This window comes from Camarhynchus parvulus, unplaced genomic scaffold (genome assembly GCF_901933205.1).
Source record: "Camarhynchus parvulus unplaced genomic scaffold, STF_HiC, whole genome shotgun sequence".
Classification (NCBI taxonomy): Eukaryota; Metazoa; Chordata; class Aves; order Passeriformes; family Thraupidae; genus Camarhynchus; species Camarhynchus parvulus.
In genome coordinates this window covers 1-67,751 of record NW_022147869.1, presented here as the reverse complement: position 1 = coordinate 67,751, position 67,751 = coordinate 1, and the positions used below count along the sequence as shown (strand labels likewise).

The 67,751-nt window shown below is 51.1% G+C and overlaps 2 protein-coding genes and 2 long non-coding RNA genes across 4 annotated transcripts; 2 read left to right on the top strand and 2 right to left on the bottom strand.

The window, feature by feature from the left end:
- Positions 1 to 21,353: 21,353 nt before the first annotated feature.
- On the bottom strand, positions 21,354 to 22,289 carry LOC115915937 (olfactory receptor 14I1-like). The gene has a single exon (XM_030969642.1). The coding sequence runs from the start codon at positions 22,284 to 22,286 to the stop codon at positions 21,354 to 21,356; it is 933 nt and encodes a 310-aa protein (XP_030825502.1). The 5' UTR covers positions 22,287 to 22,289.
- Positions 22,290 to 31,561: 9,272 nt separating this feature from the next.
- On the bottom strand, positions 31,562 to 32,509 carry LOC115915938 (olfactory receptor 14A16-like). Its single transcript, XM_030969643.1, has one exon. It carries the CDS (start codon positions 32,492 to 32,494, stop codon positions 31,562 to 31,564), a length of 933 nt encoding a protein of 310 aa, XP_030825503.1. The 5' UTR covers positions 32,495 to 32,509.
- Positions 32,510 to 57,419: 24,910 nt separating this feature from the next.
- LOC115915940 lies at positions 57,420 to 60,629 on the top strand. Its single transcript, XR_004061552.1, has 4 exons — positions 57,420 to 57,456; positions 57,581 to 57,614; positions 58,822 to 58,920; positions 60,566 to 60,629. It is a non-coding gene; the product is annotated as an uncharacterized LOC115915940 (long non-coding RNA).
- Positions 60,630 to 63,850: 3,221 nt separating this feature from the next.
- On the top strand, positions 63,851 to 65,837 carry LOC115915939. Its single transcript, XR_004061551.1, has 3 exons — positions 63,851 to 63,871; positions 65,584 to 65,667; positions 65,751 to 65,837. It is a non-coding gene; the product is annotated as an uncharacterized LOC115915939 (long non-coding RNA).
- The last annotated feature ends 1,914 nt before the right edge of the window (positions 65,838 to 67,751 follow it).

Below are 67,751 nucleotides of genomic sequence, written 5' to 3'. Positions count from 1 at the left end.
CTGAGCTGGTGGATGGGCACAGGGGCAGGAACAGCCCCTGTAATCCAGGAGGAAGCAGCTGGGGACCTGCTGAGCCACTCAGATGCTCACAGGTGTCTCTGGGAGCAGATGGGATCCATCCCAGGGGGATGAGGGAGCTGTGGATGAGCTCCCCAAGCTGCTCTCCATCATTTCCCCATCAGTGCTGGCTCAGCAGGGAGGTCCCAGAGCACTGGAGGTGCCAATGTGAGCCCATCCCCAAGAAGGGCTGGAAGGAGGAGCTGGGGAACTCCAGGCCTGTCAGCCTGACCTGGGTGCCCGGCAAGGTTATGGAACAGATCACCTTGAGTGCCAGCACAGGGCACCCACAGGATGGCCGAGGGATCAGAGCCAGCCAGCGTGGATTTCAATATCTGCACTGATGATCTGCATGAGGGGATTGAGTCCAGCATCAGCAAATGTGCAGATGACACCAAGCTGGGTGTGAGTGTGGATCTGCTGGAGGGTAGGAGGGCTCTGCAGAGGGACCTGGACAGGCTGGATCCAGGGCCCAAACCCAACAAGGTGAGGTTGAACAAGACCAAGTGCTGGGTCCTGCACTTTGGCCACAACAACCCCTGCAGTGCTACAGGCTGGGGACAGAGTGGCTGGACAGCGGCCAGGCAGAAAGGGACCTGGGGCACTGATGGACAGCAGGCTGGACATGAGCCAGCAGTGTGCCCAGGTGGGCAAGAAGGCCAATGGCTCCTGGCCTGGATCAGGAATGGTGTGGCCAGCAGGAGCAGGGCAGGGATTCTTCCCCTGCACTCGGCACTGGTGAGGCCACACCTCGAGTGCTGTGTCCAGTTCTGGGCCCCCAATTTAGGAAGGCCATGGAGGGGCTGGAGCGTGTCCAGAGAAGGGCAACAAGGCTGGGGAGGGGTCTGGAGCACAAGTCCTGTGCGGAGCAGCTGAGGGAGCTGGGGTTGTTTATCCTGGAGAAGAGGAGGCTCAGGGGAGACCTCATCGCTCTCTGCAAGTCCCTGACAGGAGGGCGCAGCCAGGGGGGTCGAGCTCTTCTCCCAGGGAACAGCAACCGGACAAGAGGACACAGCATTAAGCTGCACCATGGGACATTTCAGCTGGACATTAGGAAAAGTTTCTTCCCAGAAATGGTGATTGGCATTGGAAGAGGCTGCCCAGGGAGGTGGTGCAGTCACCATCACTGGAGGGGTTTAAGCAAAGACTGGATGTGGCACTGGGTGCCATGGTCTGGGTGACAAGGTGGTGTTGGGTCAAAGGTTGGAGTTGATGACCTCCAAGGTGTTTTCCATCCTGGTTAAGTCTGTGATTCTGTGATGATTGTGACACTGTAGGGCCCTGGGGAAGCAAGGGGCCATTGTGCCACTGCAGAGCCTTGTGGAACTAAGGTGTGGTGGGTTCAGTGCTGGCTAAATGCCCATGCCCCCACTAGAATATACTTACTCATTTTCTGCTGTGAGATAGGATTTGAAGGAAAGCAAAGCAGGCTTAAGACTTAAAAGGATATAAAGAAAACTTTATTAACAGTAACTAAAAGAAAAAATAATTTCAATCAAAATAAAACTTTTAAAACACTTCTTCTCCCTCTACAATATTTTCTTTCCTACTAAGAATGTACCGAAACAATTCAATCCGTTTATCACCTTTAGAATAGTCTTTCTTCAGTTCACTTAGGGAGAGGAGCCCCTCTTTTCATTTTATGGAGACTTCTCCACAAGAAAACAGTTCTCTCGTTGCTTTTAATTTCCACAAACAGCAGCTGCCCAGGACTGTAATTGTGAAGTCCCTCCCATCTCTTCACAGCCTTCCCACAGCTGTGTTTATGGACTATATCAACTTATGGGGTATAAATTTAAGGATGAGCTATTCAAGAGCAACGGTTCTCTTCATCTGTCTCTGACATCATCTCTGGGAACAGAAGTCTTCTTCTTCCTTCCCTGGGGGCAAAGGGTCTTCATCACTCTTCTCTCTTCCTCTGTTCAAACTTCTCATGGGATCACAGCTACTTCAACATCTACTTGCTTTGGCAGAAATGCCTTTGCTCATATCTACAATTTGAACACTTCCATCCCACAATACTTTCAATGAGTTACAGGGGAAACAAGAGTCTGATATATCAATTGTTTTCTCTGTAGCCTTACAAGAAGATTTCAGCCCAGGACTGAGGCATCTCCTCAACCCTCCCATCTGGGACTTGACTTCTTCTTACTGACCTTCATGTCTCATGTTGTTCTCCACGTGTCTTCACTCTGTCCTTTTCTCTGACCCGAGGCAGGACTGAAGGTCTGTAAGCCTTATCTATGCACTGAAAGAGTTAATATCTCACCCAGGGCCTGCAGATGTCATGTGATTCCTTCCGTGCGGCGGCCGAAGCAATTGCGGTGATGGATTTTTCAGGCTGCCCTGGGGGCTGTGTCAGGATCAGCCCCAGGGCCGGTCTCTGGCCCCTGCTGCGTTCAATTCCAGGCACAGGGCCCCTCTCTGTGTGGGCTGCAAGGCCGCCTCTGGCCTCAGCCACATGATCTCGTGCAGGGCCACACTGGGGGGAAATGGCTGAGATCTCAGCTGGAACACGCCACGGGCTGATGGCCTCCCCTCCCCCTGCCTGGCAGCTGCTGGTGCCCGGCTCTGCTGGGACAGGGCCTGGTGGGGTCCCTGAGAAGGGGCCCAGACCCATGGCAGTGCCCATCCAGCCTGGACCAGCTGAGACGGCACCCAGGCCGGCCTTGTTACCTGTTCACAGGCTGGAAGGAAAATTGGGCTTTTCCCGAGGTTTGTTCGTTTTTAACGTGTGTTCATAGAGGCGTGCTCAGCTTTCTAGTGGTTTAACAAGGTGTCAGTCTTCAAAACCAGTCACTGATTGGTGCTGTTAGGCACAGAGGAAGGTCTCAGCAGCTCTTCTCAGAATAATCATTTCCATGGGTGGCTTCTTCCCTCCTCACCAAATGTCAATTAATGCAAAACCAGCACATAAGGGAACAATTGTGACACTCTGGTGCCCCATGGAACCAAGGGTCCCTCGTGACCCTGCAGGATCTTGTGTAAGCAGGGCTCCATTGTGACACTGCAGCACCAGGGAATCCATTGGGGCACTCTGGGGCCTCATGGGACCAAGGGACCCCTGTGACACTGTGTGGCCTTGTGGAACCATGGAGGCCATTGTGACACTGCAGGGCCCCATGGAACCAAGGGGCCAGTGTTGCTCTGCAGGGACTCATGGAATGAAGGAAACATGTTTGACACCGTGGTGCTCCATGGCACCAAGAGGCCATTGTGACACTGTGGAACCAAGGAGAGCATTGCTGCACTGAGACCTCATGGAACCAAGGATCCATTGTGACACTGTGGGACACAAGGATCCCAGGAACTCTGTGATACCAAAGGCTGCCATATAACAAAGAGGCCTTTGTGAACCAGTAGGGACTCATGGAATCATGGAGACCATTGTGACACTCGAGGGACTCATGGAACTGTGGTGACCAAGTTGGCTGCAAGTGTTGTTCTGCTGGAGGGTAGGAGGGCTCTGCAGAGGGACCTGGACAGGCTGGATCCAGGGCCCAAATCCAACAAGGTGAGGTTGAACAAGACCAAGTGCTGGGTCCTGCACTTTGGCCACAACAACCCCTGCAGTGCTACAGGCTGGGGACAGAGTGGCTGGACAGCGGCCAGGCAGAAAGGGACCTGGGGCACTGATGGACAGCAGGCTGGACATGAGCCAGCAGTGTGCCCAGGTGGGCAAGAAGGCCAATGGCTCCTGGCCTGGATCAGGAATGGTGTGGCCAGCAGGAGCAGGGCAGGGATTCTTCCCCTGCACTCGGCACTGGTGAGGCCACACCTCGAGTGCTGTGTCCAGTTCTGGGCCCCCAATTTAGGAAGGCCATGGAGGGGCTGGAGCGTGTCCAGAGAAGGGCAACAAGGCTGGGGAGGGGTCTGGAACACAAGGCCTGTGAGGAGCGGCTGAGGGAGCTGGGGTTGTTTATCCTGGAGAAGAGGAGGCTCAGGGAGACAAGGTGGTGTCAGGGCACAGGTTGGACTTGATGATCTCCAAGGTCTTTTCCAACCTTGCTGATTCTGTGATTCTCTGGAACCACCCTTGGAGCAGTTGCAGGAGGAGCCCTGGGCCTCCTCTTCAGCAGCTCCAGCAGCCCAGGTCCCTCAGCTTCTCCTGCCAGCCCCAAAGCCCATCCTGTCAGTCCTGCAGAGCCTCTGCAGCTCCTCCTCAGTGCCCAGAACAGGGAGCCTCAGAGCCAGACAGAGCAGCCCAGATGTGCCCCCCTGGCCTGGGGTGCCTCTGGCAAGGGAGCAGCACGAGGCACTGCAGGAGCCTGCAGACAATTCCTGCAGCACTTGTAGGATGATCCTGCTGCCCAAGGGACGTTCCCATGGTGCCAGGTCAGGAACTGCAATGGGGAGTGGGGCCAGAGAGGAAAGGGCAAACAGGGATGGGCTGTTTGTAGGGAGGGGACAGGGATGGGCAATAGGAAGAGATTTGGATCAGGAAAGACGAGAGAAAGCAAAGGTGAAGCCAAGGAAATGCTCAGGGCTGTTTGGGGGTGGCTGCCAGGCAGCCCTGGCTCTGAGCAACAGCGTCTGCAGTGGGACAGGAAACTCCCAGCTGATGGGAACAAACTTTCTGGCTGACTGCAGAGGCCACGACAAACCTGAGTGGTTTCCCTGCTGTCCCCCAGCCCTTGCTGGCCCCAGGGGCTGATGGCATTTGTGCTGCCTCAGGTTCATGTCCCCACAGCAACAGCATGGGGGTGCTCCCCCTGCTCTGTGCAATGCAAACAGGGGCTGCTGAGCCAGTGCTGCCGTGTCTGTGCCTGCAAGGATGGGGCACCTGTGTGAGCTGGGGGAGAGGCCAGGGCTGCAGAGGGGGGATGTTGTTGGCAGCTGCATGAGGACGCTCTGGGACGCTGCCCTGGGCTGTGCAGCGCACTGGGGATGGATCAGCCCCTGCTCTGCTGCTCCTTCCCGTCTGCCCCAGGGCCCTTGCAGAGCCCCCACCTTACCATGCCTACGGGGTTGCTACCACAGCAGGGCTATGGAGCCTTCTTGGGAGCAAACAAAAGGGCCAACCTGGTCTTGCCCTCTTCCCTTTGTCTTATTTTCTTAAAGAAGCTGTCCCATTACCTTTTACAGTCCCTTGTGTACTTCCCCTAAACAGATGCTGGTAATTCTCACCCATGAAAACAGGAAGACAGTTCTCAAGCTGGTTGGTGGAAGCTTGACTCTACGTTTTGGCCATCTTGGTGTTTTCCTGGTTGTCTCTCAGTCTCTGCTTGAGAGTCAATCTTGTTTCACCCAGCCTGGATGTTACAGTCCACTCTTTGGGTTCTTCTGCTGGGCCTTTGACTCTGTTGCCATGAGTCCATCCCCGCTCTGCAGTTCGCACGGCCGATTCGGTGGTGAGCAGTACCTGAAAGGGACCTTCCCACTGGGGAGTCAGAGGCTGATCTCTCCATGACTTAATCATCACCCAATCCCCAGGATTAATATTATGGATTCTGAAATCCAGGGTGGTAGTTTGAGGAATTGCCCCTTTATGTCTTAGCCCTTCTAAGGCTTGTGCTATAGACATCACTGATTTCTTGGCATTGGCTTCCCCTTCCTCATAGGTGGCACCTTCTGGGGTGAGGTCAGGAAGGGAAACCCAAACATCATTTCATAGGGTGACACCCCCAGATCTGACTGGGGTTGGGTTCTAATTCTTAATAAGGCCAAAGGGAGACATTTTATTCATGACATTTGGGTTTCAATCATGAGCTTAACTAGAGCTCTTTTAAGAGTTTGATTCATTCTCTCAACCCGACCAGAACTCTGTGGATGTCTTGGAGTGTGCAATTCCCATTTCACTCCCGGGCCTGAACAACTTTCTGCAATATCTTCAATGTGAAATGAGTTCCCCTGTCTGAATCAATCCTGTTTGCCATCCCATATCAGGGAATAATTGATTCTAGAAGTGTTTTACTCACAACATTGGCATTGGCTTTCACAGTGGGTACCACCTCTACCCAATGAGTCATGTGACCTAATATCACTGGCAAAAACTTCCACCATTGTCCCTGGGGAAGCTCAATAAAGTCTACTTGGATGTTTTGGAAGGGCTGTAAGGCAGTTCTCACCCTCCTGTGGGTGTTTTCCTCATGATTTTCTTATTGACTTGTTGGCATATCACACACTGTTCAGTTACTTGCTTGGCTATCCTGTAAATTCCTATGCATCCCCAATCCCTTAGAAATTGATCACTTAGTGCTTTTGTACCCCAATGTGCTGTTCCATGTATGCCTTTGAGCATTTTCCTGGCAAAGGGTTTATTCAACATTTGCCTCCCATCTGCTAATCTCCACTTCTCTTTGTTATCTTTCTTGGCTCCTATTTTAAGGAATTCTTCCTCTTCTGTCCCATTGAATTCAGGGACTTTTTGTGTTTCTCTTATGGGGGTTAATACTATTATTAGTTTTTCTGTCTTTCATTCAGTTGCATTTTTAGCTTGTAAATCAGCTAAATTGTTCCCTTGTGCCCCTTTTCGATGTCCTTTAACATATACCAGTGCTACTTCCTTTGGTAATTGTAAGGTTTCTAACTCTTCTAAGACAAATTTTTCATGAATCAGTCCCTTTCCCTTTGAATTGAATAGTCCTTCTCTTCCCAAGATTTTCCAAAGGTATTCACTACTCCAAAAGCGTATTTCCAGTCTGTATGTATTGTTCCCCTTTTCTGCGCTAATATTTCCAGAGCTCACTTTAGGGCACACAACTCACACCTTGGGCTGACCAGTTGGAAGGTAACTTTCTCTTTTCTATGGCGACCAACCCTTCATGCACTATAGCGTACCCCGATACCCTGTGCCCCTTTATTACCTGTGAAGATCCATCGATGTACAATCGTTTTCCAACTTGGAATGGTTGATCTGTTAGGTCCTCTCTTACTCTAGTTTGATAGTTTATAACCTCCAGGCAATGATGTATTAGTTCCTCATCTGGTTCTCCATACAAAAACTGGGCAGGGTTGAGTTGGTTACTCATGATTAGCTCTAAGTCATTATCTATTAAGATCACTTCATAATTTAACATGCAGGAATCAGTGAGCCATTTCTCAGTCTTTTGTTTTGGGATAATTCTAACTGAGTGTGGGGTATATATTTTCAGTTTTCCCCTAAAGGTCAATGTCTTGGATTGAAAAGACAGGTGTCCACTAAGGAAGGCAGGAGCCTCCCTTGAAATGGAAAATGTAAACCCCTTTCCTTTGAATTATTATAATTTTGAAATTAAGAGGCTCTCAGGCAAAGATATTGGAATAGGAATAACAGTTCTTTACTAGGAAAACTAAAAATACAAATGCAATAGTACAAACAACAACAACAAAAAAACTACTGAGAGTCAGAATACCTGTTGGTCAGGGTGTTGGTAGCAGTCCCATTGAATGGTGGCTGCTGTCCTCCTGGAGTGGCAGATGTGGTTCTGTTGGAGCAGGGATCCTGTAGAAGGGTGTAGTTTTCTTCTGAAGGTCCAGTGGTGGTGTAGATGGGCCTGATCTTCCTCTGGGAATCCAGTGGAGAAGGCTGCTGCTCCTGTGGGAATCCAGTGGAAAGGATGTATTGGTGTCCCAAAATCTCAAATTATATCTAGGTAGGAATGCTTGGCTCCTCCCTCTGGGTGGAGCTTCTCACAAAGGGGTGATGTAATTTTTATCAGTCATGCAGTGACACTCAATGGCCCATTAATAGAAGATGTCTCCCCAGAGGGAGGATTTGTTGAGGCAAAGATAAAGAAAACTGCCCAATTAACAGAAGATACCTGCCCCACCTCTAACAGATAGGAATTAAATACACACCCAGCTACATCTTTCAACTTAAGACATTGTCCTGGGTTGACTATATGATGCTTTTATCCCCAAATCGTCTCATTGGTTTATGCTGAATAATAATAAGTTTTGCACCTTTAAGACTTGTTGCAGAGAGTGAAAGGGGGAAGAGAAGAATCAGCACAGTTTTTTTTCCCTCAGACATTGCACGTACTCCCCCGCATTCCTGCTCCAGGACTGTGTTGTCTGCGGACGGACAGACAGCAGGACAGAGAGCTCTCCTTTTGCTTTTAGTTAGTTTTAGCTGGCTGAGGCAAAGAAGAGTCCCTGGACTGTGGTTTTTCTTTTCCTTTTCTTTGGACCTCTTGGAACCTGCTCTGGACTGAACACCCAGGGGAGCACCGGCAGCTCGCACACCTGTGGCCCACGGGGCCGGGCCGGGCCTGGCCTGCGACAATTCCAGCACCAGAAGGACTGATAAGAGACTGAGTGAGCTGGGCTGCAACCGGGGGGGTTTTCTCATTGGTCATCTCTTTTAGAGCGGCAAGGGGTTTTATTGTTTTAATATTGTTAGGTTCTATTGTTTAATAAACAGCTTTTTTCCACTTTTCTCCAAGGAGGTATTTTCTCCCAGACTGGTGGGGGGGGGAGGGGCCGATTGAATTTATCTTCCTACTAGAGCCCCTCTGGAGACTCTCTCTCCCAAAATTTTGCTCTAAACCAAGACAGACATTTACAAAAGTTGCCATTTGAAGTTCTGAGTTTGGCCTCCGTAGTTTTTTTTTTCCTACATGCTCTAGCAGCCCCCTTAAATACTTCCTGAGAGACCTGACTCTCGTTCCAAAGATGATACATCCTCTTTTTATTCTTAAGTTCCTCCAAAACCTCCTTTCCCATCCAGGCTGGATGTCTGCCTCCTCAACTCGTCTTTTGGCACACAGGGACAGTCTGCTCCTGTGCCCTCAAGATCTCTGTTTTGAAGCATGCCCACCCTTCCTGAACCCCTTTGTTTTGAAGGAACTCTCTGAATAAGTCTCCTAAACAGGCCAAAGTCTGCCCTCCGGAAGTCCAACGTAAAAGCCTTATTGATGTTCCTCCTGATTTCACCAAATATTGAGAACTCTATAATTTCATGATCACTGTGCCCTGACTGGCCTCCAACCACCACATCTCCCCCTAGACCCTCTCTATTTGCAAACAACAGATCTAACACAGACCCTCCCCTGCTGGGCTCACTCACCAGCTATGACAAAAAGTTGTCCTCCACACACTCTAAAAATATCCTGGACTGCCTTTTTTCAGCTGTATTGAGTTCCCAGCAAATGTCTGGCAGGTTAAAATCGCCTACAAGAACAAGAGCTGATGATCCAGAAACATTCTCTAGCTGCTTATAGAATGAGTTGTCCTGCTCTTCTTCCTGTTTGATGGACAATAACAGACTCCCAGTAGGATGTCAGCCTTGTTGGCTTTCCCTCTAATTCTCACCCATAGGCATTCAATTTCATCATCATTAGTTTCAATACATGTGGTGTCCAAAGCCTCCCTAATATAAAGGGCCACCCTCCACCTCCTCTCCCTTTCCTGTCTCTCCTGAAGAGCTTGTAGCCATCTAGTGCAGTGCTCCAGCCATGTGAGTCATCCCACCACGTTTCCCTGATGGCAATTACATCACAGCTCTGCTGTTGGACCATGGCCTCCAGCTCTTCTTGTTTGTTACCCTGCTGCATGCACTGGCATACATGCACCCCAGCTGGGCTGCTGATTTCACCCCTAACTCAGGCTTACCACCCTTGGGCCTGCTTCCAGACAGCCCAGCTGCATCCCCTTCCCCCTTCAAACCTAGTTTAAAGCTCTCTCAACAAGTTCTGCCAGTTCACGAGCTAAAGACCTTCTGCCCTTAACAGAGAGATGGAGCCCATCTGGTTCCAGCAGGCCAGGTGCTGTAAAAGTTGCCCCGCGATCAAAGAATCCAAAATTCTGCCGATGACGCCAACCCTTGAGCTACTTATTGATGATGTGAGCTCTCATATTGCTTTCACTGATTTTCTCAGCCACCAAAGGGACTGAGGAAAAGACTACCTGTGCCCCTGTCCTATCAACCACTTGTCCCAGTGCCCTAAAGTCCCTTTTAATTGTCCTGACACTCCTCTTTTCAATCTCATCACTGCCAGCCTGGAGTATCAGCAGTGGGTAATAATCAGAGGGCTGAATCAGCCCAGGCAGTCTCTCAGTGATATCCCATACCCAGGCCCCAGGGAGGCAGCAGACCTCTCTGTGGGGTGGGTCCGGTCTACATATTCGGCCCTCTGTTCCCCTCAGACGGGAGTGACTCACCACGATTACCCTTCTTTTCTTTTAGATGTTAGAGGTGGTAATCCCTCTCACAGATTAATCATAATTGGGAGGCTCACTGGGCAGATAATTTTCTTCAAAATATCTGGCTGACTCTCCAGATCCGGGGGCTAATACCTATTCTGAAGTGGCACCTGGCTTGGAGATGGGGATCAGGAGGAGTTTTTATTAATACTTCCTCAAGCAGGGACCCATTTCCTTCTACCAAGTCCCCTTCATCTACCAAGTGTTCTTCTATTGCCTGACAGTGGGAGGCACAGGAACCCTCTGACACCTGGTCAGCCTCCCTTAAGGATGGAAGAGCTGAGCTCCACCAATTTATTTCCCTTTCACTTTCCCTGATACTCCTTAGTCTTTCAACTTCCTCTCTAAGCTCAGCCACCAGTGAAAGGAGATCCTTCACCTGTTCACACTGCAGGCAGGTTTCCTCTGCAATGCCCCCTCAAACCACAGAGAAGCTCAAACACTCCACACAGGAATGAGTCTGTACAGACACATCCTTTTTGGAGGGTTCCTTTGGTTACACAGATTTGCACTAGCTAGGGTTTTAATTGTGTGAAGACCATTACTAAGAGAAACCCTAAAACCAAACAACAAAAACAACAAAACCAACACACAGCAAACCTTTCGAACAGGGGACTCCTGGAAACCTGCAACCCTGCTGGCGCAAACTGCCACGCAAACTGCCGTGCATTGCCCTCAGAGCCGTGCCACACCCTCAAAGCCGTGCCACACCCTCAAAGCGCCTCAAAGCCGTGCCACGTCCCTGTTTGCCCACAAACTGCCGTGCCACACCCTCAAAGCCGTGCCACGCCCCTGTTTGCCCACAAACCGCTGCCAACTGTCCCGCGTGCCACACCCTCAAAGCCGTGCCACGTCCCTGTTTGCCCACAAACTGCCGTGCCACGCCCTCAAAGCCGTGCCACGTCCCTGTTTGCCCACAAACTGCCGTGCATTGCCCTCAAAGCCGTGCAGCTGTTTGCCACAATGCGTGCCCTCAAAGTCGTGCCACGCCCTCAAAGCCGTGCCACACCCAGTTTGCCCACAAACTGCTGTACCGCCCTCAAAGCGTCCATGCCCTCAAAGCCGTGCCACACCACCCCGTTTGCCCACAAAGTGCCGTGCCACGCCCTCAAGCCCTCAGAGCCATGCCATACCCTCAAAGCCATGCCCGCCACACCACTGTTTGCCCACAAAGTGCCGTGCCACGCCCTCAGAGCCATGCCACGCCCCTGTTTGCCCACTCTGGGTCACTCTGCTCCCCAGAGGCCTCTTTCAAAGCCCCCACCTCACGCTGCAGCTGAGAAAAACCCCTCTGTGCCCCTCTGTGCACTAACAGGCACAACACAACCCACCTGCTAAGCGGCACTATGGGGGTGCAGCCCCATCCTGCCCCCAGGGAGGGGGGTTTAGGAGCTTAGAAATGCTCCTTGGGCCTCAGCATTGCAGGTAAATGAAGGCAAACCCATTTTCTCTTCACAGGGCAAAGAGGAAAACAGTTCCCTGGATACGCACAACATGGACCAGAGAAAGATGCTAACCCCAGATGAATGACCTTGTTTCCCCACCCCCACAAGAACCACCAGGACCCCAGTGCAGAGAAGCGCAGGGTGACCAAGGACAGATGGGACACTGCTGGAGCCAAGAGTCTTGTAATGTCCTCTGTTTGATCTCTTCCCCACCCCAGTCCTGATCTTCCGCACACCCGTGCAGCCCCACTCTTTCCTTCCCCACCCCGTCCTCCATCTTCCCCCATTTTCCTTCTCACTCTCCTGTTTCCTATCCCTTTCTCTCTGTCTACTGCACATTTATTGTTCAATAAATTCCCTGTTGTTGACTTTTTTAGATGATCTCCTGGATTGCTCATCGTTCTCAAAGGGGAACCCAAAATACACATCAACACAGCTTGAACAACACACTGAAAAGCCTCACTTTATTTATGCCAATAGATAAGCATAAATCATAATGAATATAACTTTCGTTAAATTCTACACCATGCACAACATGTCTTCCTCAGATGTGGTTGCAATCTGCTGTAATAGCATTTAAAAGGGAAGGCGATGAGGGCACCTTGGCCACTGATAAACAAAAGGTAATTTGGGATTATGACACTCTTTGACAGGGTTTCCAATCTTGGTGACATCTTGTTAATGACATTTATTATCCCACTGACAGCAAAGCCACAGCTTTTCTTTTAACAATACTCTATGCCTTATACCCAATTATAGTGCTGATCAAATCCCAATGGACCTGTCCTCTCTCTGTTAGAACATACAAGTGTGAGCCCCAAATGGGAGCAAATGGCCAACTGTGGATGTTGATGCCTGATGGACAGGAACAGCAAGGATTTATTTGTGAAAATAATTCTATTAACAACTAAGACATTTGCCTTGACTTTTAAGAAAATGTCAAGATCCTGTTGAAACCCCAGCAACTGTACTTGTATATGCTGGAAATGGATGTATCTGTATGAGAACTCGGTGTGATTCTATGTTTCCAGAAAACACCACCTGAGAGACATCTGATCGCTCTAATAGTGATAGCTGTAGTTTTAGCAAAATGATGGGACGCAGCTTTAACAATTCAGCTCCCTCACAACTCACCAATTGCTACAATCCAACTGCACACTGTGTCAAGTTTCATTGCCTGTCACTGCTGGAGTGAATCTGGCATTGGCAAGAAACTGTTGCAATATGATGATCTGAGCCCATGCTGAAATGCACAATGGCACAACAGACAAAGAACCTGCATCACCACCCATTGTCAGGCAGAGAAGACGCACCATGTCCTGGAAAGAGGGAAGAAAGATAGAGAATATTGCTGGTGGGAAACTATTTTTGGATGGCCCCCCAGAGCAACTGGAATTTTGAATTTAATGCTGCATCCAATTGTAGTTTTGTTAGTATTGGCTATATTGCGTTCACTGCTTATAATCATCCTGTATACCCTGTCAGAAGATAAACCAAATTATATCCATCAAACATATAAATCACCTACAATGAACTCAGTACGTGAAATGTTATATAATTTCACTATTTCTGACCCATAAATGAGTAAACCTATCAATTAATTGTACACTTACCTCTAATCTGAAATATGCCACATAGTTATGACAAGGACACAAGAGATTATTACCACTCAAGGAGATGGTAATGTTTATTAAATGTAGGCACAGAGCAAAGGGACTCAAAGCTGGGCACAGGATATGAGGTGTGACCTCACCACTGCCCAGCACAGAGGGACAATCAGAGCCTGGTCCTGCTGCCCACACTATGGCTGACACAGAACGCCAGGATGCCCCGGGCATATGCCTGACCATAATTCCACCCTTCCCCAACCACCCTATAAAATAATGAATGGGCATTTTTCTTGGCCCTCCTTTGTTATTAATATTTTTTTAAAACACACTTTCTATAACCTTTCACAGTAGCCATCAGATTGAGTTCAAATGGAGCTTTTGCCCTCCTGATGATCTTTCTACAGGAGGTCAGGCCGAGGGCTGGGACCCATGGTGGGCTGGGTGGGAAAAGTCCTTTGGCACTTTGGCACAGGGCTTCCTCGGGGATGTTTAGGGGAGGAACACAAGGTGGGACAAGAGAGAGCTGCAGAACATTGAGAGAGGAACAAGAGTAGGCAAAGTTGAGGGGCAAAGGCATTAAAAAGGCCTTTGTGCCCAGGGGCATCAGCATGGAAACCGCCAGGCCTCTGGGAGAAGGGGCGGCCATGCCCACCAGGCCTTTGTGACCCGCGGTGACATTGTGCCCAGAGGCCATTGTGACCCGGGTGCATGTCATGGCCCTTGGGGCTGCCAATGCCTGCAGTGGCCACTCCCAGGAGAGCAGCTCTCTGAGGAGGCAGCAGCTTCTCTGGAGGCAGCAGCTCCCCTGGGTGGTTGTGGCCAGTGCTCACCAGAGCACTCCCACAATGTGGAAGAAGGAGGAGGTGAATGCCCACGGCCAGCCCCGCGAGGGGCAGCCACTGCTGTCCCGGCGGCGACAGGTGAGGGACAGGGATGGAGGGACGGCCTGCAGTGGGACCTGGGGGAAGCCCTGGGGCAGAGACAGCCAGGCCTGGCACCAGGCCATGCTCTGCGGAGGGGACAGCGCTGGGATGGCCCAGGCACAGCAATGGCCCAGAGGCAGCGAGCCCAGCTGGGAACCCGGCCCAGCCTGGCTGCTGTGGCCAGCACCTGCCTTGGGGCCAGGCCTGGGCTTGATGAGGGACACCGTGCCCACACAGCCAGCTCCATCCCGTGCCTCCTGCTTCCCACAGGTGACCCACAGGCAGCCACAGGCGGCACCTCAGGTCACCTGGACGACCATCACGCCCATCCCTGGGGACAGGCCCACTCTGTTCCCCAAACCCATCCGGTCACGGAGCCCCACCAGGTCCTGCACACGCAGGGGCAGCCAGGAGGGCGGGCACTCAGTGCCCCACAGCCGTGTCACAGGGCCACAGAGATTGTCCGTGTCGGACTTGCCACCTCTCCACGGCCCTAAGGTGACACTGGAACCTCCAGGCCAGCTCAGTGGTCAAATGCCCAGAGTGTCCACTGACAGTGCCAAGCTGCCCCCTCTGCCAGCAGCACCTGCAGCAGCAGCCTCTGGATCCTCTCCCAGAGGCACAGCCCGTGCTGTGGGCCCCATGGCCCGGGGCCAGCCAGAGCGTGTGCCACCTTCTCCGTGGGGCACTCTGGCTGCAGGCAGAGCCCAGGGAACGCCTTCCCTGGGGAGCAGAACGGAAGGGCTCTGGCAGGGGTCAGGGGCAAGGCAGGGTCACCGCCTGCCCCCCGTGACACCTGCACGTGGCGCGCCGCTCTGCACCGGGGCCCTGCCGGCCTGGAAGCACCTGGGGCGCTCTGGGAAAGAGGGGGGCATTGAGGTGCAGGAAGGGCATGGTGGCCACACCTACAAAGACCTTTTTGGAGGCCTCAGCCAACACCTGTCAGAAGACAGGTCCATCGTGTCCACCTGCACTCACAAACAGTCAAGCCCCCACCAAGAGGTGGATGCAGAGCCCCAGGAGCTGCCCAGTGCTTCCAGCTCACCCAAAGGCTCCACAGAAGAGGCAGCAAAGTGCTCTGAGCTCCCTTCCCCTGCCCAGCTGGCAGAGCAGAGCTCTGTCTCTGGAAACTCACAGCCCTGGGACACTCCTGTAAAGGGGCTGGAGGAAAAGCGAGAGGAGGAAGAGCTCCCAGAAGCACAGGCTGCAGGACAGTGGGACAACGACCTGCAGAGTTTGTGGCTTGCCCTGTTCTCGAAGGAGATCGAGGTAGAGGCAGAAGCTTGTGCCCTGGCTGGAGATCCCTGGGACGAGGCCCACAGCAAGCTCTTCCTCACATCAGAACCTGAGGAAAGCTCAGGCTTCTCAGCTTCTCCTTTCTCTGGAGGCCCCTGTGAGGAAAGGGCAACTCGTCAGCCAGCCAAGCACGCTGCACTTCACAAGCAGCTGTGCATGGGGCCTGAGGATTTGCTACAACTTATGAGAAAAAAGAGAGAGGAGCTGGAGAAGCTGGAGGAAGAGAAAATGTATGCAGAGCTCTTTGGAAGCGTCTTCTATTCCATGAGCAATGAAGAAAGCCCCATGATGTCCAGCTACAACCTCAGGGATCCATCAAGTGCCACCCTGGAACCAGCTGCAGACCCCTTGGTGCCACTCAGCTCTTGCTGTGTGACCGAAGAGGCCACAGCAGAGACACAAAACTGCTCAGAGCTTGTGTCTCCTGAGCTGTTTGCAGACTTGGGCTCTGACTCTGAGGACTCACCGTGCCTGGAAACTCTGCTGAACGAGCTCCTGGAGAAGGCGGAACAAGAAGAAGCAGCGGGAGAGAGGGACAGAGAGGTAGAGAGCCCATTGTCACTCCCGCTGAGAGACCAAGAGTTAGAGCCAGCGCCTACGCCTCCATGCAGTGACCTCAGCGACCAGGGGCACAGCGAGCCTCTCCGCAGGGCTTTGCTCAAAGACCCAAACGTGTCTGTGGGTTGTGCCCTGCCTGCTGACCCTGCGGACGAGGCGGAAGAAGCAGGCATGGAGGCTGGCCGTGCCCGGGCCGCCCCTCCCCAGGAAAAGCCCTGCGGGCAGGAGCCGCCGGCAGGAGCTTGCCCGGTGCCTGCCCAGCCCCTGGCCCGCAGCGTTCCTGCCTGCCCCGCTGGCAGCGCAGCCGTCCCGCAGCCCCCGGCCCCACGGCCACGGCGCTCCATGGCCAGGACGGCCCGGCGGGCTCTGCGCCGCCTTTTCTCCTGCAGCTGCTTCGGGGGGCAGCCGGAGGAGTGAGCCTGGGGCCAGCGCCAGGACGGTGCCCAGAGATGCCGGCTCACCCTGAGCACGCCCAGCTCCCGGGGCAGCGGCCGGGCCCAGAGCCGAGGGCAGCAGGGACAGACCAACCCTGGGCACACACCCATGGATGGGTGGGTGGTGGCCAAGGCAAACACTTGCCAAAGGTAGGTCCTGCTGCCGGCCCCAGCCCCTCAGCCCCACGCCAACAGCAAGGCAGCCTGGTCAGGGAGAGCCGGCTGAGGCAGGATGACAGCGCTGCCTTGGGCACTCCACAGAAGCTGACTTTAGGCCTGGGCTGCATTGTGGGGGTGCATCCCCACCCTGTCCCCAGGGAGCGGGGTTTGGGAGTTGAGAAATGCTCCTTGGGCCTCAGCATTGCAGGTAAATGAAGGCAAACCCATTCTCCTTTCACAGGGCAACTAGGAAAGTGCCTCCCTGGGTGCCCTTAAAATAGAGTGGACAAAGGTGTAAACCCTGGATGGATGGCCTGGGGTCCTCACCTCCACAAGAATCACGAGGACCCCAGTGCAGAGAAGCACAGGGCGAGGAGGGACCGATGGGACACTGCTGGAGACCAGAGTCTTGTACTGTCCACTGTTTGATCTCTTCCCCAATCCACCCCGCCATCACATTTGCCTCTCTTTCCTTCTCATTTTCCTGTTTCTGATCTGTTTCCATTTCTCTACCCCACATTTACTGTTAAATAAAATCCCTGGTTTTGACTTTGGTAGATGTTCTCCTTGGCACATTAATTCAAGCAGAGGCATCTCTCCCTAATTGCATCTTCAATGCTGGTGCAGAGTGGAAGAGTCTGGACTTTAGGCTGAACCTGGAACCCAGCCTGACCCAGTGTGTGGATTTCTATTTTGTGCTGCATGTCATGACAGATTTTAGTTCCTTAGGGAAACGCTCCTACCTAAAAATTCCCTCTTGGAGCCTTGCTCAAAGCCACTTGGAAGACAGCTGGAGATAGAATTGTCTTTAAAGGTCAAATATAAGAGGATCTGCTCTTCCTGTGCTCCACTCCCCTCATTAGGCAGTTTCTCCTGGAGGTGCAGAGCTGCATTCTTGCTGTCGGTGACTCCTGCCAATTCTCCTCCAGAAGATGGCAGGAGGCTGGATTTGCTCTGCAATGTCTTTTGACACTGACAGCAAGCTGGGGATGTTATTTACAGAGGTTTGTTGTGACAGTGCAGGGAGGGCCGAGGGACATTTGCCTGTGAATAGCAGCAAAATTTAAGACTCTGCTGTGTTTTATTTATGGTGTGTTCCCAGATGCTGGGCACAGAAATAATTTGCTTAATAAATAATACAAATAAACAGACATCCAACGCCTCATGCTCACAGTCCAGACAGCCACACACAGAGCCATAGCCTGCCAGGGAGCTGGAGGCTTTGGAGCAGTTCTGCTTTCATGGAATCCTTCAGGTTGGAAAAAGACTTTCAAGATCATCGGGTCCAATTTTTGACTGGATACCACCACATCCACCAAACCAAGTGCAATGCCTACTCATTTTTGCGCACTTGAGGGATGATATGTCCACCATTTCCCTGTGCAGTCCATTCCAATGCTTAACCACCCTTTCAGTGAATAAATTCTTCATAATATCCAACCTGGACCTGATGTGTCACAGCTTGAGGCCCTTTCCTCTTCTGCTTTTCTTTCCTGGGAGAAGAAATCAACCCTCACCTCACTCAGCCTCCTTTCAGTGGCTGTAGAGAGCAATAAGGTCTCCCCTGAGCCTCATTTTCTCCTTTTTAAGGTCTTCCTCAAGCCATTACTGTAATGAGTGACCAAGGGCTGGACAATTCCTTTCCCAGCTGTTTTCCTCCTTTTCAGAACCCCATCAAGTATCCCAGGGGACAGTGAACAGCACGTGACCCCCAGTGCTGGATGATGTGATTTCAGTACCTTTAGGCACCAGAGTTAACCTTGGGAAAGTTATTCCGGGCACTAAAATCTGGGAATTTTAATTTACATTGTCAGGCATTGGAACAGGCTTCCCAGAGAAGTGGTGCAGTCACCATCCCTGGAAGTGTTCAGAGGGGGGTGTGGATGAGGACAGGCCTTAATGGTGTTGACAGTTGGACTGGATGAACTTAGAGCACTTTTCCAACCTTTGCAATTCTGTAATTCCAGGATTTGGGTGATCTCCCAGGTCCCTCCAGCCCGGCTGCAGAAGTGATGTGTGGAGTCACCACGTTGGCCTGGTCTTTGGTTCCTGGAGCTATTTTAGGTGTCTCAAAGTGACCAGTGGGCTGTAGGAGGGAATGGGGCACCTCTTGGCTCCCTGTCCTGTTGACCAGCAATATGTAAATGCATAGATTGGTTGATTAAAGTTTCAATAAATTCAGTGCCAAGGCAGCTGGATCACACTGAGGCTGTACAGAACTGGATGATCTTGAAGGTTTTTTCCAACCCAACCCATTCTGTGATTTATTTCACCCTAAACCAGATGTGCACTTTGTCAGGTGATTCACACTCTAAACTCTATTCAGTTTGTTGACTGGATTGTCTTTAACTGATGATAAATGAATTAATATGAATAAATTACAGACACCCCAAATTATACAGATGAATCCCAGTCTTCTCCTGGGCCTCAGTTTCTCCACAGGAAGAATTTAATTAATTTTTATCTTGTAAGGCTAAATAAAAATATCAACTTATTCAATAGTAGAGAAAATGAGGTCAATATTCCTCTGTTATGTTTTAATGGATTGAAATGACTGGTTGGGAGAAGACACCAGGTGTGGCTAAGATAGGACAGATAGAAAACATAATTCAGGCATTTTTTCCTCTTCACATGCACATTCTGGATGGAGTTCCAGAGCAGAGTTGTTATTCCCTTCTATCCCCTTGGAGAGAGCACATTTTCTCCATCCATAACAATGAAGAAAGAGTCGTGTCAAGAGCAGAGTGACAGGGGTAAATTGATAATTAATGTTTTTACATGAACTGTTCCAACTATGGCAGGGGTGAAATCAATCCAGGGGACAACAGGAACAGCACAAAGTAATTTGTAATCTTCAGGAGTGCATGTCCTGGGATATCCAAACCTAAAACAAGTGTTACACCAGAACAGGGAAACTTCAAATGCTGCTGTTTAAAGTTTAAAGGCGTGTTGGATAGAAAAAAGAGACAGAGGGTGCTGAGAAATTCCTAGGAAAATGCAGAATAGTAGAGAGAAAATATGGAGACTGCAGAAACAAAAAAAAAAAACAACTATTAATTTTTTTTAACATTTGATGTCTACTCTGGAGCCTTTCTTCTTCTATTTGAGGTAAATACTTTAAAAGTTCTAAAAAACGGAGGAATATTCAGCATTACATTGGGGTGGAACACGAGGGGGAGATTTCCCCCTGGAGAGAGGCTCCTATTGCAGTTGTTGCATTCCAGCAGCCCAGGTCCCTCAGCTTCTCCTGCCAGCCCCAAAGCCCATCCTGTCAGTCCTGCAGAGCCTCTGCAGCTCCTCCTCAGTGCCCAGAACAGGGAGCCCCAGAGGCAGACACAGCAGCCCAGATGTGCCCCCCTGGCCTGGGCTGCCTCTGGCAAGGGAGCAGCAGGAGGCACTGCAGGAGCCTGCAGACAATTCCTGCAGCACTTGTAGGATGATCCTGCTGCCCAAGGGACGTTCCCATGGTGCCAAGTCAGGAACTGCAATGGGGAGTAGGGCCAGAGAGGAAAGGGCAAACAGGGATGGGCTGTTTGCAGGGCAGGGAACAGGGGTGGGCAATAGGAAGGAATTTGTAGCAGGAAGAGTAAAGAAAGCAAAGGTGAAGCCAAGGAAATGCTCAGGGCAGTTTGGGGGTGGCTGCCAGGCAGCCCTGGCTCTGAGCAACAGCGTCTGCAGTGGGACAGGAAACTCCCAGCTGATGGGAACAAACTTTCTGGCTGAGTGCAGAGGCCAGGACAAAGCTGAGTGGTTTCCCTGGTGTCCCCCAGCCCTTGCTGGCCCCAGGGGCTGATGGCATTTGTGCTCCCTCAGGTTCATGTCCCCACAGCAACAGCATGGGGGTGCTGCCCCCTGCTGTGTGCAATGCAAACAGGGGCTGCTGAGCCAGTGCTGCCGTGTCTGTGCCTGCAAGGATGGGGCACCTGTGTGAGCTGGGGGAGAGGCCAGGGCTGCAGAGGGGGGATGTTGTTGGCAGCTCCATCAGGACGCTCTGGGACGCTGCCCTGGGCTGTGCAGCGCACTGGGGATGGATCAGCCCCTGCTCTGCTGCTCCTTCCCGTCTGCCCCAGGGCCCTTGCAGAGCCCCAGCCATGCTGTTTGCCCCCAGCCTGCCCACGGCCAGCCTGGGGCTGCTCACGGGGGTTTCTGTGCTGAGCATTGGCCTGGCCGTGTTCTTGAGAGAGCCTGGGCAAGGAGCCTGGAGCCCCCAGGGCCTGGCCTGAGGCGTCAGCGCTGCCCCAGCAGTGCCCATGGCCTGTCCCTGCTGCAGCCCCGGCACTGCCACCCCCAGGGCTGTGCCCGGCCCCGAGAGCACTCAGGCCCTGCAGCAACACCAGGGCCACCAGGGCAGCGGGGCAGGGCCACGGCAGCAGCACTGGCAACACCAAGTGCTGCTGCTGCTGCTGGGCACAGCTGCTGGGCCAGCCCTGATCTGCCCCAGCTCTGCACACAGACATTGCTGCTGCAGCTCCAGAGAAGGCAACAAAAGGGCATCTCTGCAGAAAACTCTGCTGGGAGATCCTTTAGTTCCTTTAAAGCCACTGAGAGCACAGCCCCACATTGACACAGTCTGTGGCCAAAGGAAAGGTGGAGAGAAACAAAATGAGAAATGGCACAAGGAATGACATTTCTTTGTGGACAATATGAAAAAAATAAAACAAAGGAAAGAAATCTCCAAAATGAAAGCAACAAGAAGTACCAAAAACGACTTTTATTACAAGTGATTTGCAGAAATTGGCCAGCAGTTTAATGTTTCTGAAACCATCCAGTCATCAGTCTCCACATTGCAGCCTTGAGCTCCTGGTTCCTCAGGCTGTAGATGAGGGGGTTCAGGGCTGGAGGCACCACCGAGTACAGAACTGACAGGGCCAGATCCAGGGGTGGGGAGGACATGGAGGGAGGCTTAAGGTAGGAAAATATACCAGTGCTGACAAACAAAGAGACCACGGCCAGGTGAGGGAGGCAGGTGGAAAAGGCTTTGTGCCGTCCCTGCTCAGAGGGGATCCTCAGCACAGCCCTGAAGATCTGCACATAGGAGAAAACAATGAACACAAAACAACCAAATACCAAACAGGAACATACAGCAAGGAGTCCCAGTTCTCTGAGATAGGATTGGAAGCAGGAGAGCTTGAGGATCTGTGGGATTTCACAGAAGAACTGGCCCAGGGCATTGCCGTGGCACAGGGGCAGGGAAAATGTATTGGCTGTGTGCAGCAGTGAATAGAGAAAGGCACTGGCCCAGGCAGCTGCTGCCATGTGGGCACAAGCTCTGCTGCCCAGGAGGGTCCCGTAGTGCAGGGGTTTGCAGATGGACACGTAGCGGTCGTAGCACATCACGGTCAGGAGGAAATACTCTGCTACAATAAAGAACATAAAGAAAAAGAGCTGAGCAGCACATCCAGTGTAGGAGATGTTCCTGGTGTCCCAGAGGGAATTGTGCATGGCTTTGGGGACAGTGGTGCAGATGGAGCCCAGGTCGCTGAGGGCCAGGTTGAGCAGGAAGAAGAACATGGGCGTGTGCAGGTGGTGGCCGCAGGCTACGGCGCTGATGATGAGGCCGTTGCCCAGGAGGGCAGCCAGGGAGATGCCCAGCAAGAGGCAGAAGTGCAGGAGCTGCAGCTGCCGCGTGTCTGCCAATGCCAGCAGGAGGAAGTGCCTGATGGAGCTGCTGTTGGACATTTGCTGTCTCAGACCTTGGGGAGCTCTTCATGGAGAAAAGTCAGTGACAGGTTAGGAGAAACTTCTTCCAGCAAAATCAAAGCCTTTTCCCACAGACCCTTCTCCTGTAACACTCTGACACCCTTTTGATTTCCTAGCAGATTTTCCTTCAGCTCTAAGTGGGGAGCCCTTTTTGGTTCTGGTCGAGTGGGACTTCATGTGCAGCGCAGCTACACACAAGGTTTTTTTATTCATCCTTGCTGTGCAGACATGGGAGGAGGACAGGGACCCGTCCTCTTGTTCCACTTGGAAACCCTGTTAACACAGAAGGCGCTGTCAGCATCTGCACCCCCAATGGCAGAGAGAAGAAATGGTAAAGTCTGCTTCAATCTTCTAGAGTTTTTACAGCTCCTCTTCCCCCTCTCCTTCTGACTATTTTGGATGTCAGAAATTCTCAGCATTTCTGCTGCCCTCAGGGAGAACCGAGAGAGTTCTCTGAGACAAGGTGGTGAGAGGAGAGGGGAGGAGGTGTGTCTCCCTGTTCTGTTACAGGATTCTCTGGGCTTTCTGCATTCTCAGACAGAGGATTATCACCCTCCCACGTTTCCTTTAAAAACCATCCCAACATTGCTGAGAGCAGATGGATCCCCCATAGTCCACCAAATGTCCATCCCCTTCTCAAGGTCTCAGCCCCACATTTATAGCCAAGGACACACGGGGCTCATTTCACCAACCCAACAGCATTTTCTCATCCTAAAACTTCTGTGTCTCACCCTGGGGCTTTCGAAGGAAATCTTGGCTGCCTATGAAGGAGTCCAGGCTGCCTCAGAGGTGATTGGCACGGAAGCACAACTCCTCCTGGCACCCCGACTACCGGTGCTGGGGTGGATGTTTAAAGGGAAGGTTCCCACCACCCACCACGCCACTGACGCTACATGGAGCAAGTGGATTGCTCTCATCACACAGCGCGCCCGTATTGGAAACCCAAATCGCCCTGGGATTCTGGAAATAATTACAAACTGGCCGGAAGGTGAGAACTTTGGTCTGACTGACGAAGAGGAACAAGAACCAGTAACACGTGCTGAAGAAGCTCCTCCATATAACCAGCTGCCCCCAGAGGAAACGCGCTACGCTCTTTTCACTGACGGTTCCTGTCGCATCGTAGGGATGAACCGGAAGTGGAAAGCAGCTGTATGGAGCCCCACACGACAAGTTGCACAAGCTACCGATGGAGAAGGTGGATCAAGCCAACTTGCTGAACTCAAAGCTGTTCAGCTGGCCCTGGACATTGCTGAGAGAGAGAAGTGGCCAAAGCTCTACCTTTACACTGATTCATGGATGGTAGCCAATGCTCTGTGGGGATGGCTGGAAAGGTGGAAAAAGGCCAACTGGCAGCGTAGGGGAAAACCGATCTGGGCTGCTGATGAATGGAAAGACATTGCCGCTCGGTTAGAGAAGCTACCTGTGAAAGTCCGTCATGTTGATGCCCATGTCCCCAAGGGTCGGGCTAATGAGGAACACCGAAACAATGAGCAGGTAGATCTGGCAGCAAAAATAGAGGTGTCAAAGATAGACTTGGATTGGCAACATAAGGGGGAGTTGTTCTTAGCTCGATGGGCCCATGATGCCTCAGGTCATCAGGGTAGAGATGCCACCTATAAGTGGGCACGAGACCGAGGGGTGGATCTAACCATGGACAGCATTTCTCAGGTTATCCATGACTGTGAGACGTGTGCTGCCATCAAGCAGGCCAAGCGAGTGAAGCCCCTGTGGTATGGTGGGCGGTGGTCCAAGTACAAGTATGGGGAGGCCTGGCAGATTGACTACATCACACTGCCCCAGACACGCCAGGGCAAGCGCTACGTGCTGACCATGGTGGAAGCCACCACTGGATGGTTGGAGACCCACCCTGTGCCTCATGCCACTGCCAGGAACACCATCCTTGGCCTGGAAAAGCAAATCCTGTGGAGACATGGCACCCCTGAGAGAATTGAGTCAGATAATGGGACTCATTTCAAGAATGGCCTTATCAACACCTGGGCCAGGGAACATGGCATTGAATGGATATATCATATCCCCTATCATGCACCAGCTGCCGGGAAAGTTGAACGGTGCAATGGACTACTTAAAACTACCCTGAAAGCACTCGGGGGGGGGACTTTTAGAAATTGGGAAATGAACCTAGCAAAAGCCACCTGGATGGTCAACACCAGAGGGTCCATAAATCGAGCTGGTCCTGCCCAGTCTGAACCACTGCACACAGTGGATGGAGATAAAGTCCCTGTTGTACACATGAAAGGTATTTTAGGAAAGACTGTTTGGATTACTCCCACCTCAGGCAAAGATAAACCCATCCGTGGAATTGTTTTTGCTCAAGGACCTGGTTGCACTTGGTGGGTAATGCAGAAAGATGGAGAAAGCCGTTGTGTGCCACAGGGAAACCTAGTTTTAAGTGAGGACTGTGTGTAAGGTTTGGGTTTTGGTTTTTGTTTGTGATACAGATGGAAATAGGAAAAGGGGTGGATAATGTTGAAGATTGCATGCAAGATGTTTTCCATTACCATCTGTATGGCTGATTACCTTGTCAAGTGAGCAGTTTGCCTTATCTCTCTCTTTGAATGACCACATTCACACCTTCCTCGGGAGGGGACCTCCGCTGATAACAGCCTATTGAATATCAGTGCATGACTGATAAGAACTATAACATCCCATTGTGAGATGCTCCGCCCAGAGGGAGGAGCCAAGCACTGCTACCCCATATACTCTGAGATTCTGAAATTGCAGTTCAGTTTTTTTCTCCACGAGATTCCCCAGAGGAACAGCAGCTGCCTTTTCCTCCTGGCTCTTCAGAGGAAGACTACATCCTTCTCTACAGATTCCCCTTGCTCCAACAGAACCACACCTGATACTTCAGAGGACTGCAGCCACATTTTCAATCGGACTGCCACCAACACCCGGACCCACAGGGTGTCAGGTTGGGTTCTGACTCTGTCAGTGTTGTTCCAGTGGACTGCATTGTTTATTTTATCCTTTTTATTTCTTCCCTATTAAAGAACTGTTATTGCCTGCTCCCATATCTTTGCCTGAGAGCCCCTTAATTTAAAATTGTAGCAATTCGGAGGGGTGGGGAGGGTTTACATTCTCCATTTCAGGCGAGGCTCCTGCCTTCCTTAGCAGACTCCTGTCTTTCCAAACCAAGACACATATAAAAAAAATGATGAAAGTCAGTAAAGAAGTAATTAAATCCCAAATAAAAAAGAAGAAAAAACACCTTAATCTTAAAACTAAAATCCTCCTGTAAACTATAAGAGAAAACTCTTTTTCTTTATAACACATAAAACTATAAAAAAAATCTCAAAATAATATCAAACAAAAACTTCCATAATAAAATAAACAAATGTTAAAATAACTGTCATTTCATAAAATGCTTAAACAGGAAAAAAGAAAAGCAATCCAGTATCCCCAAAAGAAGATCTCTATTCCCAGAGATAAAAATAATTTTAAAATTAAATAATAAAACTTTTACTTTAAAAAACTCATCTTTAAAAGAATACTCCATAAGTCAACATGGCCCATCAACAAGCTATAAAAAAGCTTGTAGAAATAAAAACAGTCACAAAGTTCCCCAGACAACTGTTATTCACAACAAAATTAACAGACACAAAAAACCTATTTTTTTCTCTTGTAAAAAAATCTCCATAACATTAACAAGAAGAATGTCTCTTCCTAAGTATTCTAAAAATGACTATTCTAGAAAAAGTAAACTAACTAGAAATTTTAGTTTACTTTCTTTACATTGTCAGTAAAAATAAAACGTTGTAAAAAAAAAAAAAGCGTGTTCTAAAGGGTTTATTTTAACTCTTACTACCTTTTTTCATGTTTAACGTATTTTTTAATAAAATTTTCTTTATACCCTTTTAAAATTTTAAGCCTACTTTACCTTTCTCATAATCTTATCTCACAACAAAATAAATACATAAATAATTAACTGACACTAAAATCCACCACACTCATCAATACATAAATTAGGAAATCTCAAAATTAGAAAAATCTTAAATTAACAAACCAAAACCACTACCAAAACCACTACCACTACTGTCATAAAAAACCATGTGCCAAAGTTTCTCTGACTTTCTAAAGTTCCCAGTAAAGGCTGTTTGGTTGTTTTCAGCTCCTGAGAATCTCCAGTTGGTATTTCTCCAGTGAGTCCAACTCAGAGCACACAAACAATTGTAATTCCTTTTAAATGTCTCCTTGAGAGAGTTGTTTGGGGGATGGGAGTCAGGGCTTGTGTGTCCTGCTTGGCCCAGCCCAGGCAGGGCTTTCCCAGCCACATTCCACACTCCATTGCCCAGCTGGAGCCGCTGCTGCCTCTGAGTTGTGCTGCCCCAGCCCCAGGGACGCTCTCCTTGTCTGCCCATTCCCCCACGGTCTCTGGGCAGGGATGGCCTCACTGGGGGCTGCTGACATCCTCAGCACCTTGGAGGCTGCTGCTGAATTTTCCTGCTCCAGAGGCTTGTTCAGCCTTCAGCTCTTCAGTGCAGGAATTCAGTGTCCCAGGGCTCATTAACATTCAGAACACCTTAACAAGCCAAGCCTCTGGGAATAATTTGATTTCAGTTTCTAAATCTTTTGTGGTTAGTTAGACAGATTTCAGTAGTACATACAAACTGAATACGTTCTATTTAAAAAGACAGTGAGAAAAGATTTTTAGGTCCTGTTTAGGTCTTTTTTTCCCCTGTTAATTCTTATATGTGCAATCTCCAATTGGCACTGAATCCAAGTACCTCCTCATGCAGTTTGAATAGATATGAAAATCAAGACCCTTCATGGCTGACAATCAATCAGACTCTGTCCCTACCCCCACCCCACCATTTCCCCCATCCAAGCCCTGGCACTCAGAGCAGCCTTGTGCAAATCTGAGCTCCCTCCAGCCCAGGCTGCACCTGCAGCTTTCAGCTCCTTGGCTCCAACTCCCACCTGCTTTCCTTGGAGAAGGAGCTGCCCGAGACACAGAGGGATGTTCATTTCTTGTCAGCCAACAAAGCCAAGGGAAGGCACAGCTCCATCAAATGCAAAAGTCATTCCTCTGCTGGATATTAAATCCACTTTCCACAGCAGACAGTCTCAGAGCAATGGAAAACACCTTCTGTGCCCAGCACAGATCCCAAGGTCCCCCCAAACCCTCCCTGCCCCGATTCTGCCCAGATTTGCTCTTTGCACACACGAGTCACAGGCTGAAGTCAGGAGCTCCCTCCATGGCCAGAGGGAGGAAAAGAGAGAAAGGGGATGAAGAGCTCTCCTGTGCAGAGCCAAGGTCCAAGTGCAGCCCCTGCAGTGGGAACCACAACTCATCAGGTTTGTGTCCTTTGGGCTCAGGGCCTGGTGACACTCAGAGGCACAGAAAGGTTTCTTGCCAGCAAACACAAGTGGAACATTTGAACAGTTTAATAACCATCACAGCTCTTCCCTCAGCTCTCTGGGATGTCCCAGCAGCATCTGACACGTCCACCATCCTGAAGGGATTTCCGTACAGGAACTGTTATAGACAGACAAAAGAAAAGGTAATTCTGTGATTGATATAAGCACAATTAAGATATTGACTAATGTGCTATTTATTTGAACTTCAGAAAGACTGGGCAACTCACTGAAGCTCAAAGCATGAAACCAGTCAGCTGAGAGGCACTTGAATCACCAGAAAGCATCTGGAGGAGGAAATCTGGGAGGAATGGGAAGAATATAGATCCAGCTGGTCTAGTGAAGACATGCCCTTAGACATGGCCATTTAACCAGGAGGGCTGGAAACACCTGATGGAAAACAGAGATTAAATATTAGACTGAATATTGGTGACACAAGTAGATGGGAAGATCAGTATTTCTTCTCCTTCTGCCCTCAGTACACTTCCAGGAAATCCCCCTTCCTGGTGGCAAAACTTTGCCATTTCTCAAAAGTACTCAAGTGACCCAGATAATAAAGAATGTTGGTGGCAAAGATAGAGGGGAAGATCAGTATTTCTTTCCCTGCCATCAGTAGAAGAATCCAGTAGATCCAGGAAATTCCTGTTATTGATGGGAAAATTTTGCAATTACTTAAAAGTACTCAGATAACCCAGATAATAAAGATTTGCTTGTATATTATGAAACTAACAGGTATTAACACCTGTGCCCCTTTCCAGGCAGACATCAGTTGTGTGCCCATGAACAGGCAGTGCCACTTGTGCCCTGAGGTGCCCAGCTGGGATTGGATCTCTCCGAGAGCACCTGAGGGAGAGCAGAGCACCTTGCAAGCTGCAGGTCCCTGACAGCCCCGCAGGGCTCCTGTCCCATCAACATCTGCTCTGCTCCAGCCTGGAACAGGGCCCAGCATGGTGCCGGGATCATCAGAGAGCTGAGGTGTGTGCTGGAATTCAATGCCCAACCTTGCTCATTCTGTGATTCTCTGGAACCAGCCATGGAGCAGCTGTGAGAGCCTGGGGACAATGGAATCAAGGGGCCATTGCTCCATTGCAAGGACTCTGGGAACTGAGGGAACAATTGTGACACTGTGGTGCCCCATGGAACCAAGGGTCCCTGGTGACACTGCAGGATCTTGTGTCACCAGGGCTCCATTGTGACACTGCAGCACCAAGGAATTCATTGTGGCACTCTGAGGCCTCATGGAGCCAAGAGGCCACTGTGACCCTGCAGGGCCTTGTGGAACCATGCAGAGCATTGTGACAGAGCAGGACCTGGTGTCATGATGGGGCCATGGTGACACTGCAGGGCCCCATGGAACCAAGGGGCCAGTGCTGCTCCTCAGGGACTCCTGGAATGAAGGAAACATGTTTGACACCGTGGTGGCCCTTGGGACCAAGAGGCCATTGTGACACTGTGGAACCAAGGAGAGCATTGCTGCACTGCCAGACCTCATGGAACCAAGGATCCACTGTGACACTGCAGGGCCTTGGGGGACCACGGTGCCATTGTGACACTGTGGGGCCCAAGGATCCAAGGGACTTTGTGACACCAAGGGGTCCCATGGAACCAAAGGGACATTGTGACACTGGGAGGCCTCATGGAATCATGGAGACCATTGGGACACTCTGGGGCCTCATGGAACCGTGGTGACACCAAGTTGTCTGGGAGTGTTGATCTGCTGGAGGGTAGGAGGGCTCTGCACAGGGCCCTGGACAGGCTGGATCCAGGGCCCAAATCCAACAAGGTGAGGTTTAACAAGTCCAAGTGCCGGGTCCTGCACTTTGGCCACAACAAGCCCTGCAGCACTACAGGCTGGGGACAGAGTGGCTGGAGAGCAGCCAGGCAGAAAGGGACCTGCAGGGACTGATGGACAGCAGGCTGGACATGAGCCAGCAGTGTGCCCAGGTGGCCAAGAAGGCCAATGGCTCCTGGCCTGGATCAGGAATGGTGTGGCCAGCAGGAGCAGGGCAATGATTCTTCCCCTGTGCTCAGCACTGGTTGGGCAGCACCTCGAGTGTTGTGTCCAGTTCTGGGCCCCTCAATTTAGGAAGGACATGGAGGGGCTGGAGCGTGTCCAGAGAAGGGCAGCAAGGCTGGGGAGGGGTCTGGAGGACAAGTACTTAAGGAGCAGCTGAGGGAGCTGGGGTTGTTTATCCTGGAGAAGAGGAGGCCCAGGGGAGACAAGGCAGTGTCAGGGCACAGGTTGGCCTTGATGATCTCCAAGGACTTTTCCAACCTTGCTGATTCTGGGATTCTCTGAAACCACCCTTGGAGCAGGTGCAGGAGGAGCCCTGGGCCTCCTCTTCAGCAGCTCCAGCAGCCCAGGTCCCTCAGCTTCTCCTGCCAGCCCCAAAGCCCATCCTGTCAGTCCTGCAGAGCCTCTGCAGCTCCTCCTCACTGCCCAAACAGGGGCCCCAGAGCCAGACACAGCAGCCCAGATGTGCCCCCCTGGCCTGGGCTGCCTCTGGCAAGGGAGCAGCAGGAGGCACTGCAGGAGCCTGCAGACAATTCCTGCAGCACTTGTAGGATGATCCTGCTGCCCAAGGGACGTTCCCATGGTGCCCAGTCAGGAACTGCAATGGGGAGTGGGGCCAGAGAGGAAAGGGCAAACAGGGATGGGCTGTTTGCAGGGCAGGGAACAGGGCTGGGCAACAGGAAGAAATTTGTAGCAGGGAGAGTAAAGAAAGCAAAGGTGAAGCCAAGGAAATGCTGAGGGCAGTTTGGGGGTGGCTGCCAGGCAGCCCTGGCTCTGAGCAACAGCGTCTGCAGTGGGACAGGAAACTCCCAGCTGATGGGAACAAACTTTCTGGCTGAGTGCAGAGGCCAGGACAAAGCTGAGTGCTTTCCCTGGTGTCCCCCAGCCCTTGCTGGCCCCAGGGGCTGATGGCATTTGTGCTCCCTCAGGTTCATGTCCCCACAGCAACAGCATGGGGGTGCTCCCCCTGCTGTGTGCAATGCAAACAGGGGCTGCTGAGCCAGTGCTGCCGTGTCTGTGCCTGCAAGGATGGGGCACCTGTGTGAGCTGGGGGAGAGGCCAGGGCTGCAGAGGGGGGATGTTGTTGGCAGCTCCATCAGGACGCTCTGGGACGCTGCCCTGGGCTGTGCAGCGCACTGGGGATGGATCAGCCCCTGCTCTGCTGCTCCTTCCCGTCTGCCCCAGGGCCCTTGCAGAGCCCCAGCCATGCTGTTTGCCCCCAGCCTGCCCACGGCCAGCCTGGGGCTGCTCACGGGGCTTTTCTGTGCTGAGCATTGGCCTGGCCGTGTTCTTGAGAGAGCCTGGGCAAGGAGCCTGGAGCCCCCAGGGCCTGGCCTGAGGCGTCAGCGCTGCCCCAGCAGTGCCCATGGCCTGTCCCTGCTGCAGCCCCGGCACTGCCACCCCCAGGGCTGTGCCCGGCCCCGAGAGCACTCAGGCCCTGCAGCAACACCAGGGCCACCAGGGCAGCGGGGCAGGGCCACGGCAGCAGCACTGGCAACACCAAGTGCTGCTGCTGCTGGGCACAGCTGCTGGGCCAGCCCTGATCTGCCCCAGCTCTGCACACAGACATTGCTGCTGCAGCTCCAGAGAAGGCAACAAAAGGGCATCTCTGCAGAAAACTCTGCTGGGAGATCCTTTAGTTCCTTTAAAGCCACCGAGAGTGCAGCCCCTCATTGACACAGTCTGTGGCCACAGGGAAGGTGGAGAGAAACAAAATGAGAAATGGCACAAACCATGACATTTCTTTGTGGACAATATGAAAAAAGTAAAACAAAGAAAAAAAACTCCAAAATGAAACCAACAGGAAGTAGAAGAATTAAAGATTAATTTTATTACAAGTGATTTGCAGAAATTGGCCAGCAGTTTAATGTTTCTGAAAGCATCCAGTCATCAGTCTCCACACTGCAGCCTTGAGCTCCTGGTTCCTCAGGCTGTAGATGAGGGGGTTCAGGGCTGGAGGCACCACCGAGTACAGAACTGACAGGGCCAGATCCAGGGATGGGGAGGACATGGAGGGGGGCTTCAGGTGAGCAAATATGCCAGTGCTGAGGAACAGGGAGACCACGGCCAGGTGAGGGAGGCAGGTGGAAAAGGCTTTGTGCCGTCCCTGCTCAGAGGGGATCCTCAGCACAGCCCTGAAGATCTGCACATAGGAGAAAACAATGAACACAAAACAACCAAATGCTAAACAGGAACTAACAGCAATGAGCCCCAGTTCTCTGAAGTTGGAGTGTGAGCAGGAGAGCTTGAGGATCTGTGGGATTTCACAGAAGAACTGGCCCAGGGCATTGCCATGGCACAGGGGCAGGGAAAATGTATTGGCTGTGTGCATGAGAGCATTGAGAAAGGCACTGGCCCAGGCAGCTGCTGCCATGTGGGCACAAGCTCTGCTGCCCAGGAGGGTCCCGTAGTGCAGGGGTTTGCAGATGGACACGTAGCGGTCGTAGCACATGATGGTCAGCAGGGAAAACTCTGATCCAAGGAAGAAGAAAATCAGAAAAAGCTGTGCAGCACATCCAGTGTAGGAGATGTTCCTGGTGTCCCAGAGGGAATTGTGCATGGCTTTGGGGACAGTGGTGCAGATGGAGCCCAGGTCGCTGAGGGCCAGGTTGAGCAGGAAGAAGAACATGGGCGTGTGCAGGTGGTGGCCGCAGGCTACGGCGCTGATGATGAGGCCGTTGCCCAGGAGGGCAGCCAGGGAGATGCCCAGCAAGAGGCAGAAGTGCAGGAGCTGCAGCTGCCGCGTGTCTGCCAATGCCAGCAGGAGGAAGTGCCTGATGGAGCTGCTGTTGGACATTTGCTGTGCCTTGGCATGGGGATCTGTAAGAAAAGGAATCACGGAATAGTTGGGTTTGGAGAGGACTTGAAATATCCCAGCACAGCCTGGGGGCACTTTCCCCCCACTGCCTGCCCAGGGCTCTGCTGCCTGGAGCTGTCCCTGCCAGCAGCTGCTTCCCTGTGCCCAGGGCTGGGCCCTGCCAGTGCTGCCAGAGCCCAGCCCAGCCCTGGGGGCTCAGCTCTGCCCTGCAGAGCCCTCCCAGCTCAGGCACTGCCCAGGGGCAGCTCTGGCTCTGCAGGCTCTGATGGCAACGTCAGAGCAACCCTGAGGAGGCTGGAAAAGTAAAAATGATGCTGCCTCTAAGGGGCCCTGTGCTGATTTCCTTAACTGCCTGGTTTATTGAGATCTGAATTTTATTTTTTTTTCTCAACCTTAACTGAGAGATTAATATCTCTGTGCAATTTCCCATCCAGGCAACCCAGAACAGTAGAATAGAAAAGCAGGATTATTACTTTCATGCAGCCCCTGTCTCACTTTGCTCCCTGTGTAATCTGCTTGGAAATGTTCTGCGGTTAAATGCCATGCTGGGAGCAGTCCTGAACAATGCAGCATCCTCACCACACAAGGAGAACACTTCCAAGCCTGACCAGCTCTCTCCTCCCACCCAGACCTTGTCCCCCAGTGCTGGGAGCAGCTGCCAGGGCTGGCTGAGAGCTGTCCCTGGCAGGCAGCAGAGTCCCTGCCCCAGCACAGCGCCCTGGGCTGCAGGACCCTGCTCTGCAGGACAGCCCTGGGCACCCCTGGCTGCTCTGCACAAAAGACAATCAGAGAATGTACTCACAGGCTCTGCAGGCATTGGGATGTTCCAGCTTTAGGAGATGGCTCCAGGAGCTGCAGCTGCATTGTCCTGCAGCCAGAGGTTCCTGTGCCAAGGGCTGGCAGTGATTGTGCCCCAGGCACTTCTCAGCCCCTTCCCAGCCCTGACTGATTGAAGCTCTCTGTGCCTCTGTGCTGTGCCCGGGCTGGCTGCAGGCAGTGCCCCAGCCCTGCTGGGCTGGCAGAAGAGCTGCTCATCAAGAGAAATGTGCTTTTGAAGCTCTGCTTGGTTACCAGGAGCTGCCTCTGTGCCAGGAGCCCAGCCCAGCTCAGCAGCACAGACACAGCACAAGGACTTTAATGAGCCTCTGGGGCTTTGTGCTCAGGCCCTGAACATCAGTCCCCGAGAGGGAGCTGAAGAAACCTCTCCAGAACTCCAAGGCAGAATCCAACTCCAAAGTTTCTTGGACTTTTAATGGGTCCCAGTGAGGGACACGACTGAGAAAGTGTCCCCAGGCCCCAGGCAGAGCAGAGAACTGCAGGCAGTGCTGACAGGTGGGGACACAAGAGAAGCCAAGTCTTGGTGCCCTGGGGCACAGCAGGGTCTGTGCCAGCAAGGGCTGGCAGGAGACACCTTGTCCTGAGGCCCTGGGGCCTCCTGGCACAGCCCCAGCCAGGCTGGGCACTGTCAGCCCCTTGTCCTGCCCTCAGCATCCCCCCCTAGCCCACATCCCAGTGGCCTCAAGGATCTGCTGGAAGGAGTCCCTGGGGAGCCTTGCTCAGCAATGGCCCTGGGGGCTCCTTCATGCTCCCTGCAGGGACTGCAGGTTTTTCAAAGGACTTTGGCTTTGGCTTTTGCCTTGGAGTCTCTGAGAGGTTTGTGCAATCATGGCCTCCAATTATCTGCTGTAATTAGTCCCTGGAGAGGCTTTGTCAGTAACAACACTCAGTGGGCTCATTAATGCTTCAGGGTACTTCAGTCATTTTAAGGTACTTGGTGTTTCCCTTTTGATACAGACTCTGAGCGAGGTTTGTGCAATCATGGCCCCAATTATCTGCTTTAACGAGTCCCTTGAGAGCTTTGTACTGACACTCAGTGGGGCTCATTAATACTTTGAGATACTCAAGGTTTTTAAAGTACTTTATGGATTTAAGAATACTTTTAGGTACTTTTAAGGATTTTCCCTCCCACACTGAGTCTCTGAGAGGTTTTTGTGCCATCTTGGCCTCCAATTCTCTCCTCCAAGGAGTCCATGAGGAGCCTGTGTTGAGTATCTTCCCACTTTCTGTTTTACAACAAAGATGGAACTGAAAGAATTTTGTAAGACATTCTAAAAGCATCCAAACAAACATGGGACAATTAATAATACAATAACAACAACTATGAAAATTAATAGTCCTGTTTTAGCTTGACATCATCTACCCTCTTAGTCCCTTGAATTGGAAAAGTTTATTGAACCAGTCTTTGTTTTCCACTTGAAGCTTCTTGAACCCTTCCTTCAGTACCTGAATGCTCTTGTGGATTGACTCGCTGTGGCTGGAGAGGTTCATGCAGCACATCCCTCAGAGTCTACACAGCCATGCCCATGTGCCCAGAGTAAAAACTCTGTCGCTGTTCTGCAAGGTGGCATGTCTGATGGTCTCTGTGTCTGAGAGCAGGGCACTCAGTGTGAGGGAGGGAGCATTGGTTTGCTTACTTAACAGGCACCCAGGATGGTCTAATTGTCCTAAAGCTTCAGCTGCAGCCACCCAAGGTAGTCCAAATTGGGAGTGCTGCCATCCAATACCTGGATTAAAGCTTTCAAAGCCACCTCTTTGATATCATCCAATACTTCTCTGGGGATACCTGCTGCTTGATCATCTGGTAGGCTGTGTTGTCCTTCTCCAGCTAGATGGTTGATTGTCAATTCTACCCTGGCCTCATTATTAGCATAGTCTGTTATTAATTGATTCAGTAAACACTTCCATCCCCCTTCCCACAGGGTGTATTGTGTAGGTGACAACAACATGGTCATAATGTATTTTAAATCATAGGGGATTAAGACATGTGCTGTAAACATGGCCCTCATTAGGCCATTAAAACAAGGTCAGTCCTTCCTAGGGTCTTTAGCTGCCCTACACAGATCCTTGATTTCCCTGTAACCCAATGGCTGACACCTGGGATTCTGCCCCCTTCTTTCATACAGGGGCAATGAGGAGTTTTGAGGCTATTTGCCAGTCTCCTTCCTTAACTGGTGGCATAGCCCAGGGTGGAGGTGGAATGATTTACAGTGGGGGCGTGACCCGCAGTTGTGGCGGTGGAGTCTGGAGGTTCGTTCAGGGCGGAAGAGAAGGTTGTGGTAGCAGGAAGTGGAGGAGCCAAGATGGAGGGAGGATGGTCGGGCTCCCAAGCCACATTCAGGTTCCTTCCATCTTGATTCTCCAGGACATGATGCTCCAAGACCGCGTGGCCATTGCCATCTTGGAGCATGGTGAAAAGTCTGAGAAAGGCAGGTTTGAGGGGAGGTCCTGAGTTAGGAGTGACCAACAGATTGAGTTTTCAACACGCTGCTTGCTGGTGAAGGGTCTCAAGGATGGGGAGCATGCAGGGTGCAAGGGGGTCCCTTTGGTCGAAAGTTTGTACAATTTACCTCCCACTGAGTTCCAAAATCGGTATGGATTTCGTCAGCAGAGGCATCTGGAAAATTTTTAATGATCCACCTCATGATTGATTTTAATTCGTTCTTTGAAAATATTTTGCCATGATCAGTAAGAATTAACTTAAAGCATCCATGGATGCTCCTTTCTACTTTGGACATCCGGCTGCCCATTTTTTTTTCTCCCGTCTTAGGGGTCAGCCACCAGAACACCCCAAATCAATTATGGTGTGACAGTGGTCACAAGGGTTCTTGAATTGGGGATGAGACGAGAACATTGACTCCATGTTCAGAAGGCTTGATTTATTATTTTATTATATATATATATTACATTATAACTATACTAAAAAGAAAAAGGAAAGGTTTCCAGAAGCTAGCTAGGCTAAGAATAGAATAGAAAGAATGATGACAAAGGTAGCTGGCTCCGACAGAGAGCGAGAGCCAGCTCTGCTGTGAGTGGTCACCGGATCCAAACATCTACAGGAGACCAATCACAGACCCACCTGTTGCATTCCACAGCAGCAGATAATTATTGTTTAGCTCTTGTTGCTGAAACTTCTCAGATTCAGCAGGAAAAATCCTAATAAAGGATTTTTCATAAAAAGAATATCTGTGTTTTTTATTTAGTAAAATTAAAAAGAAAAGTGTTTGTAATTTTCTCTGCTGAGCCCATACAGAGGAAAGAACAAACACTTGATAGGTTATCTTTTGCCAATCAACTTCTGTCAGGTGCTCCTGTGGAATGAACAGGGAATTTCTTCACCTGTAGAACATAAAATTCTATCATATCACTAAAACAATCTTACAATATAAGAAAAATGCAAGAACAATGTAAAGAAAGTCCAAGTCCGAACAGCTGAGTTTAAGGAAAAGTCCATGGACTGAAGATGTTCCTCTTTGCCATCTCTGAAAGTCCCTTTTGATCCTGAAACAGTCTTGCTGCAGAAAAATCCATCAATAGTTATCAAAAGTCCATTGACAGTCATCAAACAATTTCAAACAATTTTGAGAAAATTTCTGGAACCTCTTTGGTTCCCTGACTTCAGGGCGAGGCAAATATGAAAAGGAGCGGGTTCAATGGAGTTGCCCAAAAAGAACTCTCATAACAGGGTGAAAAACAATAAACATGGAGAAGTCAAGCACAGTATGAGGGACAGGATCCAAAGACCCGAGACAAAGGGGAAGCAACAGCATATACACTTGGGGCTAGAAAACTCTAGAACAATGATCATATAGAAGAAACAAGTAACCAATAGGGGAGTAGAATTTGGACAAGTTAGCATAGCAACACTAAAGGCTTATTGGGGAACTACCAAGATCACCCTAAGTTAGACAAAGGATTCTCAGGGCTTGAAAGTCATGCTCAAATCTTTTGAGGTAAAATCTGGCTGACCCTGAGTTACAGCTGGGCTAACTCCCAGACTGCTGCTTTGCTCTGGTCCCTTGGGACCATGTGGCCCAACAGAGCCACAATGATGTCCTTGGTTCCACGAGGCTCCACAGTGTCACAATGGTCCCTTGGATCCATGGTGCTCTGCAGTGCTACAATGGCCCCTTCATTTCACAAGGCTCCCAAATGTCACATTGGTCTCCATAGGAAGGAAACCATGGAGCCCCCATGTTTCAGGAGCTGATGAACAGCAACCACCAGAGGCCAGGGCAAGCCTGACCTGTCTGTCCTGGCTGGTTTGCTTGGAGCAACCCTTGGATATTCAAAACTATGAATGTAGAATCCTAATTTCAGACATTTATGCCTGGAGAAGGATGATTTTTTTCCATACAAAGAAAAGCACAGAGCCCTCTCCAGTGTTTTGCCAGGTGAGTTCTGGCACTCAGGAGTCAAAGACCAGCCAGACCTGTTTGTCCTGGCAGCTTTTGTCTGACAGCAATCCTTGGATGCACAGAAATTTGGAGGTGGAATCCTAATTTAGGCCATGGATGCCTGGAAAAAATGGACAATTCTTTTCCATAAAAAGAAAAGCCCAGAGCCCCAGTGTTTCAGGGGCAGATGGGAGTGGCCTTCCACATTCCAAGGTCAGCCAGACCTGTCAGGTGACCCCTGAGAGGCCAAGGCAGCCACACCTATTTCATGTTCCCTTGGTTCCACAGGGCCCTGAAGTGTCACAATGGCTCCTTGCTTCCATGAGGCCCTGCAGTGCCACAATGGTTCTCTTGCTTCCATGATACCCTCAGGTGTCATAATGGCCCTTTGGTTACACAAGTCCTTAAGGATCTTAATGGTCTCCATGGTTCCACAAGGCCCCACAGTGTCATAATTGTCTATAGATTCCATGAAGCCTCGCTGTGTCCAATGGCCCCTTGGTTCCATTGGGGCCCAGTAGTGCAACAATGATTCCCTTGGTTCCACAAGTTCCCATAGTGTCACATTGGCCCCTTCCTTCCATGAGGCCCTGCAGGGTCACAATGGTCTCCATGATTCCATGGGGCTTTGCAATGTCACAATGGTCTCCATGGATCCACGGTGCCCTGCAGGATCACAACGGCCCTTTGGCTCCACGAGGCCCTGAAATGCAGCAATGGCCTCTTGGTTCCACAACGCCCTACTGCCGGGTCAGGCCTTGGTTTGTGGTGGGACAGAGCCCCGCCCCCAGCCCTGGCCTGGCAGAGCTGTCAATCACACAGCAGGGGGTGATGTTAACCCAGCTCTGATTGGCTGAGCTGTCAATCAATCAGTCAATCAATCAATCACACACTGGCAGCTGGTGCTACTCTGGCTCTGATTGGCCAAGCAACTGGCAGTCCCACCCCAGGGGCGGGCCCAGGAAGGCCCAGGGGGTTAAAAGCTGGAGCACGAGGCCAGCGCAGGGTCTGGATCCTGCCTTCTCCTGGGGTTCCTCTGTTAGCAATGCTGGAACCCCAGCAGTTGGTACCCATGTGCGTGTCTTTCTATGGATCTTCTGTCTTTCTGTTGTTCTCTATTTCTTCTGCTTCTAATCCTACTTACCTGGAACATTTTTGGGTAACTTCACATGTTAAGGGTTAAAGGATTTTAGGTTAAATGTGTGGGAATCCAGGCCACAGGGAATATTTCTCTGTCTGCTCTGAAGGGTCCTGACCCCCAGAGAAACACTGCCTTTAACCTTCGCCTATAGAGAGGACTTCCAAGACTTTGAGATAGATTAGAATTTATCCAAGTGTAAAATAGATTAGAGGGTAGTATAGCATGACACTTGGGTGAGAAATTTAGGTTTTGGGATTTTTAGTACGGTGTAGAGAGGAAGCAAGATGGAGGAATAGGGGTGTAGACCCTGTCTTCTTCTTCATCTGCTCCATTTCCTGCAGTGTTGCTGGCACAGGGTGATTGGTCAAGGAAAGCACAGTGCAGAGGTTACGTGGACAGTCAAGGGATGTGTTATTGGTCGATAAGTAGAAATAATGTACATTCTAAGAGTTAATTGGATGGGATAACTTTAAAAGACCTTGAAATTGTACATTTTGGGGCCATTTTGTGGTGCTTTTCCAGCGTGCTGAGCCTGGTGTGCACAGCAATGCAAAACTTTATATAAGATAATGATAAACAAGAAGCTGGACCCCAAAAAAGTCCTGTGCATCTCCTTTTACCTGGCACAGAATGGCTACAGGAGAGTTTCCCCCATCCACGGAGCCCCCAGAAAGGCCCAATGTAAAACAAACATTAATAACTAGTTCCCCAAATGTATTTGTAATAAGTTGGCTCTTTTCCATAAAGTTGTTTACTGAAGGGTGTTGTCTTAATTGGCCAATCATGTGAAATGTGTTGATCAAATGACCAGTGAGGTCCACCTGTAGCAAACCAAGATATAGAAGAAGAGGACTGAATAAAAGGGTGGCTTTTAGCCCTTAGCCTTCTGATCTGAGTCTGTGTCATCTCTGATTCAACGGTGAAATTTGGGGATCTGTGGGGGCTGTTGGGGCTCCTTTCTGCACCTTGTGACCCAACAGGAGCTTCTCTAATAAACGTTGCCTGAAGCTCCCACTGTGCCCATGACAGGAACCCCTGTGAGTGTCTGGCACATCCCGGCTCTTTGGCAGCCTGGGCACTCCTGGGATGTCACCGTGGAGCCCCCGTGAGTGCCTGTGACAGATCGGTGCCTTTGCAGCCCAAGGTGCCCTGGGATGTCACCATGGAATGGCTGTGACTGCCTCTGACCACAGGGCTCTTTACCATGCCCAGAAAGCCCTGGGAGGTGTCCATGGAGCCCCTGTCTGTGCCTGTGACATTCCAGCTCTGGAACAGCCTGGAGACTCTTGGAAAGTCCCCATGGAACCCCTCTGAGGGCCTGTGACAAATCTGATCCTTAGCAGGCAACCATCACCAGGACCCCGTTGCTATGGTCAGTTTCTATGGCAACCATCACCAGGCCCCTGTTGCTATGGTCAGTTTCCATGGCAACCATCACCAGACCCCTGTTGCTATGGTCTGATTGCCTTGGCAGCTCCATGGAGACCCCATGCCAAGGCTGTTGCCATGGCCACCAGGGCTGGCACCAGCTGGGATGCTCGGTTTCCACGGGCCGGGCTTCAGGAATGGGATTCCCCAATTTCCTGCTCCCGCTAAAACCGCGCTGCCCTCGCTGCCCTCCCGCCTCCCATGGAAAGCACAAAAGGCAAAGATCCCGGGCTGGGATAAGAACAATTTATTGGGAACAGCAACGAGATAAGGAACAAACAAGAAAGGAAACAATACTGATAACAGAAAGGATAAGAAAAAGGGAAAACTCCAACACAACTGACTGTCTCTTCACCACCACGTTTTCACCCTATCTGGAAAGGACACCCTTCTCCTCAGTGAGAGAGAGAGAGAAAGAGTCCCTTTCCTGCCCCTGGCAATGACCTGAGGTGGGAATGAATGTAATGACATGGCCATAGGCAGACCCTCATGTTCTTCCATCCCACATCATGTCATTGGGAGGGGCAGGAAAAGGGACAGGTGTCTTCCCAGCATGGATCACAGGGAACATGGATCACCAGGCCTCTTCCCAACATGGGACCTCCAATAGGGAAAGAAGCTGGAGCGGTGCATGAAGCTCTTCCTGCAGTTGGGGCACTCACAAAACTTCCCTTACTGGTGACTCCATTGGTGTCTGATCAAGTCCGAGCTCATGGAGAAGCTCTTGCCATGATGTGGAGAACTCATCGGGCCTCTCCCCAGTGTGGATGAGCCGGTGCCTGATGAGGAGGGATTTGCGCTTGAAGCCCTTCCGGCAGTCAGGGCAGCAGAAGGGCCTCACATCCGTGTGAATCTGCTGGTGCTTGTAGAGATCGGAGCTGATCCGAAACCTCTTCTGACACTGGGGACACTCGTAGGGCCTCTCCCCAGTGTGGATGAGTTGGTGGGTGACGAGGGCAGAGCTGCAGCTGAAGCCCTTCCCACACTCCCCACACTCGTAGGGCCATTCCCCGGTGTGGATCATCTGGTGGCAGATCAGGGCGCTGCTCTGCCTGAAGCTCTTCCCACACTCCAAGCACTTGTGGGGCTTCTCCCCATCATGAAGCTGCCCATGGACCACCAGCTCAGAGCTCTGGCTGAAGCTCTGTCCACCTTCCTGGCTCAGGGTGGGTCTTTCCTCCTCAAAGCACCATGGGCTGCGTTTGAAGCCCCTCCTCCTGTGGGATCTCTGGGGATTTTCTTCCCTGTTGGATTCCTGTGCACTAGAGTTGCTCAAAATGGCCTCTTCCTCCAGGTTCTGCCATGGAGATTTTTCATCCATGATCTCCATCCTCAGCTCCTTGTCTGGGGAAGGAAGGACAAGGAGAGGATGGGATTTGCCTCTGTGCCAGAGGGAAGCGGAAGGAGATCCCCCCAGTGCATCCCCAGCAGGACGGCGTTGGCAGCAGGGTTGTCCTGCAGCCAGGGGCCATGCTGGGCTGGGAGATGGAGCAGGAGAGAGGGGGAAAGGGGCACTGACTTCCTCCTCACCTGCCTGGGTGTCCCAAGGTTCCTTCCTCTTCCTCGCAGCCTCCTCCTCCATTGAGTCAAGGTTTGGGAATGAGAAATCCTGTTTTGGGGACAAAACAAGGGATGAGTACATTGAGTTTGGTACTGGTTTGAAGGCAAATGTGGGGGAGAGTCTAAGTCAGAATCACAATTTAATAAGAAAATGAAGATGAAGGCAATGATACAGAAACACTGCCTTAAACTGACAGAGTCAGGATATAACCTGACACCCTGTTGGTCAGGGTGCTGGCAGCAGTCCCATTAAATGGTGGCTGCAGTCCTGTTGGAGTGATGAACGTGATTCTGTCACAGCAGGGATCCTGTAGAAGGGTCTGGTCTTCCTCTGAAGGTCCAGTGGTGGTTCTGGAGCTCTTGTCCTCTGGGAATCCAGCAGGCAAGCTGCTCCTGGTGTTGCAAGGCTCAGCTTATACCCAGGTAGGAATGCTTGGATCCTCCCCCTGGGCGGAGCATCCCACAATGGGATGATGGAATTTGATCAGTCCTGCAGGGACACTCAATGGCCCATTCCTAGAAGATATCTCCCCTGGAGGGCGTTATCAGGGCTGAGGCATGGAAGAGATAAAGAACACTGCCCCACCTGTTGATAGCAGTTGATGAAGATGGGGATTGAAAACATGCATTTGGTTCCATCTTCCATTGCAACCTGAAACAGTGGGGTAATCCCTGCTCAGGGGGTGAACACCACCCCCCTTACCCAAACTGGCTCAGGTGTAAAACCCCCACCCCGGGAAGGCCACACACACAGGGGACAATGTCACACTTGCCCTGCCCCAGGGGAGGTCTCTGTCCCTGTCACTCCCTTGCTCTCCCCTCTTTTCTCTTTCTTTCCATCTCTCTCTCTGCCTCACATTCACTGTTCAATAAAATCCACTTTGGATTTGGTCTCATAAGCACCTTAATTGGGGCAGAGGAATCTGTCTAACAATTTTATTTGCCAGTTTGTGACATTATTTTGGCACAGTGAGTTCAGGGCACTGTTCTCTGACCCCAAGTGCCTCTGACAACAGCATGGTTCCCTCCTCTGAGGAGGTTGTGGCTCTTTGTGGAGGAACTCTTGGAAACTTGGACACAGCTTCCTCCTGGGTAACTTATGGGAGAACTGATGAGGAAAATGGCTGTTGTGGGTGGCCAGTGTAAAGAAAATATTTTGTTGTCCTTCCTTGAAAAGTTTGTTAAAATCACTGGAGGAGAGGGAGCAAATGATATCAGATTGACTGATAAAGTTCATTTAGTCCAAGGTGAGGAACACAAGGCTGCTGAAAGTCCCACAGGAAGCCCAGCTCAAGTAGCTAAATTCCCAAATAACTCCAGCCAGGGCTCTCCGGGAGGATTTTTTGGAGAGTGTTCGGAGCCGGCAGATCCCGGACTCGAGCCCCGGATATCTCCGGGCTCCCTCAGAGGAGCTTTTTCGGGGGCAGAGGAGCCGCGATCGCCCCTCGGGAGGGTCCCGGGGGCTCCACGTGGGGATGGCCCGGTACCGACGGGGCGGGACATTGGTTTTGGGGATCCCCGTGAGAGCCGGGGCTGTGGAACGGGGGACCCCCGGGGCGGGGAGAGGGGAAGGGGCGATAGCGGAGCTGGGGGACCCCCGGCAGCCCGGAGATGAGGCGGGGACGGGACCCCCTGACCCTGACAGGGCCGTGTCCTGGGGTGACTTCATGATGCTCGTACCCCATCGGTCTGTTTAGCCCAGAAATGAGTTCTGAACTTTTTTTTTTTTTTTTTTTTTTTTTTTTTTTTTTTTTTTAGAGTTCCCCAGCTGTTGTTTTTCTTTTTTGGAGCTGTTTAAACCTGCTCTGCACTGAACGCCCAGAACACCACCGGCAGCTCCCACCTGTGGCCCACCGGGCCGGGCCTGGGCCACGACATTTCCAGAGCCACAGTGACTGATAAGAGACTGATAAGAGACTGATAAGAGACTGAGTGAGCCGAGCTACAGCCCAAGAAGGGACTTGCGGAGTTTGTCATCTATTTTGGAGCAGCAGGAGGTTTTATTGCTTAATATTGTTCAAATTTTGTGCTGGTGAATGCTTTGCCTGGTAAATAAAGGTTTTTTTCCACTTTTCTCCAAGGAAATATTTTCCCAAACTGACTGAGGGTGGGGCTGCTGAATCTGCATTCTAGAGGAAACTCCTTTTGGAGGTTTTGAAGCAAATTTGCCCTAAACCAGGATAGGGTGGTGGAGAGAAGGGGGAACCCCAAGTGGCTGGATTGGGGGAGGCTGGAGAGGGGGACCCTGGGACTCAAAACCTCCCAGAATCCATAAGCAGGACCCTGGAGAGGGGGGATTCCCAGGACTCATGGGATCCCCAGCAGCCCTGAGATGGGGGAACACCAAAACCCCAAAGTGATAAGACTGGAAAGACGGAACTCCTGGTGGCTTTTTTTTATTCACTCTGGATTTTTGGAGGTTTTTATGGACATCAGGTGACTTCTAGAGATGGACTTGGGTGGGAGGAATCACCAACCCAAGGCATTCACACCTTGTTTTTCCCCAAACCAGGATTTTCACCAAACCTTCCCACAGTGACATCCCCCCTGTCCCACTCTGGGTGAGCTCAGTCCCAAACCTGACCCTGATCCTGGTCTCAGTCTCACTCCATGTTTAGACACACTCACAGTTCTGTATTTATTCTCATCCCAGTACCAGACTCGTCTAGCCCCAGACCCAATCCCAACCCCAGCCCTAAAGCCAATCCCATGTCCAGTCTTAACCCCAATCCCAGCTCTAATCCAAATCTCAGCCCCAACTCCAAGCCCAGCCCCAATTCCAGCCCCTTCCTAAATCCTCAGCCCCAAACCAAATCCCAGGTTCAGCCCTTCTGGGGGTTTGGGGGTGTCTCTGTCCCTCTGAGCCCGATGATGTTTGGGTGGGGTCACAGCAGGGCTGAGAGGGACAGAGACCCCCCCGGCCTCCCCAGGGCTGAGAAGGTCGGAGAGCCCCCCCAGCCCCGAGCAGCCTCAGCGGTGAGAGGGACACAGAGCCCCTGGTGCCCAGCCCTGCACAGGCATTGCCTGAGGCCAGAGGGATGGAGACCCCCCGAGCATCCCCCAGGGCGAGGGGACAGAGAGCCCCGAGCATCCCCTGGGCTGAGAGGGACAGAGACTGCCCCGAGCACCCCCTGGCACAGGGGTGAGAGGGAGGGAGACCCCCAGGCATTGCCTGGGTGAGAATGATGGAGACCCCCTGGGGAATGGCCTGGGGTGACAGGGACAGGGACACCCCTGGGGAATGGCCTGGGGTGAGAGGAAAATGGGGAATGGTGGGGTGACAGGGACAGCCCTGGGATGTGGGGTACAGGATGGGGGTGGGGTGAAAGCTGGGGTGGCGAAGGGACACCCCTGGGGAATGGCCTGGGGTGACAGGGACAGGGACAACCCCCCAAACCCCTCCCAAGCATCCCCCAGGGTGAGAGGCACAGAGACCCCTTGAGCATCCGCTGGGCACTGGACAAAATAAACTTGGCAGAAATCAAACTTAACTCTGCATAAAATACTTTGATGAATATTTGATTTTCCCACAAGTCACATGTGATGAAAATGAAACAAAGCTAAAACACTAATAAACTGACAGTACAAGCAATTTTCTGGCAATTCCAAGTTCCACTGGTTCCTGCACAGCTCCAGCTCACCTGCTGGCACATTCCAATAAAAAAAAAGTGTAAATTTGGCCCGATACAGATTACTGAAAGGAAGGGAAAACTCTGTCTATCTGTCACAATGGTGACAGGGATGAAGAGAAAAATGATTCTCACATTTGACAAAGAGCCCATGCCTGGGCATTCAGGACTTATTTGGGAATTTAGCTACTTGAGCTGGGCTTCTTGTGGGACTTTCAGCAGCCTTGTGTTCCTTACCTTGGAGTGAATGAACCTTGTCAGTGTCGCTGGTAACATTTGCTCCCTTTCCTCCAGTGATTTTAACAAACTTTTCAAGGAAGGACAACAAAATATTTTCTTTTCCCTAGCCACCCAAAACAGCCATTTTCCTCATCAGTTCTCCCATAAGTCACTCAGAGGAAGCTGCGTCCAAGTTTCCAAGAGTTCCTCCACAAAGAGCCACAACCTCCTCAGAGGAGGGAACCATGCTGTTGTCAAAGGCACTTGGGGTCAGACAACAGTGCCTGAACTCACTGTGCCAAAATAATGTCACAAACTGGTAAATAAAATTGTTAGACAGATTCCTCTGCCCCAATTTATGTGCTTATGAGACCAAATCCAAGGTGGATTTTATTGAACAGTAAATGTGAGGTAGAGAGAGAGATGGAAAGAAAGAGAAAAGGGGGGAGAGCAAGGGAGTGACAGGGACAGAGACCTCCCCTGGGGCAGGGCAAGTGTGACATTGTCCCCTGTGTGTGTGGCCTTCCCGGGGTGGGGGTTTTACACCTGAGCCAGTTTGGGTAAGGGGGGTGGTGTTCACCCCCTGAGCAGGGATTACCCCACTGTTTCAGGTTGCAATGGAAGATGGAACCAAATGCATGTTTTCAATCCCCATCTTCATCAACTGCTATCAACAGGTGGGGCAGTGTTCTTTATCTCTTCCATGACTCAGCCCTGATAACGCCCTCCAGGGGAGATATCTTCTGGGAATGGGCCATTGAGTGTCACTGCAGGACTGATCAAATTCCATCATCCCATTGTGGGATGCTCCGCCCAGGGGGAGGATCCAAGCATTCCTACCTGGATATAAGCTGAGCCTTGCAACACCAGGAGCAGCTTGCCTGCTGGATTCCCAGAGGACAAGAGCTCCAGAACCACCACTGGACCTTCAGAGGAAGACCAGACCCTTCTACAGGATCACTGCTTTGACAGAATCACGTTCATCACTCCAACAGGACTGCAGCCACCATTTAATGGGACTGCTGCCACCACCCTGACCAACAGGGTGTCAGGTTATATCCTGACTCTGTCAGTTTAAGGCAGTGTTTCTGTATCATTGCCTTGATCTTCATTTTCTTATTAAATTGTAATTCTGATTTAGACTCTCCCCAAGGTTTGCCTTCAAACCAGTACAAAAGACAATGTGCTCATCCCTTGTTTTCTTCCCAAAACAGGATTTCCCATTCCCAAACCTTGGCCAGATGGAGCAGGAGGCTGCGAGGAAGAGAAAGATGCCCCAGGACACCCAGGCAGGTGAGGAGGAAGTCAGTGCCCCTTTCCCCCTCTCTCCTGCTCCATCTCCCAGCCCAGCACAGCCCCCGGCTGCAGGACAACCCTGCTGCCAACCCCGTCCTGCTGGGGATGCACTGGGGGGATCTCCTTCCCCTTCCCTCTGGCACGGAGGCAAATCCCATCCTCTCCTTGTCCTTCCTCCCCCAGACAAGGAGCTGAGGATGGAGACCAGAGAGAACAAATCCCCATGGCAGAACCTTGTGGAAGAGGCTGTTTTGAGCAACTCCATGGCACAAGAATCTAACAGGGAGGAAAATCCTCAGAGATCCTGCAGGAGGAGGGGCTCCAAACCCAGCCCAGGGTGCTCTGAGGAGGAAAGACCCACCCTGAGCCAGGAAGGTGGACAGAGCTTCAGCCAGAGCTCAGAGCTGGTGGTCCATGAGCAGCTTCATGATGGGAAGAAGCCCCACAAGTGCTTGGAGTGTGGGAAGAGCTTCAGGCAGAGCAGCACCCTGATCAGCCACCAGATGATCCACACCGGGGAATGGGCCTACGAGTGTGGGGAGTGTGGGAAGGGCTTCAGCTGCAGCTCTGCCCTCATCAACCATCGGCAGATTCACACAGAGGAGAGTCCCTTCCACTGCCCTGACTGTGGAAAAGGCTTCAATCGCAACTCCAAGCTTGTCATCCACCGGCGCATCCACACAGGGGAGAGGCCCTACGAGTGCCCCCAGTGTGGGAAGAGGTTTCAGACCAGCTCCAATCTCCTCCAGCATCAGCAGATTCACTCCAAGGAAAGGCCCTTCTGCTCTCCAGACTGCGGGAAGGGCTTCAAGCACAGCTCCAACCTCGTCAAGCACCGGCGCATCCACACTGGGGAGAGGCCCTACGAGTGTCCCCAGTGTGGGAAGAGCTTCACCCAGAGCTCTCACTTGACCAGACACCAACAGAGACACCGGTAAGGGGAGCCCTGCAAATGCCCCAGCTGCAGGAACACCTTCATGCACTGCTCCAGCTTCATTCCCCTTGGAAGCATCCACATTGCTCAGAGCCCTGGTGCCCCACATTCCCAGTGATCTGCACTGGGAGGACACCTGGCTGGTTATCCTTTTGGTTTGGTCCCAGGTTGCTCTTGATTCATTTTTATCACTTAAAAACACATGAAAACATCTAGGACTAAAAAGAAAGTCATTCATCAAGGATTTCTAAAGTCTCACCATTTCACAGCTATTTCAGGTGGAATTTATGGTTTTGGGGACATGTTCTGTAGGATTTGTGGGTTCTTGGGGGATTTCAGGGAGTGTTCTCCATATCTCTGCACTCCAAAAGTCAAGATGGATTGATCTGTCACCTGAAAATGACTCACTGAACACAACTCAGTCTTACCCCAAAATGGCTCAATCCATGTCAAAATGCCTTATTCCCACCTAAGAAACACTCAGTCCCATGACAAATCTACTTGATTCCACAATGTCCAGGGTGAGATGGGGTTACAGGGAGATTGGGAGAAGTGGGATCCAAATTTGAGAGTGTTGGACCAGGAGTATGTGGGGCTGGGTGTGTGGGATCTATTTTGATAGTAAATAAAATTTCCAGAATTAATGATTTCTGCGCCATTCATTTTCCATCAGTTCCAGTTCTGTTTTTCAGAGTTCCACCTTCTCAGCTGATTGTGTTTGTGTCCTCCTTTCTCTCCTGACTCTCTTTGCCTGCTCTGTTTCTCTCTCAGTGTCTCCCTTGACCCAGGGCGGCTCCCACCAAAGACCCTGCCCTGATTTAATTCCCAATCCACAAGCTACAACAACCATGGGTGAAGTTATGAAGGCTGGCAGTGAAATGTCACTGTAAGATCTTGCTCCACTTGGCTTTTGGCTCCTTCTTGAGAGCTTTGCCTTCCAGGGCAGGAACATCTTTTCCTGGCTGGGAACTGGAATTCCAGCCCCTGGGAGTGTGTGCCATGGATGCCAGAGGGGCATTCCCGAGGCTGCCAGGGTGCTGCTCCTGCCGTGCCTCCCAAGGAGCTGTGCAGGGCCAGGGGACAAGGTCCAGCAGCTCTGTGGGCTCCCAGAGCACACAGCAAAGGTGGCTTTGCTGGACATTTTCCAGCACATTCTCATCTGGAACCAGAGGGAGGGAGGAAATGGAAGCGAGTCCCCGGCCAAATCCTGGAACAGTTGGGGTGGGAAGGGACCCTGCCCGTGGGTTACGATTTCGCAAGGGAGAGACGCCTCTGCCCCAGTGGAGGTGGAAATGAGACCATGGGAATGCAACCTGCAGATTTGACTGAACATTGTCCTGGTTTGAAAAGGAAGTGAGTTTTTTGGGATGCTGTGGTCAAACCAAGAGGTGCTCTGATTTGAATATTGGCACCTGGTGTGGCCACTGGGGACATGGATACGCCTCTGAGAACACAGGGGGTTAAAAGCAGAGAACTCCCAGGAAAACTTTCTCTTGGGTTCCGGTGGTGAAAGAGGTCAGAGCTGCTGCGGCTGGGCAGGGCAGGGGAAGCCATGCGGCCGCGTGAGGTAGGCTGGGGCCCTGGACAGAGAGGGGAGGTGAAGGCCCCTGCAGGATGGAAGGGTGGAGGAACATTGGAGAGGCATCGGGCAGCCCCAGAGAGAGAGAGAGAGAGAGAGAGCCTGTGCTGGTGCTTGTGCCACCTTGAAATTTCATATCATGTGTTGGCAGCACGGCCGGTGGAGACAGAGAAGGGGGGTGCAGCGAGAAGGTGCCCGGCAGGACAGCCGTGGGAGTTCTGGACAGGCAGAGACTGAGATTTTTAACCCTTTTCTTGGATGATGGAAACCTTACAAATGCTAATCCTCCTGGATCTGAATGAGAAGAGAGATAGAGATGAGATAAGAGGAAATGGGCCACGAGAGAAGTTGAGAAGAATCTTAGGTGCGAGGAGGTGGTGGAGTGGCCTTTGGCTGGACTTTTCTTGTATAGCCATGGACAGAACCATTTTTCCTGTGGCACAGAGACTGCATTAAGGGGGAGGCAATGGCTCGGAGCCAAGAGAGTTCAGTGTTTTTATGTGAAGGAGTGCATGAACAGAGACGACAGGCGAGGAGGGTGGTTGGTGCCCTTGATCTTCAGTGGAGGAGAAGATCTCTGTTCTTGAGACCCCTCGGCCCCAGGGGGTGAATTTGGGGGGACAGGTGTCCCGAACGTGAGAGACTGTGCTTTTTTTGGAACTGGACAAAGCACCCTTAAAAGGAAGACCCTAGAAGCAGCTCTGGTCCATGCGCAGTGGTGAGAGCTCTGGGCATGGAAGGAAGATGTCATGATGGCAGTGCCACGTGTGACACAGAAACAGAAGAGGTTTCAACTGTGTTTCCAGGGGAAGCCTGTGGCACAAGAGGGACTCCTCACTCCTTGATGAACTGAGAATTGATTATCTAAAGGGTGGTGATGGACTGAGAGTTGGTGTTCTGAGGGATGGATGTATTGGAAATTTGGTGGGGGGAGGAGGAATGTTTTTGGGAGGTTTTCATTCTTTCTGTGTGTTTCTTTTTACATATAGTTGTAGGTTAATAATGTTTTCTCTTCTTTATTCCTAAGTTGGAGCCTGCTTTGCTCTATTCCTGGTCACATCTCACAGCAGACACCAGGGAGAGTGTATTTTCATGGGGGCACTGGCATTGCGCCAGCGTCAAACAGTGACACGCACCAGCTGCCGGGAAAGTTGAACAGTGCAATGGACTACTTAAGACTACCCTGAAGGCAATTGGCGGGGAAGCTTTTAGAAACTGGGAAGTGAACTTAGCAAACGCCACCTGGATGGTCAACACCAGAGGGTCCATCAATTGAGCTGGTCCTGCCCAGTCTGAGCCCCTGCACACAGTGGATGGACATAAAGTCCCTGTTGTACACATGAAAGGTATTTTAGGAAAGACTGTTTGGATTAATCCCACCTCAGGCAAAGACAAACCCATCTGTGGGATTGTTTTTGTTCAAGGACCTGGTTACACTTGGTGGGTAATGCAGAAAGATGGAGAAAGCCATTGTGTACCACAGGGAAACCCAGTCTTAAGTGAGAACTGTGTGTAAGGTTTCACTGTGATGCAGATGGAAATAGAATAAGGGGTGGATAATGTCCTGGATTGCAAGGCAATGTGTGTGTTGTATTCCCATCTGTTGGAGGTGTGGCAGTTATCTTCTGTGAATTGGGCAGTTTTCTTTATCTCTTCCACAAACCAATCCTGCCTCTGGGGAGACATCTGCTGTTAATGGGCTATTGAGTGTCACTGCATGACTGATAACAATTACAGCATCCCATTGTGAGATGCTCCACCCAGAGGGAGGAGCCAAGCGTTCCTACCTGGATATAATCTGAGATTTTGGGACATCAGAACAGCCTTTTCCACTGGATTCCCAGAGGAGCAGCGGCCTTTTCCACTGGATTCCCAGAGGAAGACCAGGCCTATCTACACCATCACTGGATCTTCAGAGGAAGACTACACCCTTCTACAGGATCACTGCTTCAACAGAACCACATCTGCCACTCCAGGAGGACTGCAGCCACCATTTCAATTGGACTGCTACCAACACCCTGACCAACAGGTTGTCAGGTCGTATTCTGACTGTGTCAGTGCTGTTTTGTATTACTGCATTGTTTATTTGTTTAACTTTCTTCCCTAATAAAGAACTGTTATTCCTGCTCCCATGTCTTTCCCTGGAAGACCCCCCTTAATTACAAAATTATAATAATTCAGAGGGAGGGGGTTTACATTTTCCACTTCAAGGGAGGGTCCTGCCTTCCTTAGCAGACACCTGTCTTTTCAAAACAAGACATTAACCTTCAGGGGAAAATTGAAAATATATACCCCACACTCAGTTAGAAGCAATCTAAGCCAAAAGACTGAGAAATGGTTCACTGATTCCTGTATGGTTTATTATGAAACTATCTTAATAGATAATGATTTAGAGCTAATTGTGAGTAACCAACTCAGCCCTGCCCAGTTTTTGTATGGAGAACCAGATGAGGCACTAATACATAATTGCCTAGAGGTTATAAACTATCAAACTAAAGTAAGAGAGGACCTAACAGATCAACCACTCCAAGGTGGAAAACGATTGTACATCGATGGATCTTCACAGGTAATAAAGGGGCACAGGGTATCGGGGTACGCTATAGTGCATGAAGGGTTGGTGGCCATAGAAAAGAGAAAGTTACCTTCCAACTGGTCAGCCCAAGGTGTGAGTTGTATGCCCTAAAACGAGTTCCGGAAATATTAGCGCAGAAAAGGGGAACAATAGATACAGGACTCAAAATACACTTTTGGAATAGTGCATACCTTTGGAAAAATTTGGGAAGAGAGGGGGCTATTCAATTCAAAGGGAAAGGGACTCATTAATGAAAAATTTCTTTTAGAAGAGTTAGAAACCTTACAATTACCAGAAGAAGTAGCAGTGGTATATATGGTATATGTTAAAGGACACCAAAAAGGGGAGACTCAGAAGGAGCAAAGGAGCAATTTAGCCGATTTAGAAGCTAAAAATGCAAGTGAATGAGAGACAGAAAAACTAATAATAGTATTAACCCCCATAAGAGAAACACAAAAAGTCCCTGTATTCAGAGGGACAGAAGAGGAAGAACTCCTTAAAATAGGAGCCGAGATAACGAAGGGAAGTGGAGATTAGCAGATGGGAGGCAAATGTTGAATAAACCCTTTGCCAGGAAAATGCTGGAAGGCCGACATGGAACAGCACATTGGGGTACAAAAGCACTAAGTGATCAATTTCTAAGGGATTGGGGATGCATAGGAATTTTCAGGATAGCTAAGCAAGTAACTGAACAGTGTGTGATATGTCAACAAGTGAATAAGAAAATCATGAGGAAAACACCCAGAGGAGGGTGAGAACTGCCTTACGGCCCTTCCAAAACATCCAAGTAGACTTTACTGAGCTTCCCCAGGTACAATGGTGGAAGTTTTTGCCAGTGATATTAGGTCACATGACTCATTGGGTAGAGGTGGTACCCACTGTGAAAGCCAATGCCAATGTTGTGAGTAAAACACTTCTAGAATCAATCATTCCCCGATATGGGATGGCAAACAGGATTGATTCAGACAGGGGAACTCATTTCACATTGAAGATATTGCAGAAAGTTGTTCAGGCCCTGGGAGTAAAATGAGAATTACACACTCCATGGCATCCACAGAGTTCTGGTCGGGTTGAGAGAATGAATCAAACTCTTAAAAGAGCTCTAGTTAAGCTCATGATTGAAACCCAAATGTCATGGATAAAATGTCTCCCTTTGGCCTTATTAAGAATTAGAACCCAACCCCAGTCAGATCTGGGGGTGTCACCCTATGAAATGATGTTTGGGTTTCCCTTCCTGACCTCACCCCAGAAGGTGCCACCTATGAGGAAGGGGAAGCCAATGCCAAGAAATCAGTGATGTCTATAGCACAAACCTTAGAAGGGCTAAGACATAAAGGGGCAATTCCTCAAACTACCACCCTGGATTTCAGAATCCATAATATTAATCCTGGGGATTGGGTGATGATTAAGTCATGGAGAGATCAGTCTCTAACTCCCCAGTGGGAAGGTCCCTTTCAGGTACTGCTCACCACCGAATCGGCCGTGCGAACTGCAGAGCGGGGATGGACTCATGGCAACAGAGTCAAAGGCCCAGGAGAAGAACCCAAAGAGTGGACTGTAACATCCAGGCTGGGTGAAACAAGATTGATTCTCAAGCAGAGACTGAGAGACAACCAGGAAAACACCAAGATGGCCAAAACGTAGAGTCAAGCTTCCACCAACCAGCTCGAGAACTGTCTTCCTGTTTTCATGGGTGAGAATTACCAGCATCTGTTGAGGGGAATTACACAAGGGACTGTAAAAGGTAATGGGGCAGCTTCTTTAAGAAAATAAGACAAAGGGAAGAGGGCAAGACCAGGTTGGCCCCTTTGTTTGCTCCCAAGAAGGCTCCATAGCCCTGCTGTGGGTAGCAACCCCGTAGGCATGGTAAGGTAGGGACAAAAGGCCATACCAGACCTCTGTCACTCCTCAGTTGTCTTTTAATTCAACAGGGACTGGAGGGCAGGACCGAGTTGGCCTCTGTACTCACCCCTAAGATACACTGACTATGGGTAGCAGCCACATAGGCACGGTAGATGGGAGTCAAAGCCATACTGGACCTCTGGGATGCCCTTTTGTCCATTCCAAATAAGTGTGTCTAAGGAAAACCTGAGATTTTTTCTCCCGTTCCCACTGTCCTTGCCCACATCAACAGATGCTGGTATGACTCATTCAAGAGAGAGAGAAATTTTTTAACTCAATTGTTTGAACAAAATGACTTACAGAAAAAGAAAATAGGAGTTTGTTATAGATGAGTAATCCTATGGTTGACTCTCACAATTAAGGGGTGAATATTAAATATATGTTAAGAGAAGTTTTGTAGGTGTATAGTTATCCTTCCCCTCCCCTTGCATTGTTATCACAGGATGGCCTCAGTAGTCGGGGCATTTGGGAGGGTCGGCTTGTTACTGTGGCAGCCCCTGACCTCCAATCAAGGTGTGAGACAGTGATCTCCACCACTGGACAGAGAAGAAGGAGTCGATTGACAAGACTTTGGGAGGGGCTGGAGGTATAAAAGACAGAACATCCATTTTGTAGATGAGCACACGGTGACTGAATCCTTTGCTCCTGGTGCTGTATTCTTTTCTTTATTCAGTCTTCTGCTGTATTTTGAAAAGGTCTTAATAAACCATTTAAATTTTTGAAAGCAAAAATTGTTTCTCACATGTGGTTGGGGAATGTGAGGCAAGGTTGTCCACACTGGGTCAGCTCTCAAGGTAAAACTTTCCTAACCTGGCCAGACCTCCTTAGGAGAGACCCTGGATCAATATCAATCACTGAATGCTGCAATCACCTCTTGTATAATAAGAACAGCAATAAAGGCACCCATTAAGATAGGAATTCATTCTTCTTAGAAGCTTTTTGAAATATTTCTCCATAACTGTAAAAGGAAACCTTCTTACTGAACTGAACTACACCACAGGGAAATCAAGGCAGAGCCATGGTTTGTCAGGACTTGCCTGATCCTAATGAGCCCCGTGGTGCATTTGGAGCTGAGCCCTTGAACCTCAGGGCCTGAGAGGAGATTGCACAAACCTTGCCAGGAGTCAAAGGCAAAAGAAAACCCCAAAGTACCTCAAAGCATGAATGGGTCCCACTGAGGTCCATCCCCAACACAGGCTCCTCATGGACTCCTTGAAAGAGAGAATTGAGGGCCAGGATGGCACAAAAACTTCTCAGAGACTCAGTGTAGAAAGGAAAATCCAAAGTACCTTAAAAACCTCGAGTATCTCAAAGTATTAATGAGCCCCACTGAGTGTCAGTACAAAGCTCTCCAGGGACCCATTAAAGCAGATAATTGGGGCCATGATTGCACAAACCTCTCACAGAGTCTGGATCAAAAGGGAAACACCAAGTACCTTAAAATAACTGAAGTACCTTGAAGCATTAATGAGCCCCACTGAGTGTTGTTACTGACAAAGCCTCTCCAGGGACTAATTACAGCAGATAATTGGAGGCCATGATTGCACAAACCTCTCAGAGACTCCAAGGCAAAAGCCAAACCCGAAATTTTGGGTTCGTTGATGGTCATCGGTGGTCATTGGTGGTCATTGATGGTCATTGGTGGTCATTGATGGTCATTGATGGTTATTGATGGTCACTGATGGTCATTGATGGCCATTGATCATCGTTGATGGTCATTGATGGCCACTGATGGTCACAGATGTTCATCAATGGTCATTGATGGCCTTTGATGGTTGCTGAAGGTCACTGATGGTCACTGATGGTCCCTGATGGTCATCGATGGCCGTTGATGGCTGCTGATGGTCACTGATGGTCACTGATGGTCACTGATGGCTGTTGATAATCATTGATTGTCATGGATGGTCATTGACAGTTGTTGATGGTCACAGACGGCCATTGGTGGTCGTGATGGTCGTTCATAGCTGTTGATGGTTGTTGATGACCATTAGCGATCATTGATGATCATTGATGGTCATCGATGGTCATTGATGATCATTGATGGGCACTGATGGTTATCGATGGTCATCAATGGTCATCGATGGTCATCGGTGGTCGTCTATGGTCATTGATTGCTGCTGATGGTCATTGATGGCCGTTGATGGTCATCAATGGGCATTGAGGACTGTTGATGACCATTAGTGGTCACTGATGGCCATTGGTTGCTGTTGATGGTCACTGATGGTCATTGATGATCATTGATGGCCCTTGATGGTCACTGATGGTCACTGATGGTCACTCATGGTCATTGATGGTCATTGATGGTCACTCATGGTCATTGATGGTCATTGATGGTCATTGATGGTCATTGATGGCCATTGACAGTCATTGCTGGTCATTGATGGCCATTGGTTGTTGTTGATGGTCATTGATGGTCACTGATGGTCACTGATAGTCATTATGGCCGTTGATGGTCACTGACAGTCATCGATGGCCATTGATGGTCACTGATGGTCATTGATGGTCACTGATGGTCATCGATGGTCACTAATGGTCATTGACGGCCATTGAAGGCTGTTGAGGACCATTAGTGGTCATTCATGGCCATTGATGGTCACTGATGGCCTTTGATGGTCATTCATGACAGTTGATGGCCATTAATGGTCACTGATGGTCATTGGTTGTTGTTGATGGTCATTGATGGTCACTGATGGCCATTGATGGTCACTCATGGTCATTGATGGTCATAGATGGTCATTGATGGCCATTGACGGTCATTGATGGTCATTAATGGTCATTCATGACAGTTGATGGCCATTGATGGTCACTGATGGCCATCGATGACCATTAGTGGTCATTCACAGCCATTGCTGACCATGGCTGACCATCAATGGTCATCGATGCCAATTCATGCTCATTGATGGTCACTGATGGTCACTCATGGCTGTCAATGGCCACCAGTGGTCATCGATGACCGCTGCTGCTCCCTTGAGTGTCCAGCAGGGGTGGCCGAAGCCTTTTGTCCACTCAGTGTCCAGTGGTCATCGAGACCTCCTGTCCTCCTGCTGTCCTGTGGTCATCGAGGCCTTTCCACCATGGAGTGGCCGGTGGTGGCCGAAGCACCGGCCATGCCCAGGACAGAGTGGGTGGAGCCTTTTCCAGCTGTTCCTGGGTGGTTTCCAGCGGTTTTCCAGCCGTTTCCAGAAGTTTCCAGACGTTCTCCAGATGTTCTCCAGGTGTTCTCCCGTCCCGAAACCGTCCTCACGCCGCACCGCCGTAAAGCGAGCACTCGCGACAACATGGCGCCGCGCTGCTCGCCTCGGTGTATCCCATCATACACCGCGCGCGCTGCCAAGGCAACGGGGCGCGGCCGCTTTTGTGCCTCGGTATATCCCAGCATGCCCCGCGCCGCCGCCATTCCCGGCAGCCCCCGCGCCGCCCTCAGCAGCCGCCGCCGCCGCTTCTCCGGTGAGTGCCGGGATGGCGGGAAGGGACGGGGGAGGGAAATCCCACCGGGACCGGGATCACCGGGGAGGCCCCGGGATCCGCCGGCATCCGCCGGGACCGCGCTGAGCTCCGGTGTCGCCCGCAGGTCCCGGATCCCCCCGCGCCCAGCTGAGGAAATGGTGAGGGAACGGCTCCCCCCCCCCCCCATCCCCGGGGTGGGAATGGAACCGGCCGGGCCCGAACCCCTCCCTGACCCCCCCCATCCTGCGGGAATGGAACCGGCCGGGCCCGGAGCGCCCGGTTCGGCCCCAGTTCGGCCCAGTTCGGCCCCAGTATGGCCCAGTTCATCCCAGTTCATCCCAGTATGGCCCAGTTCGGCCCCAGTTCATCCCAGTATGGCCCAGTTCGGCCCAGTATGGCCCAGTTCGGCCCCAGTTCATCCCAGTATGGCCCAGTTCGGCCCAGTATGGCCCAGTTCGGCCCCAGTTCGGCCCAGTTAATCCCAGTGACTTCCCAGTCCCTCCCAGTATGGTCCCAGTTCATCCCAGTTCCCTCCCAGTCCCTCCCAGTATGGCCCTGTAACGTCCCAGTCTGGCCCAGTCTGTCCCAGTCTGTCCCAGTATGTCCCAGTATGTCCCAGCTCCATTCCCAGTCTGTCCCAGTCCCTCCCACTCCATCCCAGTCCCTCCCAGTTTGCCCCAGTCCCTCCCAGTTTATCCCAGTTTATCCCAGTCCATCCCAGTCCCTCCCAGTTTGCCCCAGTCCCTCCCAGTTTATCCCAGTTTGCCCCAGTTTGCCCCAGTCCCTCCCAGTTTGCCCAGTTTGCCCCAGTTTATCCCAGTTTGCCCCAGTCCCTCCCAGTTTATCCCAGTTTATCCCAGTTTATCCCAGTTTATCCCAGTTTGCCCCAGTCCCTCCCAGTTTATCCCAGTTTATCCCAGTTTATCCCAGTTTATCCCAGTTTGCCCAGTTTGCCCCAGTTTATCCCAGTTTACCCAGTTTATCCCAGTTTATCCCAGTTTGCCCCAGTCCCTCCCAGTCCCTCCCAGTTTATCCCAGTTTATCCCAGTCCCTCCCAGTTTATCCCAGTTTACCCAGTTTACCCAGTTTATCCCAGTTTATCCCAGTTTGCCCAGTTTGCCCCAGTTTATCCCAGTTTATCCCAGTTTATCCCAGTTTGCCCAGTTTATCCCAGTTTGCCCAGTTTGCCCAGTTTATCCCAGTTTACCCAGTTTATCCCAGTTTGCCCAGTTTGCCCAGTTTATCCCAGTTTATCCCAGTTTATCCCAGTTTATCCCAGTTTGCCCAGTTTATCCCAGTTTGCCCAGTTTGCCCAGTTTATCCCAGTTTACCCAGTTTATCCCAGTTTGCCGCGCTCTGTCCCAGCACGGGCGGCTCAAGCTCCGCCCCCCGGACGCGGCGCGGCGCCGGCAGCGCGAGGAGAAACTGAGGCACTACCGGGAGAGCATGGCCGCCCTGCTGGGGGTACTGGTTTGGACTGGTTTGGACTGGGAATGGGGCTGGGGTTACTGGTTTGTACTGGTTTGGACTGGTTTGTACTGGTTTGGACTGGGAGTGGGGCTGGGGGTACTGGTTTGTACTGGTTTGTACTGGGAGGGACTGGGAATGGGGCTGGGGGTACTGGTTTGTACTGGTTTGGACTGGGAGTGGGGCTGGGGGTACTGGTTTGTACTGGTTTGGACTGGTTTGGACTGGGAATGGGGCTGGGGGTACTGGTTTGGACTGGTTTGGACTGGGAGTGGGGCTGGGGGTACTGGTTTGTACTGGTTTGTACTGGGAGTGGGGCTGGGGGTACTGGTTTGTACTGGGAATGGGGCTGGGGGTACTGGTTTGTACTGGTTTGTACTGGTTTGGACTGGGAGTGGGGCTGGGGGGTACTGGTTTGTACTAGTTTGGACTGGGAATGGGGCTGGGGGTACTGGTTTGTACTGGTTTGTACTGGGAGGGAACTGGGAGTGGGGCTGGGGGTACTGGTTTGGACTGGGAGGGACTGGGAGGGACTGGGAATGGGGCTGGGGGTACTGGTTTGTACTGGTTTGTACTGGGAGGGAACTGGGAGTGGGGGCTGGGGGTACTGGTTTGTACTGGGAGGGACTGGGGGTACTGGTTTGTACTGGGAGGGACTGGGAGGGACTGGGGCTACTGGTTTGTACTGGTTTGTACTGGGAGGGAACTGGGAGGGACTGGTTTGGGCTTTGGAGTTACTGGGAGGAGACTGGGCCATACTGGTTTATACTGGGAGGGACTGGGGCGGCGCGGAGGCCATGGAGGTGTTGCTGGGGTTACTGGTTTGTACTGGTTTGTACTGGGATGGGGTTTGGGGGCACTGGTTTATACTGGGATGGAACTGGGAGGGAACTGGGAGGGGATTTGGGGTTACTGGGATGGACTGGGATGGACTGGGAGGGGATTTGGGGTTACTGGTTTATACTGGGATGGACTGGGAGGGACTGGTTTGGGGTTACTGGGAGGAGACTGGGCCATACTGGTTTATACTGGGAGGGGCTGGGGGGAACTGGGAGGGACTGGGAGGGAACTGGGATGGGGTTTGGGGTTACTGGTTTGTACTGGGATGGGGTTTGGGGTTACTGGTTTGTACTGGGATGGGGTTTGGGGTTACTGGTTTGTACTGGGAGAGGGTTTGGGGTTACTGGTTTGTACTGGGAGTTACCGGTTTAAACTGGGAGGGACTGGGAGGGGATTTGGGGGTTACTGGTTTATACTGGTTTGTACTGGTTTATACTGGGAGGGGATGTGGGGGCACTGGGAGGTCACTGGGCCATACTGGTTTATACTGGGGGTCACTGGGGTGGGACTGGGAGGGACTGGGATGGGGCTTGGGTTTTACTGGTTTATACTGGTCCGTACTGGTCCATACTGGTCCATACTGGTCCGTACTGGTCCGTACTGGTTTATACTGGTCCGTACTGGTCCGCATACTGGTTTATACTGGTCCGTACTGGTTTATACTGGTCCGTACTGGTCCGTACTGGTCCATACTGGTCCGTACTGGTTTATACTGGTCCGTACTGGTCCATACTGGTCTATACTGGTCCACACTGGTCCATACTGGTCCGTACTGGTTTATACTGGTCCGTACTGGTTTCAGGGCGTCCCCCGCCCCAGGTGCTGTCCCTGACCGCTCGGTGCTGGCCGCCAACCCCGACGTGGGCACCTGCTGGAACCTGCGGCGCCCGCGGCTGCCCGCGCGCGGGAGGAGACTGGTTTGTACTGGTTTATACTGGTTTGGACTGGTTTGTACTGGTTTGGACTGGTTTATACTGGTTTGGACTGGTTTATACTGGTTTGGACTGGTTTATACTGGTTTGGGCTGGTTTGGACTAGGAGGGCTGGGTTGGACTGGGAGGGCGCTGGGAAGGGTCTGGAGTGGGGAAGAAAGGGTTAAAAGGGGGTTGGGGTTACTGGTTTGTACTGGTTTGTACTGGTTTATACTGGTTTGGACTGGGTGGTACTGGTTTGTACTGGTTTATACTGGTTTTTACCACTTATACTGGTTTATACTGGTCCATACTGGTTTATACTGGTCCATACTGGTCCATACTGGTTTATACTGGTCCATACTGGTCCATACTGGTCCCTACTGGTTTATAATGGTCTCTACCAGTTGGTCTTACACTGGTTTATACTGGTTTATACTGGTTTTTGCCATTTTTTACTGGGTTTTGCCATTTTTTTCTGCTTTTTTTCATCTTTACTGGTTTATACTGGTCCATACTGGTTTCTACTGGTCTAAACTGGTTTATACTGGTTTGCCTTATATTTTTTTACTTTTTTTGTACTGGTTTTTTACTGGTTTATACTGGTTTTTACTGGTTTTTACCACTTATACTGGTCCATACTGGTTCATACGGGTCCATACTGGTTTATACTGGTCCATACTGGTCTACAATCATCTCTATGAGTTTATCTTATACTGGTTCTTACTGGTTCATACTGGTTTTTACTGGTTTTTTGCTATTTTTTCTGGTTTTTACCACCTATACTGGTCCATACTGGTTTATACTGGTCCGTACTGGTTTATACTGGTCTGAACTGGTTTATACTGGTCCGTACTGGTTCATACTGGTTTATACTGGTCTGAACTGGTCTATACTGGTTTTTCTTACAGATTTTTTACCATTTTATACTGGTTTTTACTGGTTTTTGCCACTTTTTTCTGGTTTTTAGCACCCATACTGGTCCGTACTGGTTTATACTGGTTTGTACTGGTTTTTACCAGTTATACCGGTCCATACTGGTTTGTACTGGTCCATACTGGTTTTTACTGGCCTATAATGATCTACAGTCGTCTCCACGTGTTTATCTCACACTGGTTCTTACTGGTTTATACTGGTTTTCATTAACTTTTACCGCTATTTTCTGCTTTTTTCCACCGATGCCGGTCCATACTGGTTTGTACTGGTTTGTACTGGTTTGTACTGGTTTGTACCGGTTCCAGGGTCCCCTCGGAGCTGTCCTTCGTGGCCCAGTGCCTGGGGGTGAACCCCAAATCCTACGGGGCCTGGCACCACCGGGCTGGGTGCTGGGCCAGGCCGGGGCCCCCTGCTGGCCGGGAGGAGCTGGCGCTGTGCGACGCGCTGCTGGCGGCCCGACCCGCAACTGTGAGTGCTGGGAGCGACTGGTTTGTACTGGGATATACTGGGATATACTGGGATGGGACTGGGATGGACTGGGAGCGACTGGTTTGTACTGGGACGGACTGGGATATACTGGGATGGGACTGGGATGGACTGGGATGGACTGGGATGGGACTGGGAGGGACTGGGATGGGACTGGGATGGACTGGGATGGGACTGGGAGGGACTGGGATGGACTGGGATGGGACTGGGATGGACTGGGACGGACTGGGATGGACTGGGAGGGACTGGGAGGGACTGGGAGGGACTGGGATGGACTGGGAGGGACTGGGATGGACTGGGATGGACTGGGATGGACTGGGAGGGACTGGGAGGGACTGGGAGGGACTGGGAGGGACTGGGAGGGACTGGGAGGGACTGGGACGGACTGGGAGGGACTGGGATGGGCTGGGAGGGACTGGGACGGACTGGGATGGGACTGGGGTGGGACTGGGATGGACTGGGATGGACTGGGAGGGACTGGGATGGACTGGGACAGACTGGGAACGGACTGGGAACGGACTGGGACGGACTGGGATGGGCTGGGACGGACTGGGATGGACTGTGAGGGACTGGGATGGACTGGGATGGACTGGGATGGACTGGGATGGACTGGGAATGGACTGGGACGGACTGGGAGGGACTGGGAGGGACTGGGATGGACTGGGATGGACTGGGAATGGACTGGGACGGACTGGGAGGGACTGGGAGGGACTGGGATGGACTGGGATGGACTGGGATGGGGTCCTGGGGGCGCTAGGGTGTACTGGTTATACTGGGGTGGGTCACTGGTTTGTACTGGGATAGACTGGGATGGGGTCCTGGGGGCTTGGGGGTCACTGGTTATACTGGGATGGGTCACTGGTTTGTACTGGGATAGGGCTGGGGTCACTGGTTTGTACTGGGAGAGGGAATTGGGGCTGTGTGTGAGCGCCCCCAGCTGGCCAGGAGGACCTGGTGGCCCAGTGTGAGTTGTACTGGGTTATACTGGTTTGTACTGGGATGAGGTTCTGGTGGTTACAGGGTTATACTGGGTTATACTGGGATGGGGTTCTGGGGTCACTGGGTTGTACTGGTTTATACTGGGTTATACTGGGAGGGAGCCGGACCCACTGGGCGCAAGTTCTGGGGCTGCTGGGCTTACTGGTTTATACTGGGATGGGGGCTGGGATGTACTGGGCTTACTGGTTTATACTGGGATGGGGGCGGGGATGTACTGGGCTTACTGGTTTATACTGGGATGGAGCCTGGGATGTACTGGGCTTACTGGTTTGTACTGGGATGGGGGCGTGGGATGTACTGGGCTTACTGGTTTATACTGGGATGGGGGGCGTGGGATGTACTGGGCTTACTGGTTTATACTGGGAGCTGCTGCTACAACCCTCAGGGGCTCTGGGGCGTTCCCAGTCCTTACTGGTTTGTACTGGTGCCCTCCCAGTATAAAGCTGGTAAATCTAGGATCCACTAGACCACACTGGGAATGGGTTTGGGTGCATGAAGCCTTACTGGTTTATACTGGGAGCTGCTGTTACAAGCCTGAGGGGCTCTGGGGCGGTTCCCAGTCCTTACTGGTTTGTACTGGTGCCCTCCCAGTCCACGCCTGGGAGCACCGGGCGGGCTCTGGTGGCCCGATCAGGAGCCCGAGGCCGAGCTGGCCTGCGCCGGGGCCCTGCTGAGCCGCGACTTCTCCAACTTCGGCCTGGCACCACCGGCTGCGGCTGCTGGCGCCACCACGCGGGGCGAGGCGAGGCGCGCGGCCCCCGAGAGGCTGAAGGAAGGTGAGAGATTCCCGGAAAAGGGCACGGAATTGGGGAAATCCCAAAAATTTATGGGGGTGAACATAGAGAGGGGGTTGGGGTGGGTGGGGAGAGCTGGAGTCCAAAATTCTCCATGTAGTTTAATGGGGTAGACCTGGTGTCCAAAAATCCCATTGACTTTAATGGGGTAGACTTGGTGTCTCTAAATTCCTATTGGCTTTAATGGGGTAGACCTGTTGTCCCTAAAGCCCCATTGAATTTCATGGGGTAGACCTGGTGTCCCTAAACCCCCTTTGACTTTAATGGGGTAGACCTGGTGTCCCTAAATCCCCATTGACTTTAATGGGGTAGACCTGGTGTCTCTAAATTCCTATTGGCTTTAATGGGGTAGACCTGTTGTCCCTAAAGCCCCATTGAATTTCATGGGGTAGACCTGGTGTCCCTAAATCCCCCTTTGACTTTAATGGGGTAGACCTGGTGTCCCTAAATCCCCATTGACTTTAATGGGGTAGACCTGGTGTCTCTAAAGCCCCATTGGCTTTCATGGGGTAGACCTGGTGTCCATAAATTCCCATCCACTTTCATGGGGTAGACCTGGTGTCCAAAATTCTCCATTGATTTCAATGGGGGTAGACCTGGTGTCACTAAATCTTCACTGAATTCAATGGGGTAGATCTGGTGTCCCTAAATCCTTACTGGCTTTAATGGCACGGACCTGGTGTTCCTAAATCCCTTTTGGCTTTAATAGTGGTAGATCTGGTGTCCAAAAATCCCTTTGACTTCAATGGGGTAGACTTGCTGTTTTTTAATCTCCATTGACTTTAATGGGTAGACCTGGTGTCGTTTAATCCCCATTGGAGTCAATGGGGGTAGACCTGTTGTCCCTAAAGCTCCATTGGCTTTAATGGGGTAGACCTGGTGTCCAAAATTCTCCGTTGATTTTTAATGGGGCAGACCTGGTGTCCCTAAATCCCCATTGGCTTTAATGGGGTAGACCTGGTGTCCAAAATTCTCTATTGATTTTTAATGGGGTAGACCTGGTGTCCAAAATCCCCATTGATTTCAAAGGGGTAGACCTGGTGTCCAAAATTCTCCATTGACTTTAATGGGGTAGACCTGGTATTCTAAATTCCTCATTGACTTCAATGGGTAGACCTGGTGTCCCATTTATCCCAGTCACTTTAATGGGGTAGACCTGGTGTGCTAAAATCTCTATTGACTTGGATGGGGTCACTAAATCCTGGTGTCACTAAATCCTCATTGGGATAAATGGGGGAGACCTGGTGTCCCTAAATCCCCATTGAATTTAATGGCATAGACCTGATGTCCCCAAATCCCCATTGGTTTCAATGGGTAGACCTGTTGTCCTAAATTCTCCATTGACTTTAATGGCATAGACCTGGTGTCCAAAATCCCCATTGACTTCAATGGGGTAGACCTGGTGTCCCTAAATCCCCATTGACTTTAATGGGGTAGACCTGGTGTCCCTAAATCCCCATTGACTTTAATGGGGTAGACCTGGTGTCCCTAAATCTCCATTCACTTTAATGGGGGTAGACCTGGTGTCCCAAAATCTCCATTCACTTTAATGGGGTAGACCTGGTGTCCTTACAATCCCCATTACCTTCACTGAGTAAGACCTGACCTCCCACAGACCTGGGCACCCCCATTGAGATTTTGGGGTGCCCTTTTTGCCCTCTGAGATTTTGGGGTGCCCCCTTTGTCCCCCCCAGAGCTGGAGCTGGTGCAGAACGCCGTGTTCACCGACCCCACGGACCAAAGCGCCTGGGTGTACCTGCGCTGCATCCTCTCCCGAGGTAACCCCGGCTTCCCTCCCACCCATGGGGCTCTCACCTGGAGTTTTGGGGTGCCCCCTGAATGTTGGGGTGCCCCCTGACAGCTCCCCCACCTCCGAGGGTCATCTGTGTCCACGTGGACCGCGAGGACGCGACGCTGGCCGTCATCTTCTCCCGGCCTGTCAAGGTGAGTGGGGACATCTGGGAACCCCAGAAATCACCTGGGCACATCTGGATTGCCCCCAAAATCACCTGGGTACCCCTCAAAATCACCTGGGTGCCGCCAAAATCATCTGAATGTCTCCAAAAATCACATGGATCACCCTGAAAAAATCACCTGAATCCCCCCTAAAAATCACCTAGACACAGCTGGATCCCCCCAAAACATGACCTGGGTACCCCCAAAATCACCTGAATACACCTAGTTGCCCCAAAAAAATCACCTGGATGCCCCCTAAAAATCACCTGGATACATCTGGCTATCCCCAAAAAGCTCTGAGATCCCCCCCAGAATCTCCTGGGTACCCACAAAATCATCTGGATCACCCAAAACCCCCCAAACTGGTGGGCCTGAATCCCCTTTACTTCGACTGGGTAGACCTGGCATCCCAAAATCCCATTGACTTTAATCAGGGTAGACCTGGTGTCCCTGGATCCCCATTCACTTTAACAGGGGTAGATCTGGTGCCCCTAAATCGCTTTGATTTCAATGCAGGTAGGCCTGTTGTTTCTAAATCCCCTGTGACTTTCATGGGGGGTAGACCTGGTGTCCATAAGTCCCCATTCACTTTAATGGGGTAGACTTGGTGTCCATAATTCCCCTTTGACTTTAATGGGGTAGACCTGGTGTCCATAAGTCCCCATTCACTTTAATGGGGTAGACCTGGTGTCCCTAAATCCCCATTGACTTCAATGGGGGTAGACCTGCTGTCCCTAAATTCCCATTCACTTTAATGGGTAGACCTGTTGTCTGCAAATTCCCATTGAATTCAATGGGGTAGACCTGGTGTCCCCTAACTCCCCATTGACTTCAATGGGGGTAGACCTGGTGTCTGTAAATCCCCATTCTATTTAGTGGGGTAGACCTGGTCTCCCAAAATCCCACAGACTTCAATGGGTAGACCTGGTGTTCTGTTTATCCCCATTTATCCCCAGTAAACCTTCCCAGTGCTCCCAGTCACCCCAGTGCTCCTCCTTAGCCACTCCCAGTGCTCACAAGGAATAGCTCCCAGTTCAACAAATTTGCCCTCCCAGTGCTCCCAGTATCCCCTCCCAGTGCTCCTGGTTTGTCCAGTTTCCTCCTTCTCCCCCCTCCCAGTGTTTCCAGATCCCCCCCAGTGGTTCGATTTCCTCTCCTAGTGCTTCCCCTTAGCCCTTTCCAGTGCCCCCAGTTTAACCAGTAACCTTTCCCAATCAAGCTTTTATTAATGGATAAATCTGGTGTCCCTAAATCCCCATTGGGTTTAATGGGGGCAGACCTGGTGTCCCTAAACCCCAATTGATTTAAATAGGGGAAGACCTGTTGCCTATAAATCACCATTGACTTCAATGGGGTAGACCTGGTGTCCCTAAATCCCCATTGATTTCTGTGGGGTAGACCTGTTATTCTTAAATCCCCATTGACTTTAATGGGGTAGACCTGGTGTACTTTAATCCCCATTGGTTTTAATGGGGGTAGACATGGTGTCCAAAATTCCCCATTGGCTTTAATGGGGTAGACCTGGTGTCCAAAAATCTCCATTGGCTTTTAATGGGGGTAGACCTGGTGTCCTAAATCCCTATTGGTTTTAATGGGGTACACTTCATGTCCTTAAATTCCCATTGGCTCCAATGGGGTTAGACCTGTGTTCCTAAATCCTCATTGGTTTTAATGGGGTTAGACCTGGTGTTCCTAAATCCCCATTGACTTTAATGGGGTAGACCTGGTGTCAGTAATTCTCCATTACCTTCAATGGGATAGACCTGTTATCTATAAATCCCCATTGAATTCAACAGGGTAGACCTGGTGTCCAAAAATCCCCATTGGTTTTAATGGGGTAGACCTGGTGTCCCTAAATCCCCCCTTGACTTTAATGGAGTAGACCTGGTGTCCAAGAATCCCCATT

Coding starts and splice junctions, on each gene's coding strand:
- LOC115915938 (XM_030969643.1), bottom strand. CDS start 32,494: ATGTCCAACAGCAGCTCCATCAGGCACTTCCTCCTGCTGGCATTGGCA.
- LOC115915937 (XM_030969642.1), bottom strand. CDS start 22,286: ATGTCCAACAGCAGCTCCATCAGGCACTTCCTCCTGCTGGCATTGGCA.